The following is a 69,190-nucleotide window of genomic DNA, read 5'->3' as shown; positions in this document are numbered from 1 at the left end:
ATAACACACAAGATGCAAAGATTATATGCATACTCTGATTATAAATGTGTAAACATACATATATGAAAAGAAGAATAGAAAGAAATGTGCCAAAATAATAAAAATGATGCTTTGTCAGTATTGTGGGTCATTGTTTTGTTTTTTTTTTGAATTTAGATTTTGTTTTCAAAGTTACTGTGATACTTTTATAAGAAAAAATACATAAGCTTTCAAAGGAAAGAAAAAATTAAAATATTTAAACTTATTTTTAGGTAACAGTTTTATAAATAGAATGTAATATGTTGCATAAATAATTCATTAAAATATAATTTTTAAAATCTGATACTAAAAAATTAAAAATTTTGTGGTTACCTATGGGATTTTTATTAAAGATAGTATTGTTATGTTGTGTATCATTTTACCACTATGATTTTAATCTGGAAAAATGTCTGCCTAAGAAGGGAATAAAAGACATAAACTAACAAGTTCCACAGAAGACTTCAATAAAGACCTGTAAGAGAAAAATCAATTTCTGTTTAAAAATTTACAAGTTGTGGGACACCTGGGTGACTCAGTTGGTTGAGCACTCGACTTTTGATTTGGCTCAGGTCATGATCTGAGGGTCATGAGATCAAACCCAACATCAGGCTCCCCACTCAGTGGGGAGTCTGCTGGAGATTCTCCCTCTCCCTCTCCCTCTGCCTCTCCTACCCCCATATATACTCTCTCTCTTTCTCAAATAAATAAATAAATCTTTAAAAATTTTCCAAGTTGAAATACATACTAATCACCATGTCTTATACATCTTCAAACTTTTGACTCAGCACTCTAAGATTATAAGCTACAAAGTTATATTCTAAATTTTAAGATATTAAAATACTTTTAAGACTCCTGGGTCGCTCAGCTGGTTGGGCATCTGCCTTCAGCTCAGGTCATGATACCAGGACCTGGGATAGAGCCCTGCATCGGGCTCTCTGCTGAGCAGGGAGCCTGCTTCTTCCTCTGCCTCTGCCTTCTTCTCTACCTACGTGTGCTCTCTCTATCAAATAAATAAAATCTTTAAAATAAAAAAATAAAATACTTTTAAGATATTACTATAATAGAGTTTTTTAAAATGAGAAAAATCTTAGAAATTTAAAGAAAGCTGACTAGTAATTTCCTTTTTTCCTCTGTTTAAAAAAATTTCAGAATTAAAATGTACTTTTATACATTTTAAAACAATTGTGATGAAAGCTCCTAGTAAACTAACAATACTGGAAATGTTCTTAACTTCATAAAAGTCGACTATTACAAACTAGCAAGATACATTTATTTAACTTGTAAGCTGTACAAGTATTCTAATGAGATCTCAGACAGGAATACTATTAGCATTAGTAGTTATTATTGCCTGGATGTGTTAGGAAGTACAATAAAAAAAAGAAAAGAGAAATAAACAGGATAAAATATTACAAAGTAAAGGGATTTTTATCTCTACATGCAGGTGACATGATGGTCTATAGAATATCAAAGAGAATCAACTGCAAACTTTAGAATACATAAGAAAATTTGTGGTACAGTTTGAGAGAGAAAGAGATTTTCTTCTTATACAGAAGAAAATTTTATTTTTTAAATGCAACAAAAAGTAATCCCATTACAGCAAATTTTATGAAATAGCTCAAAATAAAATTAAAAAAAAAGACAAACACGTCTCAAAAGGCTAGAAATTATGGAAGACATAACTAGAGTAACTAGAGAAATATACTACATTCTGGATTGGAAGACTTGACATAAAACGGATTCCAAAGTTCATCTGGGAGGAGAAATTTCAAAGAATAGCTTAAATATTGCAAAAAAGAGGACAAAAGAGGAGGAGAAGAAAAAAAGAGAACAAGAACAGAAAGAGGAGGAGAGGAGAGGATGAAGGAGGGAGGAGACAAAGAGAAGGGAGAGGAAGAGTAGGGCGAGGAAGAAAAGAGGACAGGAAGAGAAAGAACGAAAGGAGCGAAGGAGGGAGAGAATTTGTTCTATCAGGCACCAAAACATACAACAAATCCATAGTATTTAAAACTGTGAATTCAATTCTTTTTTTTTTTAATATTTTTTTCTTTGTTTATTTATAATAGTCACACACAGAGAGAGAGAGAGAGGCAAAGACACAGGCAGAGGGAGAAGCAGGCTCCATGCACCGGGAGCCCGACGTGGGACTCGATCCCGGGTCTCCAGGATCGCGCCCTGGGTCAAAGGCAGGCGCCAAACCACTGCGCCACCCAGGGATCCCTGTGAATTCAATTCTTGATCACAAATGAATCAGGGGAGCTAATTAGTTGGTCCAGAGAAAGACTCATGTATATATGTTGGGTTAATATAAGATAAAAGTAGTACTTGAAATCAGTGGGAAAAGTTCCTACCTTTTGAGAAAAAATGATGTTGGGTTTATAGCCCCCATTACACACAAAAATGAATTCCAGTGAAATGCAAATGACCAATAGTGTATGAAAAGGTGTTTAATGTCATTACCTACTTGGGAAATGCAAATTAAGGCCACAGGAGATACCATCGTATCCGGGTGAGAATGCCTGCAATTAAAAGACGGGCAATAGCAAGTGTTGGGAAGCATATGGGGTGCAAGCAGAACTCCCATACCTTGTTTGTGAGAACATAAATCATTACAGAACTCCGGAAGATGATTTGGAAACATCTATTGGAGCTAAAGATCCCAACTCTACGACACAGTCATCTCAATAGCGAGGAGGCTATATGCCCACCGAAGACACGTGCAGGAACGTTCACAGCAGCTTTATTCCGAACTGCCTCAAACTAGAAATAATCTAAGTGCATCAACAGGAAAGTGACCAAGAATCTGAGCTACTGATCACCCGACTGTGCGGACGAAGTTTGCAGACACGGTGTTGAAAGAAACCAGACACGGAAGAACCCCGACGGTATGATTTCCTTCACATGGAATTCAAGGATAGATGAAAGTGATCTGTGATGAGAGGAGCTGCCGTATGTTAATTCTGGTGGTGATTCCATGGCATCACACCTGTATTAAAAATCAGTAAGTTGCATAACCGAGATGAGTCTACTTTATAGGCTTTGGAGCATATATATCTCCATAAAAATAAAAGTAAAAAAAAGAAATATAACAGATTTTACTAGATAGTGCGTTACGGTCCACCAGAACATTGTACAAATATGTACCCCATCGTTAGAAACAGGAGTGCCAACCTCTTCTCGTCTTCTTGTAAGGGTTGGTCATCCAGCAACCGCGAAGGACAGCAGCCTGAGAACCAAGGTAAGGCCAAGATACAGGAGGACTATAACCAGGTCCTTAATCAGACTGTGTTTGCTGTCTACATTACTAGTGCAGTTCTTGATTTTGTGAGCCAATATATTCCCTTTTTCATTTAAGCTACTTTGGGTTGTATTTTCTGTTGGTTTTTTTTTGGGGGGGGGCGGCGCGGGGGGCACATCCAAAATAATCCTAATACAAAGTCTAAGAGGTTTACTTCAAAATCAAAATATCTAGCTATGGTGTCTCTTCAGAGATATTTCAAAGACTATCTCAAGCCCAGTTCCATCATAAAGCTCTCTCAGACAAGTCCAGGAAACAGCATTGCCAGCACCCAGGGCCTCCAGACACCTCTTGTTCACCCTCTGCCGCCCTGCACCTGCTCTGCGACGGCCGCTGGTTACGTGGTGCCATCAGTCCTCTCCTCGCCTCCGTGCATCGCGCTCCCGGCAGCCCTGCCAACCCGGGAGCTCACGGGCCATCCTTTCTTCTTCTACACCGTGTTTCAGTCCACAGATTGCTGACGGGATTCAAAGTTAAAAGATTCTTTCAATTTTCCGTATCAGTCAGAAAGGCCGACCTATGGTGTTGAAGGAAAATGTCAAAGCCAGCCCATCGCGAAGGGACAAAGGGCAACAGCACTTGCGAGCACCTAGTCTGAGGGTCTTAACCTCAAGCCACAGCTGACGGGCCATCGGCCCTCACAGAGCACGAAAGCCTCACCGAGTGCGGCCCTTCGGGGAACACGGAGTCAGCGCCAGGACAGAGCCTTGCCTGTGTCTACCCTCATAATCTGGCTTATCACCGAGCATTTTTTAGGGATCAGTCTCCCTGAATCTCTAGGCTCCGGTCGATTCCCCTCGTGTAAATCCTCACCGCACCCCGCACGCTGCCCTCGTTCGACCAGTTACATCTTCGACGACACACGTACCTATGTTGGAACCCAGCCGTCCCGCCGGACTAGGCCGCACACGCGGAGAGGGCCCGAGCCATCCCACTCTCCCGTGTGTTCACACCGACCGGGGCGTAGCTGGGGAATCCTCAGTAAACCCCTGCAGGACGGATGAGCGCTGCGCGGGAGGGTGGCAGACGCAGTATGGTCTCGCCCTTAAGAACAGCCGCCGGAACTGTGCCCCTCTTCTCTGCTGTCCTTGCTGATCGGCCAAAATGCAAGCTCCGTGGTCCTCTGTTCCCTTACAAGCTCTCTCTGTTCCTTCCCCACTTGTGATTCTTCTTTCCACAGCTGTCCCTGTTCTCTGAGCTTTACAGAACTCTCGAGATCTTCCAACAATCCTTATATCCCAGCTTAGTTACACGATGTGCTTCTGCCTTCCTAGTCTTACCAGAAACTTGGATTCCCCATGAGAACTTGTCTTCCCTAAGTGCCCCCAAGGCTATTTTCTCAAACTCCAAGTACTGCAGAGTCCAGGTAGCGCGTGAAGGCGGGGAGAAGGATGGTTCTTCTATATTTTTCTATAAATCATTACTTTTCCGCGCTTAGGCTAAATCACTTATACTTTTGATACCTGTCTATGGCGCTCTCCATCCCAAATTATAACTATAATTTACAGACATCCCAGCTACTCTCTTCATTCACTGGGCCCTTTGACATTCGGCTCAGGTCTTCCTGTTATTTAACTACTGCCTCCTTTATGGTAATTACTAGGTCCAGTGCCACAAAGACACTGGCAACGTTAGGAACCATCTCAACACAAATAATCTTGATTTACTTTCTAGTCTCCAGACCTCTGTATGCAAATGCCAACTACACATCTCCATTTGGATATCCATATGGCCATTCAACAGAAGCTCATTTAGTTCTAGGTAGTGAGGATGTAGTGTTAAACAAGATATGCAAAGTCTGTGCCCTCAAGAAGCTTATATCCTAGCAGGATAAATCAACAAAAACAAGAAAATAAATAATTTGCTTCTCCTTTTTTTAGTAAAATAAGAATGGGGGTAAGAGACAGCCCCACATCTCAGCCATGAAGATGCCTGCATTGTGGATAGCGCCATAACGTAAGCCATGGCTTGCTCAGGGTGTCAGCCCCAGAAAGTCTTCATTACCTGGGAGTAACCTGAATTATTCATACACTAAGAGCTTGCGATGATTGCCCTCCTGTCTCAGGATGTCTTTTTTTCTTTTTTGGCAAGCTATCATGCAAAGGACTCTGAGTATCTAAGTTAAAAAAAAAAATAAAAGTGAAAACTGGTGACAACTTTTAAATTGATTCATTGCATTAATTTATAAGCACAAGATGACTTTGTTTGGTTTATTGTAATTTTTTACATTTTTATCTCAGTTTTCAAGAAAGACAAAGTAGCCCCTGTTTGCATTTCCAGGATCATTTCTATGTCTTCGTACCCTACATTATATGGTTCCAGAACACACCAACTACTTGTGATTCCCTATGTAGTATTTGTTTCACACTTTCAAATATTTGCATCTTTTTCCCCTTTCCTTGGAAGGCCCTTTCCACCCATGTGAAGCCTAAGTAACTCCCGGTTGGTCAAGACTTAGCTCAGGTCCATTCTCCCCAGAAATACTCAGGAATCCCTCTCCCATGACTCATAAACATTTTTGCATTGTATTAAAATTATCTGTGCATCATCTACAAGACCAGATGCATTTATTCGCTCGTTCAAAAAATATTATACCTATTACTAGACAAGCGTTCATTTAGCAAATATTTATTGAGTGCCTGCTAGGAACCAGGCATTTGTCTTGAGTGCTCAAGATTCAGCAGTGAAAAGACCACTGTCTTAATGCCCACCATTTGCTTTGACGTGGATGGAACTGGAGGGTATGATGCTGAGTGAAGGAAGTCAATCAGAGAAGGACAAACAGTGTATGGTCTCATTCATTTGGGGAATATGGAAAATAGTGAAAGGGAATAAAGGGGAAAGGAGAAAAAAATGAGTGGGAAATATCAGAAAGGGAGACAAAACATAAAGACTCTTAACTCTGGGACACAAACTAGGGGTGGTGGAAGGGGAGGAGGGCGGGGGGTGGGGGTGACTGGGTGATGGGCACTGAGGGGGGCACTTGATGGGATGAGCACTGGGTGTTATACTATATGTTGGCAAATTGAACACCAACAAAAAATAAATTCATAAAAAAAAAAGAAAAGACCACTGTCTTGATCACCTATGATCATGAAGGTGGCATTGTCTTGTCCAATTTCAGCGAATGACTAAGAGGGCAAGTCAGTGACTGGGGGTGGGTAGGCTCTCGTGGGTAGGGAGGTTAGCAAACGCCCCTTCAGGACGATGGCATCGGAGGAGAGAGGTCAATGAAGAAAGGAAAAGCCGGTTAACTAATGTCACTGGCAGAGAGAAGAAGAGCATTTTTCCAGCTCCTGGGGCAGGAAGGTATCGCTGTGCTGTAGGGGCAGCAAGAAGCATGATGTAGGTGGGAGAGATGAACAAGGCTGGAAATGGTAAAGAGGAGGGTGTGTAGGCAGCAGCCAGATTATGTAGGACTGCGTAGGAGTTTCGATTTTATTCTAAGGGACATGGGGACTCACTGGGGGTTTTGACGAAGATAGTAACTCGATCTAACAGTTTCTAAACATTATTCTGGGAGCTGTGTAGAGAATAGATCAAAGTGGGGCAAACATGAAACTGAGCGGCCACACATGACACCGAGTACACCCAAGAATGGGACGGACGGCGTGAAAGACACTTAGAGGGAGGCACGTAAGAAAGTGATGAAGAAAATGGAACCCCCCCAAAAAATAATAATAATAAAAAATTAAAATAAATAAAAAAATAAAAAGAAAATGGACTCCAGCGACTCTACCTGGGTTCAAACCCTGGCTTCCCCGTCTAACGCCGGGTGACCATGGGCAACAACTTGATGTCTCTGTGTTTCAGTTTATTTGTATATAAGCATAGAGATAAGAGCAGGTGCTCGCTTCCTAGTGTCGCTGCAGAGATTAGACATTAAATCAGTTAATACATAGTCGACGCTTACACACGGGCCCTGGCGCAGAACTCTCCAGTATAAACGTTACCTATAAGCCTCACAGCCCGGGGGGCGGGGGGGCGGGTGCATCACAGAAATATCGGACAGCCCTGGACTCGATCATTTATGAGAGTGACGCTGAGCGTCCGTGCACAGTGCTCAGGGAGCGCACGGGAGCGGCTCCTACCGAGGGCTAGCTGGTCAGCACGGTTGGGCGCGTAGTAGGCGCCCAGATGATTCCTTATTGTGGTCAAATTACAGGGTCCTTTTTTGTCAGATGGATCTTTTGGGTATTAATTTTAATTCCAGGCAGTGCTATTTCTGGTGTACAAGAGACGTTAATCTCTCGGTTTATTTGTTCTGATAGCAGTTAAGTCATCACGAGGCGCCGGGTGGCTCAGTGGGCTACGTGTCTACCTGCGGCCCAGGCCGCGATCTCGGGTCCCGGTGTTGGGCTCCCTGCTCGGCGGGAGGTCTGCTAGCCCCCCTCCCTCCCCCTTGGCCCTTCCTGCCCCCACTGGTGCTCTCTCTCGCTCAAGCACTCTAAAATAAAGGTATTTTTGTTAATATTTTCTCTTTAGAGCTTATAACGGTATTTAAACCTAGTTATTCTTCTAAGAAAAAGACAAGGTACTCCTTGATAGCAGATAGATAATGGGAAAGACCCTGTGGTCTCTACACACGGCAGGGTTGTGCCTCTGCACCAATGATTTACTAAATGGACCCCCCACCCTTGGCCTGCAAGCGTCCCCGCCTTCCCTAATTTATTAGCAATGAGTCATTACGGCTCAGGAACATCTTGCAGATGAGAGATGGGAACAAAATGGACTAAAGCAAACGGCCCTGTAAGAAAGCGCAGGGAAGGACTCCGTGTCACTACAGCACCACAGGGCCCGTGTCCTCCCTCCGGCGCGTGCGCTCTCCCGACTGAAGGCCTCTAAGCCGTGCGACTCCCAAGGACAAGCGCATAAAGGAGATGAATCACTTTCCAGTTTTCATCGGTGAATCACAGTTGAGATCACCACGACTTAATTTGGGCTTTTCAAACGTATGAGTCATCGCACAAGCCTCTGCCTTCTAAGGTAGCGGAGACACGTCTCCAGGCGCTCAGGCCAGGGCTCTGCGGGCCTCGCTCCCGGCCCAGGAGCAGTTGGCGGGGCCTTGGGGAGTGGGTGCCTCGGGTACGCTCCAGGGGGCTCGGCGGAGCACACGGCCAGGGCAGCCTCGGAAACGGGCCGGGCCAGTGACTTCCCGGGGCTGGCGATGGAGAACGCGGCCTAGGACCATGCGCTGTACCCATCAGGACTCCGTGCCCATCGTGACTCCGTGCCTCTCGCAGCCCTGGGCCCATCGCGGGTCCCTGCCCATCTCCATGCCCATCACGACTCCGTGCCCGTCGTGGCTCCGTGCCCATTGCAGCTCTGGGTCCATCAAAACTCCGTGCCCATCAGGACTCCGTGCCCCTCACAGCCCTGGGCCCATCGTGGGTCCCTGCCCATCTCCATGCCCATCAGGACTCCGTGCCCATCGTGACTCCGTGCCCCTCGCAGCTCTGGGCCCATCGCGGCTCCCTGCCCATCTCCATGCCCATGACAACTCCGTGCCCATCGCGGCTCCGTGCCCATTGCAGCTCTGGGTCCATCGAAACTCCGTGCCCATCAGGACTCCGTGCCCACCCCAGCTCCATGCCCATCACGACTCCATGCCCATCGTGACTCCGTGCCCCTTGCAGCCCTGGGCCCATCGCGGGTCCCTGCCCATCTCCATGCCCATCACGACTCCGTGCCCATCATGACTCTGTGCCCATCCCAGTTCCATGCCCATCGCGGCTCCGCACAAGGCACGAGATCCAGACCCCGTCGGGCACGGAATCCGACCAACACAGCTCAGGTGTTTCCCTCCCATAGCACAGGCGTCGCACGTACCCTTGTCCCCTCCAACCCAGGTCACGCTGCCCTCCCAGCAGAGCCCCACAGTCGCCTGCGGGCGTCCCCAGCCCCTGGCTCCCGTGACCTCGTAGTGCTAGTGGCCTTCACGTCCCCTGTCGCCGCCTCGCTTGTCACCTCGGCCCGCTCGGATCCCCCCCCGCCGTGTCCTGGGCAGCGACTGCCTCTCCCAGAGCCTCACTGAGCCCTGCTCACCCCAGCCTTCCGCGTCGCTCCTCAGGCACTGCCGTCCATTGCTCCTGGGCCCACCCTGAGCCCGCATGCCCCCCTGTTACCGGGTACCAGCCCCTCCCGGCCTCACTTCCTTTGGGACAGCAGTTGCCACGGGATCGCGGGAGCAAGAAGGAAGGAAGGGCAACTGCCCACCACAGCCACTTCCCTGGAGGGCGAAGTGTTCTCCGGTCTCACATCTTTTGAATGTCGGGGCTACGCTGTGAACTGGGTGATGAGGCCTTGGTCAAGTCCTCCTGCCAAGCCCGTGCTAGGTCTCGGACTGACTAGACGCTGCTCGTGTGCCAGCACTCCCGCACACGCTGGATGCCTAGCCATCATCCTGGCAGGATGGCACCGGGATGGCACTGGTGCTAGGTGGGGAGCTGCACCCAGAGCCTGTGCACTTAGGTACAGGTAATGGGGCCTGCCCAGCCTCAAGGAGCAACTGCGCTAGTTTGGATGTGACACACCTGAGGATGTAAGAGACCTGGGCAGTCCCTACTGAGGGCTTCCCGCAGCACGGCGGGGCCCCATCCGAGAGGGACACGACCACCACCAACGGAGGCAGTGCTCGGTGGTCAGCCACCCTGGCCTCCCAGAGCTGGGGGCAGACATCCAAAAATGCTTTGCCCAAAAGGCATCCTTTGCCCTCACAGCGTCTCTCCTATGGTGTCCGAGTCTGCCAAGCCTCCGGCCCTGTCTGCCAGTGTTTGCTACAGATAAATTATGATCCTGGTTTTACAGACGAGCAGCGTAGCTTTATCACTTCAGCCGTCCTCTGGCCAACAACTTCAACTCCTTTCGCTGACGGTGACTCACTGCACCCGCCTGTCCAGCCTCTATCTCTCCGAGATCTGTCTCCTGTCTCCTAGAGAGCAGCTCCCTCCTTGACATCTCCCTCGGCGACCTCACGCGCCAGACCCAACGTGTGCAAAACCGAGCTCATCTCCTCCCCAAACTGCTCCCGCTCTGGGTCCCCAACTTCTTAACGGAGGCAGCCAGTCACCTAACCTCAAAAGCCTGAAACCTGGACGTGAACCCTTGTTCTTCCCCTTCTTCACGGCCGGGGTCCAAGCAAACACACGCTGACCCTTTCGTCTCTATGATCCTCAAGGCCACGCACTCTTCTCCATCCCCACCATCGCTCAGTTCACTTATCTCCAATCTGGAAGGGTTTGCCCTGATCTTCCTGCAATTTGGTCTTACTCCCTATAACTCATCTCTACACTGCAAACAGATTTTTCCAAAGGGAAGATGTGCTAACATCCTATGCTTAGTCCTTTAAATGACTTCTCCCACAATTTTCAAGATAAAGTTTCCATTAGTGCACAAGACCCTTCATAACTGGTCCGCATTCACCTCTTCATCTCCCTCCGGCCACTTGCCCCTTGCATCCTGGCTCCAGACACGCTGAAAGACTTGTAGGCCCATCAAATGCTCTCACACCTTCAGATCTATTTTATCTGTATTTCTTGTGCTCAAAAACTGCCCCCCCACCCCACCCCACCCACTCGTGCACACCTACACATGGTATCGCAACTTGGCTGTCACTTCCTCGCTCCTCAGATCTGAACGATTTCCTATCACTGTCAGGCTGCGATTAGGTAATCTCCGTATGTGCTCCTGTTTTACCCAATGACAGCCGTTAACGCACCGCATTAGCGTTGTATGTTTATTGATTGTTTCCCCTGCCCCACATAAGGCCCCTGGAGGGCAAGAAATATTTATCATCCAACCCCAGCGCTAACCCAGTGTCCGGTAGTGCATACAGGGCGCCCAAAGATTATTAGTCAAAGTGGTTTGGTCTGAGATCTTGCATATCCTCTGAGAATACATACTACCCAGGTATGTATATTCCTCACAGAATCTCCCAGAAAGCGAAATCATTAAGAAGCTTAAACCTAGAGCTTCCCCTCTTTATAAAGGGCTTTTTAAAAACAGTTAGAATAGTATGTGAACTATGAAAATTCATTTAATCAGTGACCTACAAGACTGTCCTATAAACCTCTGGCTAGATTGGTTTTACCTGGCTTAGTAAAAATGTGATTTCTTTTGCTGACGAGTCTACATATGCAGAGAACACCACACACACAATCACAACACTAGTTCTATTGCTGCATAGCAAATTAGCACAAACTTCCAGCTGAAAATAATGCAAATTTATATCTTGTAGTTTCCAGGGTTCAGGTGTCCAATGCCCTTTACTGAGCCCTGTGGTCTCAAAGGTTGAATGAAATCAAGCTGTCGGCTCAGTTGTGTTCTCATGAGGAGGTTCCAGGGCAGAATCGGTTTCCATGCTCATTCGGGTGGTTGGCAAAGTCGAGTTCCTGTGGTTGTAGGACTAATGTGACCAGGGGTCGCTGTCAGCTCCAGAGGCTGCTCAGCATGCGGCTCCCTCTATCTTCAAGCCAACACTGGTATGTTGAATTCTTCTCATGTTTTGAATCTCCGACTTCTGCTTCTCCAACCACTCAAAGAAAACTCACTTGTTTTAAAAGATTTATGTGAGGGACTCCTGGGATGCTCAGCAGTGGAGCGTCTGCCTTCAGCTCAGGGTATGATCCTGGGGTCCTGGGATCGAGTCCCGCATCGGGCTCCCTGCAGGGACCCTGCTTCTCCCTCTGCCTGTGTCTCTGCCTTTTTCTGTGTGTCTCTCATAAATAAATAAATAGATAAAATCTTTAAAAAGATAAAAACTAAAAGATTCATGTGATCAGGACAGGCCTACCTGGTACCATCTCTTAAACTCAACTAATTAGTAACTTAATTACCTCTGTAAAATCCCTTTTGCCAGGTAACATCAGCAATCACAGAAATAACCCCACAGAGGGTAGGTCATGGGAGCCATCTCGGAATCTGTCTATTCCATATCTTTGCAGAGAAAATACCCTAGAAACATATTAACAGTGGTATCTCTGAGTTTCCCTCTCTTTCTGCCCTTTCATTTTGCACAATTAAAAATATATTTGACTTTGCAACCAGGACAAATACAAAATGATATCACTATTAGTTTAATTAAATCTCTGTGGTCTTACAGAACCTCGGAGCTGTCTGCTAATCCATTTGCAATGACTACCGATGCCTAAAGTGCTGGTCACAAAAGACACAATTATCCGTTTTCTGACAGCTGGTTCTGTTACGTGGCAAGTTTTCTCTGCGAACACATGAGCATACACATTTGTAATAAAATGGATTTATTGTTTTTGAGAATAAATGGTTTAAAGTTGTGCCTGTTTTCTCACTCTACCTATTTTCATAGCAAAAGAAATCAAGATGCTGAGGCCCCATTAGGTATAACCACGGAGCTGCTTTGACTGAAACAGCAGAGCAGGATCGCATAACGCAGTTGGTTTCAGTTTCCCCACTCATTTGCCAAATGTTTATGAACTCCCATTACATGCCAAGCACTTGGGGACAAAGACACAGATGGTACACCCTGAACTCAAATGAAAAGCTCAAAATTTCGCATTTTGCCCAGTAGGCAAGTATCTTATTTCACTTAAACATTTATACCGTAAATAATAACTACCAAATTTTGGAGGTAGTTTGAGATATCCTAAACATGTTTTCACAATTAAACAAAAAGACACCTTCAATCCAACCAGTGTTTATCTCCTACTTCTTAACAAACTGAAGTTAAAAACAAATAATTTGGCAAAATGCAGTTTTTCTTCCAACATGACCTTCAGTCAACCTCCTCTGGGCTGTTTTGACAAATAAGAATCAGGCAAAAGACTAAAGTTGCGTACTTTTGAGGTCACACGCCTTTAAGATCACATCTTTTCGTCATCGTCCTCTGTTCTTTGGAAACATACAGTAGTTACCCCCAAATGCCACTTACTTTGAAAAGATCTTCTTGGCTTAACCTTAGCCCCACCCAGCCAACCTTCCAAATCAACCCAGCAGCAATTTTGGCAGACCTTGGAGAAATGGCTGCTCATGGGCTGTTTCCACTAGAGCATACTTCATTTTATAGGGGAAAGATGATTCGTCATTTAGAAGATCTACCCCTTGAGCAGTGAAACATGATAATGCAGCCTGGCATTTTAACGTAACTTCACATTTCTTGGCTAAATAAATTCCTAACCCTTACATTCAGTGTCGTTCTCCACCTGCTTGCAATTACTCATTCTGCACTGCAACTCTCCTGGCCAGAATTAGAGCAGGTGGGGAGGCACTACAAAGAAAACAAGTGCAGCAGGTACTGGAGCTGAGGACAGGTAAGGAGGAAGAGCCCAATCTGACAGCTGGTGGTTTTTTCTTTATTCCTCTTTTCTATCCCCTCTGCCCCATTCAACTGTCTCCCACTAGCTTCTTTCCCTTTCCTCATCTGAGAGATCTTCCTTGCTACCATTAATTCTCAAATGCTGCCCAAATATCCCCAATTTCTCATCCTTCTACTAACATTGGCCCTACAGGTGCTCAACACAGTCATGCTGTGCTTCTAGGGGCTGAAAGTTAAAAGTCGCATTTATCAAGTGCCTTTTAGGTATCAGGCCCAGAGCTAGCCTGTGGGGATAAGGAAGGGAACAAGACCTTGTCTCTTACCAGCAAGGAGATGGAGAGAACAGTGACGCACACAGGGGCCTACGGTGCAAAAAGCTTTTAGGCGAGAGCACGGAGCAAGTGTGGATTTATCCTAAATTGATGCACTAAACGAGGCCACATTTAACAGCCCCTCAACAAAACCCTGTATGCTAAAACAAAGAAATAAGCAAACAAGCATTACCATTCAAACCTAATTAAGTACAAGACAGCAAGAATTTCCCAAAGGTATCTGGGTGTTTGTTGAATTTGGGGGTAGAACTGCTTTCCAGGGAACAGTAACAGTGGAAGACGTATATTTCTAGAAAGAAGTGCATTTATCAGAAGAAAGGGAGGTCAAGTTTGTGAAAGTGCATTGCAGGAGGTTTCAGGACATACTATGTATCTGTTTATCTTGATAAACTCTTTGCTCAGAGAGAAGAAAGAAGTGTGAAATGAGATTAGTTTACAAATATGGGAGGCAGGACATGAACCAATGCATTTTTAAGTGCTTATCTTGGCTACGAACAACGCAGTGTGGCCTCTTTGCAAGTCAATAAGTAAAATCATAGAGAAAGAATTGGTGAGACCTAGAGGTCATCTTCTTACCCAACATCCTTGTAAAACGTTTGGAAAAAACTTGATATTCCCTTACAATGTTATAAAGACTTTGTAACATTATTATATGTCCTTCCCATGGAAAGTTCTCCCCATTCAGTCTTTTTTTCATTACTAGCAACCAAAGACACATATTTGCAACCTAATTCTAGGGTTGAAGGCCATGAGCTGGGAAGACCATTTTCAAAGTTGCATGTTTTGGGGATCCCTGGGTGGCGCAGCGGTTTGGCGCCTGCCTTTGGCCCAGGGCGCGATCCTGGAGACCCGGGATCGAATCCCACGTCGGGCTCCCGGTGCATGGAGCCTGCTTCTCCCTCTGCCTGTGTCTCTGCCTCTCTGTCTCTCTCTGTGTGACTATCATGAATAAATAAATAAAATCTTTAAAAAAAATAAAAATAAAAATAAATAGTAATTCTTTAAAAAAAAAAAAAACAAAGTTGCATGTTTCAACCTATAACAAAATGTGTTTTTTTTTTTTTTTAAATGGGATAGAAATAGTACAGATCCCACAAAGGGTGTGGCAACTCAGGCCAACTGGGGGACGCAGGAATACGGTGAGAGGAAGCTTCAACGTTTTCTCTGGAGGCTGGCCTCTCTTCATTCTTCTTTCAGGCATCCCCTGTTCAGTAGTGAAATATTTATTACGAGCTTTCTCCATGCCACCACTGTACTATGTACTTGGGATGTAGAGATGCATCAACAATTCAACTCAGCCCCTCAAGATTTTCTTCTCCATCTATGGCTGAGAACAGGGAGGTACATGATTATAATACAATATGAGGAAGACAAAAAACAGGATGGGCACCAAGCTCCAAAGGAGAGTGTGCCTCATTAAGGTGAAGGAAAGCTTCTTGGAGGAAAGAATAATTTGAGTTGAATCTTGAAGGTGGCAAATGACTTCCCAGTAGAAGAGAGACATGACAAAAGGCAGAAGTATTCGCAAAGCTCTAGAGACGGGACACCTTACAGGTGCAGGGAAACAAGAATAATCAGACTAGCTCCCTCCTTTCCCACCAACCTCATACCACTAATGATGATGGTGACTTTCTCAGAACTCACTTCAGGCTGGTATGAACTCGTAGGTCCCGTTGGGGGTCTCCCAACCACCACAGAACCACCCCTGTGTTTGAATTACCTCTTTGTACAGCTTTGCTGTTCTGGAGGTTTGTTTTCAAGATGGGTCTGTGGGCTGGTTGAAAGTGACCGTCCACCACTGGGAAGGACCTACTGACCCTGGCCTTGCCCTCTGATAAGCCACAAGGGACAGAATTCAAAGCATCCTGAAGGTTGTCTCACTGTTATGTCTGCCTCCCAGATTCCCAGCAAAGACCAGGAGGCCCCATGGCTGGTGAGTAAGTGCCTAGAACTGGGCTTTCTCTGGGTGTTGGGAAGAAAGGGCCTTTGACCATGTCCTCCAGGGAGTATAATTCAACCTCACACTGGCAGGAGTCACAAGAGAATAACCATTTTGTTCAACCAGTGTGCCACAAATTCTCCAACTACCAAGGAAAAAGGGAGAAGAAATGTAATTTAAGTTGCTAGAAAGTAGGGCAAAATTTCATTAAAACATTTAAAAAGACAACAAAACAAAGCAGACACCTTGCATACACATAATGCAGCACAGCCTATGATTCAGTTGGCTCCTTTGGTCTGCTTCTGCGCCGGGAGCTTCCATGTGCTTTATCATGGACCGTAGAAATGGCAAATATTGATATTAATCTGTTTAGTATTCATTAACTTATCTAGAGAGTTCAAAAAAAATAATGTTTTAAAGTTTTATTGACTTATACACATCAGAAGATCCACTTCCCCCAAAATTTGCCTCCTATTAAGTGTATAATTCAATGATTTTCAGTAAAAGTAAATTTAGAGTTATCACCACAATCCCATTTTAGAATATTTCCATCACCCCAAAAAGATTCCCTCGTGCCTCTTTGCAGCCAGACCACTTTTCCACTTCCAATCTACTTGACGTCTCTATAGGTTTGCCTTTTCTGGACATTGGATATAAATGGAACCTGTAGCAATGGGCCTTTTGCATCTGGTTTTTCTCAATCAGCATAATGTTTTTGAGGGTCATCCATACTGTAGTCTCAGTAGTTTACACTCTTTTATTGCTGAATAATATTTCATTATACAGACATTACGGACATATCACATTCTACCTATCATAAATATTTTAGTCTTGAATTCTATTTTACTTGGTATTATCAGAGCCACGATAACTTATTTATGGTTACTGCTTCCATGATACACATACACAGACACATAGACACATATATACATTCTTTAAATACCGAATTTTTTAAAGTTCTGGATTTATAGAAAAATCACAAAGGTTGTAAGTCCAGAGTTTCCACATAACTCACGTTAATCTCCCCCTACTATTAACATCTTATATTAGTGCGGTACATTTGTTAAAAATTAATAAGCCAATATTAATACACTATTATTAATTACAGACCATTCTTTAATCAGATTTCCTCAGTTTTTCCATAATATCCTTTTCCCAATGCCAGATCTCATCCAGGATGCCGCATCACATTTGCTCATCATGCCCTCTTAGGCTCCCCTTGACCACAGTGATTTCTCACACTTGTCTTGTTTTTGATGACTTTGACGTATCTGAGGAGTACTAGTCAGGTACTTTGTGTAAGGAGTGTTTTATGTATACATATAGAGATACATATATCTATATGTAATAACTATATGTATATATAGTTATTTTATATATACATATATAACTATGTATGTATATACATATACACATATTTTGTATATACATATATAACTATATATGTATATATAGTTACATATAAAATATGTATATTTTATATATAAAACTGTAGTCTATATAGTTATTTTCTGGCATTATTTCTTTTTTTTAAGGTATCATTTATTCACTTAAGAGAGAGAGTGCAAGTGAGCCAGAGCAGGGGGAGGGGCAGAGAGAGGCAGAAGCAGAGTCTCCCCTGAACAGGGCGCCTAAAGCAGACTGGATCCCAGGACCCCGAGATCATGGCCTGAACCCAAGGCAGCCACTTAACCCTTGGGCCTCACAGGTGCCCTCTGGCATTATTTCTTAAATATATTTTCTTCCCCTCTTTCTCCTCTACGTCTGGAACACTTAACGTTGGATCACTTGTTGGTGTTCCTTGGGTCTCTGAGACTGTGTTCATTTTTCTTTCTGCAATTTCTCATAATCCTTGATGTATCTTCAATTTCATGGATTCATTTAATACTGCCAGCTGAAATTTGGAATTGAGTGAATTTTTCATTCCAATTACTATACTTTTCAATTCCAGAATTTCTGTTCGATTTTTAAAATCATGTTTATTTATTAACATTCTCTACTTGATGAATAATTGTTATATTTTACTTTACGTTTTAAGATATTGGTTCCTTTAGTTAAATATGTTCCTAATCATTGCTTTCAAGTCTTCCTCAGCCAAGTGCAATATATGGCCCCCTCGGAGAAAGTTTCTATTGATTGCTTTTGTAGGAGAAGCAGAGACTTTACCTTGGCTCTCTTAGAGTCTCCAGCTGGGCCTGAGAATTAAATTGCTATAACACATATTACCAGGAGAAATACAAATTTATTTAAAATTAGTTTTACATGACTTGAAAGACTTCACAGGGAAATGAAAATCCAAAGAAAAGTGGCAAAACCTAAATGCTTACCTATTGCATTGAACAAAGGGTGGCAATTGCAGAAAAGCAGCTAAAATAAATGAGGAGAACAAAGGAATATGAAGAGTTAATTTAACAAGGTTAGTTTATACAGAATCCTCTTGGCTTCAACCGCCAGTTCTGGTGATTAGGATGGTTCTTTCCTCCTGGCATAGGCAGGGCAGCTCTCCCATAGTAACTTTAACTTCTGCTCTCAGAAGGAAAAGGGGGGAATTCGAGTGCCCTTCCTGCACTTGCTGTTTTTTAAGCGCTTTCAATTCAAAATAATCAATATGCAGCTGAGTAGGCATAGGGCAACCCAACATGATTTCCTAAAAGGGGATCAACTGTGTCCCCTCTTTGGACTATTCCACATTTTTATAAGGACAAAAAAGAATGTTTAAGTCCATCTTCTTGCAGACTTTCCCTAAAGTCTCTTTTATGTCTTGGTTTTTATGTTCCATTTGCCCCACTGATTGTGGATGGTACAAGGCATGGAATTTTAATGAGTACCTCAGAAGTTTTGCAAGCAAATGGTTTCTTTCTGATGTCAGATGAGTCCCGTGGTCTGATTTAACCCACAGCATGCCCAAACAAGGAATAATCCCAGCTATTAATTTCTTTACCCCTGTTGCAGCATCAGCACAGCTGGTTGGATAGCATTCAGTCCACCCACTGAACGACAGATGAGTACCATGCAGTAGGAACAGCCAAAAGCTGGAGGCCCGCCTATAAAATCCATTTGGGAGTACTGCAAGGGGCAATGTGGGCCTAGGAAGAGTTCTTCAGGCATGTTGGTTTCTTCTAAACTTTTGGTGAAGTTTACGAGTAGTACACCGGGAAATAATTTGGTCAGAAATGTTGATGCCAGAGCAGAACCAATTGTCTTTTAATTCCATGACTATCCCCCAGGTACACCTATGTCCTACATGATGGGAGATAAGAGCAAATCTAAAGATCAAAAGAAAGGGGACCGCACAAGTCCATTTAGCCCAGTGTATAATCTGTCTAACTGTTGGGCACCCTTTTGTATTCATCTTCATTCAGCCTTTTTCAGATTTGGGAACATGTGATCATCAATAATATCAGTCAGAGACAAGGCAAGTTCATAAATTGGGTGGTGAAGAGATAGGGGGTCTGTGTCAGGCTGCATGTGTGGCAGCTTTGGCAGCCCTAGCACTCCCTGGAGATACGGCATCCATCTCCTTGGTACAGGCTGAACAATGGGCCGTTTTAGGAGGGAGGCAAATAGCCTGTAATAGGACCAATTACATGCCCACTGGCAACAGGAGCACGAACAGAGGCTTACTGTCTGTGAGCTTTCCAGATCGGGCCAATAGCACAGCTGACTCAAAGAGCATGTCTGCTTCAGACTCTCTCTCCCTCCATCTCCCTCCTGCTCACTCTCTGTCAAATAAATTGAATTCAAAAGAAAAAAAAAAAGAATGAAAGAAAGTATGTCTGGAGTCAGGGTAAATAGAGGCAGTTTTTCCTCTCATCAGTGTGCAAGCTCCAGTACGGCCTGTAAGGTTAGCAGGCCAGGCTGATCTTACGGTAGGCAGCGTTCCTCGTGCTTCACGTGGGGAAACTAAGGCAGAGCCGCCTGTCAGGTTTCCCCAGAAATGTCATTTACAAGAGTCATTGCAAAATGGAAGTAAGGCTCGGTTGTCTCAAGGGGTATCTGAGAAGTTTTCTGGTGGCTTCGGGACCAGTTCTAGAGCTGCGAGGCATCCACACGGGATCAGCAGGGAGCCGTAGTAGAATTGCCAGACTTCGAGTGTTTCAGCGCTGTACGATGATGGAAGGCCTGCTGGTAGGCTTGTTCGTAGGCAGTCGGCAGCCCTGCAGGGAGATGCTGTCTCATGTGCTTGTAAGAGAGCAGACCCAGTATGGGGAGCATAGAGGCGAACGGAGGAGCCTAAGGTGAGAGTACGGGCCTCGACAGTGAGGGCGGCTGCCACGGCCAGTGCAGCCACCACACAGACACAGGACCATGCCTGCTGCTACAGGGCCCTATTGGTATGGGAAATATGCTTTGGGACATACCCGAGAGGTAAAAGGTTGTCCTGCAGAAGTCCCATTATTTTCATGGCAATACAGGTGAAAAGGTTTGTCAAAATGAGGCAAGTTGAAGCTGGGGGTGTGATTATGTTAATTTCTGGGCTTCGAGGGAAGTTGATGCCTCTGGGAGCCAGGAAATGGGCTCTGAGTAATGGAGGGGGAGCCTACAAGGGGGGGTAGCAAAAGCAATGAGGTTAAGAATCCACTGATGGCAATGGCCGGCTGCCCCTAGAAGTGTACATAGGTGCTTTTCTGCTTCAGGGAGAGAGATGGACGAAATGGACTCAAGGCATTTTGGAGGGAGCTCCTGAGTGCCCAGAGGTATCTCAGTTCCTCATAGGTTACAGTTGTTCATACCCAGTGAAGTTTAGACTCAGGGAGGCCTTATCGCTGCTTTCAGTGAGTGCCTTTAGGGGAATGAGGGCGTCTTTAAGAGGACTCTGCAGGTTAGCTGAGGAGCATGAGGTCATCAACGTACTGAACAGCATAGAACTTCAAGTAAAGGCTACGGAATCTAAGCTGGCTTTAAGGATGTGGAAAGATACTGAGGGAGACTCAAAATATCCCCTAGGAACAGGAGTCTCCATGCCAATTGTCTCCCTCGAAAAGTAAATGCAAAGAGAGATTGCGAGTGAGAATGCAATAGGATTGAAAAGAAAGCTTAGCAGACATGGATGACCTAAACCGGCTGCGTCAGCCGGAACGGAGGTAAGAACGGCGGCTGAATTAGAAGCTCCGGGGCCGAGGAATTACAGAGGAGTTTGCACTCTTAGATCCTGTACAAGTCTATAGATTTCATTCCCATTGGAATAAAATGCACCACTACCCCCCCGTGTTTTTACTGGCACGATTAGGGTGTTACAGGGTAAAGAAGGAAAGATACGAACTCCCTGCCTTCAAAAAGAGTCTGTTATATGTTCAACTCCTAACCCTGCGTCTCCCATATGGGATATTGGGAGGCCGATAGAGCAAGTTCGTTCTTTCTCTAGGTAAATGCACTCAGGCTCTGCGCTCACTCGGTGCAATCCAACCTCATTTGCATGTGAGGCCCAAAGGGTAGTTGGGAGACGTTTTAAGGTGGGACTCTCTTCAGAGGATTTGAAGTTGAGATGGGTTTTCATTTAGGAAAGGAGCAAGCTTGAGGCTTAGTCTGAGGGCAGAGAAATAAAAAATCCTCTCCTACTGCATTGTGTGGTGGCAGTAAAATCTATACCAAGGGCACCTGGGGGGCTCAGTAGGTGACGCGTCCACCGTCAGCTCAGGTCGTGCCCCTGGGACCTGGGGTGGAGCCCTACATCGGGCTCCCTGCTCAGTGAGGAGCCTGCTTCTCCCTTGGCCGCTCCCCCTGCTTGTGCTCTCTCTCTCTCCCTCTCTCTCTCTCTCTCAAATAAATAAAATCTTAAAATAAATAGAGTTACATACTGGTGAGGATTCAGAAATAAGACAGGCGTGAGGGGTGTTAAGAGACACTAAGACTATTGGGGTGGCCTGAGGCATGGGTAACGGGATACACAGTCCAGAGACTCCAGCAGCTTGAACAGAACCAGAGGCGACAGCGATAATCCTGCACGAATGGTTCGGAGGGTCGCACGGGTGTCAGGTAAGTAGTCCCCGTTCCAGGGGATCCCCCAGGGGCTCAATGGTTGAGCGCCTGCCTTCGGCCCAGGGCGTGATCCTGGGGTCCCAGGATCGAGTCCCGCATGGAGCCTGCTTCTCCCTCTGCCTGTGTCTCTGCCTCTCTCTCTGGGTCTCTCATGAATAAATAAATAAAATATTTTAAAAAATGAAGTCCAGGTTCCAATCCTCTATTTTCAGTTTGATGGCGGGTGGCTCTTACTTGTGACAAGGCTCATGCCCTGGGTTCTGGGGTGTGACTGAGGATGGGCTGATCCTATCAATGGACGGGGTATCGTCCTACAGGACCTTCGGAGGGCGCTGGTGCTTAGGGAAATTGTTTGAAGCCCCTTTCATTTCCGTGCAGGATAATTGCTCTTCCAAGGCCCCAGTTTTTTGTTTTTGTTTTTTTGTTTTTTTTACAATATCTGCAAAAGTCCAGAGGCAAACAGGGAAGGCTCTGTGATTGGTGAGAAAAATATGTGGACTCTGAGTTGCTCTTAAAATCCTCATTTTTGTTCTTGTAAAGGCTCGACATGCACAGCAAGGGATGCTGAGCGTAATTTCTTTTTGTCTTGTTTTCCTGCAAGCTATTTTCAAAGAGTTGTGTGGCTATCTCAGTAATAATACTGAGGCACTGAGCTGCCTGGCCAGAGATACTATTTTGGGTTTGTCTCTGGGATAAATCAGAGAGATGAAGGCAGAAATTAAAAGATTTCTGTATCCTGGGGCTCCCGGGTCTAGTGTAATATTGGTGTGAGGTGTTCCACGAAGGTCTTAGGATGTTCCCCCTCCTTCTGATGTATGATTTAGCCTTTAAACCAATTACCTTGGAGGTAAAGGCCCCTATTATCCCCTCGACCGGGCCCTGAATACTGGTCTAACTGAATCATTTGCAGGAGCGTCTGGGGGAAGTTCTGGCCCCCTCTGATGGGGGGATTTTCCTCCTGAGGCCATTACGGCTGTCTGATAACTTCCATGTAACTGTGGGTGCAAAGAACATCCCTGAAGAGCCAGTCACGTTCCCTAGGAGTGGAGCTGTGAAAAGCCACTAATCTTCCTCACTCGTCTCTAAATTAAAGAGCATCTTCTGGAAGTAGAAGCAAAAGCGCTTTTATTGGAGTTTGAAAGACCTGCTGCTGTCTCGGTCGGTGAGCTCCTTGCAATGGGGTCCAGGATGCACCCACAGGGCTGGGCTCTCAGGGCAAGGCCTAGCGTTGACCGAGCTCGACTGCTGAGCCCCTGGAAGTGGCAGGAGGCATAAAATAGGGCCGGTGCATGTCCTGGCTGTCCGCGTTGACCCAACAACCTGTGTGTTCCAGGCCTGGAGACCAGGCCACAGGCCACAGTGCTCCCTGTAAACTGTAAAGCGAGCAGCTAGGTGTTTATGAGATTTTTTGAGGGAGGAGTTTTGAGGGTTAATGGAATTTGCTAAGAGATCAGGTCAGATTTTAAGAAGGGGAGTTTGAAGGAGGGGCTCAGAGATTCAACAGATCATCTGCAGGTTCAGGGACAAGAAGGCAGGAACACAGGGCGTTTAGGTGGGTGGAGAAGGAAGATTTATTGTGGGTACGGATTTTAACTTTTAAAAAAAAAATTTTTGAGAGAGAGAGAGAGAGAGAACCCCAAGCAGGCTCCTCGCTGAGAATGGATGAGCTCAGTCCCACGATCCTGAGGTCATGAGCTGAGCCAAACTCGAGAGCAGGTGCCTAACAACTGGGCCACCCAGGTGCCCCTGCGCTTCAGCTCTAAGTCGGGTAAGGCGAGCCATTACAGACCGTTGTGTCCTCTTTTTGATTTGATCTTCCCATAAATATACTGATAAGACATTTGTTTAGTATGAGAGCTCCTTGAAACTTTTCAAATATAGGTTTTTTTCCAATTCGAAAGACCCGTTATCTGCCCATTGATAAGCAGGACCTTCAAGGTTATATTTATTTCAATAGTGACTCGATCCCATATTTGCCTTTTTGCGGGAAGACCCAGAGGTCACTCTCCGGCATGGGTATAAAATGCAGCCCCCATGTTCCAAAACGTTCCCTTCCAGAGTGACCCTGAGGGAGCACAGATCTTCACTGTCCCAGGAGCAAGAACAGGGTCTGTGAAAACTGTGTGTCCACCGCCCCACGAGACGTGAGGCTGCCCCCAGCCCCGGCCCCAGCCCCGGCCATTCACGACAAGGGTCGGCGACCCCCGGCTGGGGCTTCCGCAGCCCCAGTGAGACAACAAAGGTTGAGGTGACCAAGGCCCTTTAGGGACCGGGGCCTTTGGTTAAGGTGACTCCCCTGAGGGCAGGCACGGTTGGACCAGGAGAATGCTTCTCGCTACCTCTGGTCTTCAGTCCCCAGCCCGTTGGCTCGGCCCCCGATGCTCCAGCTGCAGAGGCCCGAGGAGAGGCTCGCTCGTCCCCGCCCGGATCTCAGGACACGGAACAAGGTGGCAGGAGAATCTCAGCCCATCTTACCGGGGTCTTTTATTTGTGACCCCCGCAGAGTTTGCCTAAACCAGATGCCGAGCAGGCGAGAAGAGTGGACTCCGGTCGGCAAGGTCCGGGGAGCAACGGGCGAGTGGGGCCTGTGCCTGTGTCCTCCCCGGCCAGGGACACGGAGGCAGGAGCGAGGGAGCTCGACGGCCACCTCGGGAGGGGTGGGGAGGGCCCCCCCCAGGGGGCCCGGGGCTGCTGCTCCCCGGGACCCGGCTTCTGCAGCACCTCCCCTGCCTCCCCCCCCCGGGGCCTCCAGGCGGAGATGCAGCGGCAGCTGAGACCCCACGGCGGGCTGGGCAGGGTCCTGGCCTATCACTGGCAGCCCCGGCCCCCAGCGAGCCGCGCCCCGCAGGACGCCCCGGCCCCGACTCCGGGAGCTGTCGGGGGGCCGGGAGCTCTACCTCCAGCTCTTGGGGTTTCCAGTGGGCCTGGGGTTCCTTCTCCGTACAGCCCAGTAGGAGGAGAGCAGCACACGATGCATGTAATGTCAGCTCATGCGCACGGGCACCCCCACCAGGGAGCGGAGACCCAGAGGAGCAGCCGAACCAGGTGCCGGCAGCTGGACTGAACGGGAGAGGTGGCTGTGGGACAATAAGATCCATCAGGAGCCTAGAGAGGTCCGAGCGATCTGAACAGGGCCAACGTGCAGAGAACCCCTGGGTGCTGACCCCCGTCTCCCGTGATGAGGATGTTTGTCTCCCCCTGGCAGACGGGGGGCAGGAGGCAACGGGCACCACAGTGCCTTTCCTGCACCTGCTGCTTTAAGTGCCTTTATTCAAATTAATCAACAGGCCAAGGTGGCATATTTTGGGGATGGCATGTCCTGAACCCCTTCGTTCTCCTTCCTGGGTATGGTCGCACTCTCCCGGGTTTAGATTTTTTTTCTTTTTGTTCTTTTTCTTTGCATATGATTTTTTAAATTGGAAGTCGTTACAGAGTACACTGCAGCAACTCTGGATTCTCATGCCCTCCAGGGGTAGTTGCTGTCGCTGATTTTTTTGTTTAATGACTCGCCTGGATTAACTCTGTAGAGTCTGTCTTCCCGACTGCGTGGCGACCGATGTCTGCTTGGGCTTCTAAGACATCCTTTCCGTCTGGTGCTTCAGCCTGGCCCACCGGGGCCTGCACGGCAGGGCCGGCGGGAGGGGCTTGCAGCAGTGCCCCAGCATCTCAGGAGGCTCCTGGCCACGCTCAGTGGCCCATCAGGCCCGGGCGGCTCGGGGGCCGCTGCAGCTCGTGTCTCTGCAAGGCCCACGCTGGGCCGTGGTGTCACATGGCCAGGCCCAGCCAGCCCCGCCATCACCAGGGCCACGGGACACAGGAAGCCGCTGCCACCACCTCCATCTGCGGGGCCCTTGAGTTTCCTGGCTGGCCCGGGCTGCCCAGGCTGTGTCTGAGCGCAGGCCTGCTGCCCTGCTGGCCTCCGCAAGCTGTCTGCTGTCACTCCCAGGCTCACCTGCCCTTGACGACAGCACCCTGCTCCCCTCGAAGAGCCAGCCCGTCCGCTCTGGGAGGGACACTGCCCATCCTCATGGCCTGCCGGGTCCTCATCAAACCTACGGACAGTGGAGTTGTAATGTGGAAGGGCCCAGGCCCCAGGATGAAATGCCACGGACCCCACCATTCTCACTACTGCTTAGGGTTTCTCTGGAAGAAATACCCCTCGATCAGATGGGTACCTTTGGTCAATGATCAAAATCCTAAAATGGTTGGGTTTTTTTTTTTTTTGACAGTTTTGTCTGCTTTTATACTTGCTTTCTGGGGAGAAAATGTGCCTACCTCCTCACTCAATCATTTTGGAAGTCCCAGCTCAGGCCAGAAATTTTGCTTTAGGTCAGAGGTCCTTGTAGCAGTACGTTACGACACATGGAAAATGAAAAGATATGCAAAATGTATGGACAAAATTATTAATAAGGAAATATACGATATTTTTAAATAAAAAATCAATATCGAAAACGTAGAACTATAGAGAGCCAATGTCATTTCAATTAAAATAGCAGAAGGAGCCTCTTTTTTTTTTTTCTTTTTTTGAGGAGAGAGAGAATGTGAACGCCGGGTCAGGGGGCAGAGGGAGAGGAGAGAGAAAATCCCAAGCAGGCTCCACATTCAGCATGGAGCCTGACTCAGGGCTTGATCCCATGACCCCGAGATCATGACCTGAGCCTAAATCAAGAGTCTGACACCCAACTGACTGAGCCACCCCGATGCACCAGTCAGAGGGGTTCTTGATAGAACTTGATAAGGATAAGCCAATGATACAGATTAGAAAGCCCACAGACAGACCATGGACGACTCCCAGTAATCCTTGCTCTCATATAATATCCTCCCTCCTTGATTGAGGTCAATGTGATGAAATACCCTTCTTGTATGATGTGGAAAATGGAGATTATCTGGGTAAACATAATCTAATCAGATGAGCCCCTTAAAAACAGAATTTTCTCTGGCTGGTGGAGGAAGAGGAACTCAGAGATTAGAAGCACGAGTAGAGTCTGACCTGCCGTTGCTGGGTTGGAAGGTGGAGGGGACCACGTGCCAAGGAAGGTGAGTGGCCTGGAGTTGCTAAGAGTACGCCCAGGTTCAGGGCCAAAGAAATGGGGCCTCAATGCTGCAGCCACAAGGAACTGAATTCGGCCAACTACCTAAATAAGCAGATTATTCCCCAGAGCCTCCAGGCAAGAACCCAGCTCAGCCAACACCTGGATTTTCGGCTTCAACATTTAGGAAAACCCAACCGAGCTGGACGACTGGTCTCCAGAACTGTGAGATGATGAATGAAGTGGTTTTAAGCCATGATTATCTGTGGCAATTTGTTATGTAACTAATAGGCAGATCTACATTTGTATAGGCTTTGAATAAAATTTTATAAATTTTGATATATGACAGAGATGACTTTGCAGATCATTTGTGAAGGGAGGGTCTATTTAATGAGTGATCCTAAGACAAATGGTCAGACATATGGGGTGGGGGGAGAAAATGGGATCTCTACTTAAAATATGACAAGCCAATAGAAGCCTTTAAACATCTCTACGAAATTTTAGAAGTACTTCGTGAATCCGGGTTAAGGGATTGCTTACTCAAAGATTTAAAGTACAGGAAAAAGATCGAAAATCCAAGTACATTAAAAATTAAAATTCTGTCTATCCGAGGAAGATCCACATTAAAAGATCAAAAAGCAAGGAAGGAAAAGACACGACATCCGGAAAGTACATGCGATGGCGTGTGGAGCATCACGAGAGGAGCCTGTTTGAAGAGAGGAAGTCGCCACCTGTGTCCGGTTCTACCGAGAGGCAGATTTATAGGGACGTGATGAAGTGTGTGCAGGACTTGGAGACACGAGGGCCACGGTGAACAGAGCAAGAGCAGTTTCAACAGAGGAGGAGGAAACCGGGCTAGTTCGCGGACAGCTTACTTCCCGGCCTTCCAGCAGTAGGGGGGCCTCCCCGAAGACCCCGAAGGCCCCGAAGGCCCCGGTACTTGCACGTCACGGCTCTCCCCGAACACCTAGACATGGCACAAATGCATTTCTGTTTGGCTTCTGTTCGATAGCAGAGAAAGTATAATTACGGCCTGTTTCCCAATTTACTTAGCTGCTTTCACGTGCTTTTGGCGATCCTATCATTTTCCAGAAATTTCTCCCTCTGTGGGAAGATGAGAAAGAGAGAAGCCATCAAGGGATGGTGGCGATCTCTGGGGTCAAAATAGGTCCTTGTTGTTTCTCGTCAAGCTGAGCTTTCCAGAGGGTCAAGGGGTCAAGGGGTCGGCGTTGGAGGTGCGTCCAGCCAAGCCAAGTCCTGCAGGCAGCACCCACAGAACAGACCCTGCCCAGGGTCGCCCCGCTCAGCCCCTCCTGCTCCCCTGTACCTGGGAGGTGGACCTGACTGGCCGCGTTGAGCCCCTTTCTTCCAGAAACTGAAGTCAGGCGAGGAAGGAGGAGGGCCCAGGAGCAGAAGAAGGCCTATTCTTGGGCTCCCCCGGGAGGGGCTCTACCTCAACCCCAGAAATCTTGAAAATAGTCCCCTTCCTCCAAACTGCACTCCTCCGGCAAAAATAGCTCCTAAACACAGGAGCTCTGGGTATGCCAAAGGATCTCAACATTTCACTAATGAAGATCATAATTAAAATATTTAAATGGGTTTTTAATTTTCTTTCTGGGCTCTGCTCTTTCCTAGTCCTCTCCAGGAGCTGCTATTGTTCGATCTTGACAGACTTCTCTGTTAAAAATTATAGCCTGCTGCCTTTCAGCATCTTCATTAAAATGCATTGCTGCCAGATATATCTGCATGCATATGAATGAAGCATCTATAGAATAATTAAGTCATGAATAACACATCGCTGAGCACGGCTTTCCCTGAATAGGGAGGGAAAGAATGTTATTTATGAACCCAGAGATTTTACATTATATGAAAAAATAATTGGCAATAATAAGTGTTATTTGAGGATTCGTTAATTTAAATCATGATTGCCCTGTTGTCGACTCCGTTTTTAATAAAATGGCCATTTACGTCGGAGAATGGAAGTGAATCTGTGCACTGTTTTTCTTCATTTTGCTTGAAAGGCCGCCGGAAGCTCGTCGGCAGGGAGGAGCGCCTCACGGGAGGCTCCTCTCTGACATCCGTCGAGCAAGCCGCGACTCTGCAGGCCCGGCCCGACCGCGGGCGGCCTGTCGGGGGGCAACGGAGCCCCTGTCCACGCGCAGTTCTCAGGCTTTCCAAGGAATCCTCTAGAAGGGCACACCCAGCCTCCCTGCGGGCCCCCAGGGTGCTCGGGCCTCCAGGCGGTGCCTCCAGGAGGGGCCAGGCCAGCCAGGAGCTCAGGGTGCAGGGCACCGGGGTTGGGGTTGGGGTGCTCGGTGCTGAGCCCCGAGCCCTTCAGCCCATGGCTGTGCCTGAGGCCCCAGAGGCCGAGAAGAGCGGACAGAAGCAGAGGGAAGAGGAAGGGGGCACCACGCGTCCCTCTGGGCCGCCGTCGGGCCCCCGGTTGCCTCCTCCCTGGTCACAGTCCTTGGCGGTTCCTCCACATGTGACCTTTCTCCTTCTTTCCCAACAGCCGGCCGTGGGCAGAGGGGCCGGGCAAGGACAGGGCCCAGCGCCAAGGGACCATCACCTGCTGACCCCGCCGGGAGCCCGCGACCCGCTGGCTTCCACGTCCCCCGGGCCCGGCTCTCCGCCCCTTGCACTGGACCAGCAGCCGCGTGGGCCTGCCCACCAACTCCCAGCCTCCAGCCCCGCCCGCCCGCTGCCCTCCACTCCCGTCCCTACCCGCTGTGCCAAACCACCCCGAGCACGTCACGTCCCCGAGTGCCCTGTGCCCAGCGCCTCTGTGCCCCCCACCCCGGGGAGCCCGCGGGCCCTCCCTGCCGCCCACCTCGGCTGCTCCCCATCCTCGAGCTCGTCCCGGCCCTCCCGGCCCCGGGCCAGGCCCTTGCTGTCCCCTCTGGGTCCCCAGCATCACAGCCGGGCCCCCAGCATCACAGCCGGGCCCCCCAGCATCACAGCCAGGCTCCCAGCATCACAGCCGGGCCCCCAGCATCACAGCCGGCCCTCCAGCATCACAGCCGGCCCCCCAGCATCACAGCCAGGCCCCCCAGCATCACAGCCGGGCCCCCCAGCATCACAGCCAGGCTCCCAGCATCACAGCCGGGCCCCCAGCATCACAGCCGGCCCTCCAGCATCACAGCCGGCCCCCCAGCATCACAGCCAGGCCCCCCAGCATCACAGCCGGGCCCCCCAGCATCACAGCCAGGCTCCCAGCATCACAGCCGGCCCCCCAGCATCACAGCCAGGCCCCCCAGCATCACAGCCAGGCTCCCAGCATCACAGCCGGGCTTTCTTGCGACACACCGGCTGGTCTGAGAGTCTGTTTTCCCCACTGGGGTACAGTCCCCTTGAAGCAGAAAAGCGCCTTGCTCCCCTTGCCCTCCTAGCATCAGCATCGGTGCACAGCTCTGAGCCCCTGGAATGAACCTGAGCCCCAGAGAGGCCCATGCGGAGCAAGGGAGGCAGGTGGGCGCCCTCACCTTCTGCCTCAGTGGCAGCAGGAAAGGCGCAGGCTCTCGGGGACCTGGAGACTTGACTTTGCACTTGGATTCTACGACTTATTGAGTGACGGAGGTAAATTATCCTCTTCCTCCGGGGCCTCCGTTTCCTAATCTGTAAAACACACACACACCTTGGTATTTCGTAGAGTTATTTGGAAGATTAAATTAAGTGAGAGACTAGAAGTGTTCAGTGGGAGGCTTGGCACATGGAATGCAGGCAGCAATGGCAGCTATCAGTATTATTGTTGCTATTTTTTTAAGGTTTTATTTATTTATTCATGAGAGACACAGAGAGAGGCAGAGACACAGGCAGAGGGAGAAGCAGGCTCCATGCAGGGAGCCCGATGTGGGACTCGATCCCGGGACTCCAGGATCACGCCCTAGGCCGAAGGCAGTGCTAAACCACTGAGCCACCCGGGGATCCCCTGCTACTATTTTTTATTACTATTAGAGCATCATCAACAGAAACTAAGAAAGCCATTTGGGGTGGGGTAGGACATGTTCACCTTCATTTTAAAGGTTCATGGCATCACTGAAATGGAATAGCAGATCCTCAGGTGATCCGCAGCAAAATATAACTGAAACAGCCGAAGCAGACCGGCAAGCTGACCCACTTGCTGCGCCCCCTTCAGTCACGGTAGGGTTGGGAGGAGGGTCCTCTACTTTAATTGTAAGAACTAAATCACATCTCCTTTTGTTCGTTCTCACATTCACCCAGTACCTACCTTACAAGAGGCCACGTGCTCCTCACTGAGCGAAGCGCTCACACAGCACAGAGCACGCGGAGACACCCTGACTGCAGGTCAGAAGGTTACCTAAGGCCCTCACGAGTGGCCTGAGCACAGGCACGAAGCATCTGTCTGGGCATCTATTGTCTCCTCACCTACATAATTTAAAAAATTGACTATCCCATCCTAAGCTTTCTTGCACCACCAAAATCCTAAGTACAAATGGTAGTATGGACCCCATCCAATAACAACAACAAAAAAATTGCAATTGCAATGGGACTAAATTATTAAAGTTTAAGTGCCCTGATTTGGCCACCACTTTGTTCCCTCTCCACCTGCTCTCATGATCTCGCCAGACTGATCCTTAGATTTCACGTAATGAAGTCCCTGGAATGTGGGAGGTGTGGAAAATACACACGCCGGCTGGGTGGTTATCTGGAGTAGAAGAGAGACAGCTGCAAAGCGGTGGAGCAGGTGGGTGGAGAGGAAGAGCGAGAGGAGATTGAGAGATTGGGTAGGGACAGAGTGGCAGAGATAGGGGAACGGTACTGGGTGCTGCAGGGGGAGCCAGGGATTTCCGCGAGTTGCCAGTGAATGTCCCTCCGGTCCCACTTATGTCCTTCAGGAGAAGCAAGTAAAACAGATGCAGAAGGACCGCCCTTCCCTGAATGCAGCACCCCTGAAAGACAGCGCCAGACGAGTCAACGTGTCCATGGGCTGAGAGAAGAGCCAACCGGAACACCCACAAACACATCTACCCCGAATACGTGTTTGATCTTCAGTATAAAGATCAATGAAATATGTTTGGGGCACCTTCAGAACTTTTTTAAGAATTACAATTTTGGCGTTTTAGAGACAAGGGAAAGAGAAAAGCAGTGAACTTCACCATCATCTGACGGTGAGACGGTCAGGCCTAATGGAATCCGTTTAAGTGACGTAACCAGTGCCCCGAAACGAGGTCTTCTAATACTGTGGGTGGGAAATTATTTTACAAACACGTTGAAAGGATTCAGACAGTTTATATTTTTATCCTCTTTCTGTTTTAACTGATGCTAATATGGCAGGTAAGATGGTCTCTATTTTAAGAAAGGGAAGACTACCTTTCTACCCAATATGGCTCACCTTTTCAGCTGGATTTTTAAGGAAACTAAATGTCAGATAAACAATATGTGTGAAGGCATAAAATCTGATGAGTTCGGGAAATTGTAAATCATTTAGTTTGGTTAATGGGGGGTGGTGGTCATTATTATGTCTGCGTTTTTATTTTTTTAGATCTGATTGATTGATCTGAGAGATCTGAGACACAACACAAAAACATAAATAAAAATATTTATTTATGGTAGGGAGAGGGAGAGACGGAATCCCAAGCAGACTCTGTGCTGAGCGCACGGAGCCTGACACAGGGCTCTATGAGGAACGGGGGGCTCGATCTCATGACAAGGAGACCACGACCAGAAGTCAAGAGTCAGACACTCAACTGACTAAGCCACCCAGTCGCCCCTGTGGGGGTCTGCATTTTAGGAAGATTATTCCGGTTGCAGACAGGAGGATGGCATGGAAGGAAGCAAGACCGGGGAGTCTAGTTTAGGAGACTGAGGCAATGATTCAGATGAGAAACAATAGGAACTTGAGCCAAACAATGGAATTAAGAATGAAGAGGGGATAAAAGACAGATCTGAAACCCAGCTTTTGCACTTACTATATATGCGATCTTGGACAGATTACTTCTCTAAACCTTAATTTCATAATTTAGAAAATGCGAATGGGAGTATATAGGGCTGTTGGAGAATTTTTAAAAAATTTTTTAAAGGCATGCCAAGCATTCAGCAGTTCCTAGAATGAGAAATACAGACATGGAAGTAATCAGTAAATATGCGGGAGTTAAACAGTGAGGTGGCCCAAATACCAGATATGGAGTAGAAAAGTAGGGGGCCAAGGTTGTCTAGGTTAAGAGACTGGATCTCTGACTCCTTAAACTCTAAGCCTCCTGCTGCTCCTTCTCGAGGGAAGATAAAGCCCATACTATGAAAACGCTGGCATTGCCACTACCAACCAGCTATTTGCTTTTTGGCAGCTCTGCCTACGGCCCCCTTTTGGAACCAGCAGCAAGAAAGGAGAGAAAGAAAGCCTAAGTGAAGGTGGCTGGCCTGGCTTCTTGATAAATCCCACCATCCCTCACTTGGCCTAGTAAAGCTGTATGGGTTTTTCTCAGTTGCTCAGATGGGATGGAAAAATGAGGTCTGCCTTCCATTCTGTTTTGATTTTGAGATTTAATTAGTGTTCTTTCTGGGGAATTCACTGCTTTAATTAATGATGTGCCCTGAATCTCTTAAGCGAAGAATGCCATTGCAAACATGAATATGTAATGAGTACAACTTTCTTTATCCCAGCTGAGGAGGGGGGCTGTTGCTTGGTTATCACCTCTCAGTACATGAACAAGGACCTCACGTACTAAAAGGAGCTGGGCAAGGTTTTATTTGTGTATCTGGGGTTTTTTTTCAGCTCAAGTGCTCTTTTGTTTTATTTAAAGGCTGGGTCCATTAACAGGAAACCAGAGAGAAAAAATAATCAGCTTGCTTTGGTGCACTTTTAGACCTTCTCTTAACTGCTTATAAAATCAATAAGCTAAGTTCTAAATCAGGGTTCCTCTATCTCAGCACATTCTGGACCAGACAATTCTTTCTTGTAGGATACTGGTCTGTATATTGTAGGATATTAGCAGTATCTCTGACCTCTACCCAGTAGATGCTGGTAGCATTGCCCATTTGTGACAATCAAAAATTGTCCCCAGATATTGGCAAATGTCCCCTCGAGGCAAAATTGCCCCCAGTTGAGAACCGCAGGTCTAAATTAAGGACTTACTTTGAAAAAAGGCCAAGGCAAGGCATATTAATCAACAATAAACATATGTTTATTGAGGACTTGCAAAATATTGTGTTTTGTGGTAGAAAATACAAAAATGTTAAAAGCATTATGAAATATTAGGGAAGACCTTGCACCAACAGTCTCAAGCCGCATCTGTTGTTTATAAACCATGTGTCCTTCAGAAATTCATGTCCTTTCCTGTATTTCCTCATCTTCCTAAGGAACAAGCTTGAGAATATAGAATGAAGAGACACAAGTATTTGCAACTAGATGAGTGGTCTTAGTAATGTTATCTAAAAGCCTCTAGTGGTATATACAGTGCGATATTGCTCAGTCATTGAAAAGAATGAAATCTTGACATTTGCAAGGACATGGATGGAACTAGAGGGTATTATACTAAGAAAATAAATCAGTCAGAGAAAGACAAATACTATATGACTTCACTCGCATGTGGAATTTAAGAAACAAAACATGAACAGAGGGGAAGGGAAGGAGAAATAAGATAAAAACAGAGAAAGAGGTAAATCATAAGAGACTCTTAACTCTAGGGAACAAACTGAAGGTCGCTGGAGGGAAGCTGAGTGGGACGATGGGGTCACTGGGTGACGGGCCTTAAGGAGGGTGTGTGACATGAGGAGCACTGTGATGCTGACGAATCACTGAATTCTACCTCTGAAACTAATAAGACACTATATGTTAACCAACTTGAATTTAAATTAAAAAATTAAAATTTAAAAACTATAAATAAAAATATAAATAAAGACCTCTAGCAGTGAGTGAAAGGTCTTTGTTCTCCAATCTGATCTGCTCAACATTTCTATCATGGATTACATGAGGACATAATTGACATGTTGATTAAATGTAAACACAACACGCACTTGGAATGGTCATGAGCTGCATGAGAACACCAGAATTTGAGATGAAATTGAAAAGCCATATCTAGAGTTACCTGGCTGGCTCAATCAGTAGAGCATGTGACTCTTGATCTTGGGGTCATGAGTTCAAACCCCACATTGGGTGTGGAGCCTGCTTTAAAAAAAATTAAAAAGAAAACAAAGAAAAGCCATAGCTCAGCAAAAGATATCTGCACGGAGATAATGTGAAGTCATGCTTTTGGACTCAGAAAGTCACAACATGGCACAAAGCATCCAATTGGGGAAGTCAGTGTGTATAGGGGTGAGGAAGGGGGAGAGTAGGAGACAATGAAATAAGAGATGCAGGAGTTCAACTTATATAGGGCCTCCTAGCTCATATGAAGAGAAATGTGTCATTTACTCTGAATGAGATGGAAAGTGATTTAAGAGTTTGAGGACAGAAGTAACAGATTGGACCAATTTTTATTTTATCAGATTACTTTGGTTGCTCCATTGAGTATAAGTTAAATGGGGATTAGGACAGAGGGACCAATTAGAAGGCTACGGTAATAGCCAGGGGAGACATTACAGTAGCTTGGACAAACTGTAACAGGGAGATGCAACAGATTGGACCTGGGATATCAGAAAAAGAGAGGAATCGACCTGACTCTAAGATTTTGGTATAATTAAATGGAAAGATGGAGGGCCCTGAGCTAAGACGGGGTAGGCAAGCTAAATGATTTAAAGGTAACATGAGAAGAGAACAGCTATGAAGGAAAAATTTGACTCATTCTACAAAAGTTTGGGATGAAAATCAAGAGGTAGAGTGTATAGGCATGGCCCTCCAATTCAAGACAAGAAAGCAGTGGCGCCAATAGAATGGGTAACTATCTGAGACAATGACTCAGCAATAATACCCACCATCACTCCCACTTCCTGTGAGGCAGGCACTGTCAAGGACTTTGCTACCATTATCACATTTAACCCTCAAATCAGTTCCATTTCACAGATGAGCAAATCATAATTTGGAAGTGATTAAGCTATGCAGAAGTTGGTCATGGTGACAGTCAAAAGACTGCCAAAACTGGTAACCCTGAGCTAGATCAGATTAATTTTCCTGTTGTTTTACTATTGCCTCAACCAGTAAGCAATGCAAAAATAATAATAATACTACACATAAAAGCAGGATGGGAAGGAGATAAATCTCTCTAGTGACAACATTTTTCCCCAAGGAACCACGCCTAAAGTCAAGTCCTTTCAGCAACTCACATAGATCTTCCAGTTTGGAAGAATCCTTTGTAGGCTAGAGGGAACCGCATCATTTAGACCCTTGTGTTGAGGCTCCAGCTTCATAATTTTTGGTTGAGCCACAGTTATACAATCTTGTAATTTCCGTATTTCGGCTCTTGTTGGGCCAGGATGCCCATTGGAGCCTTCAGTGCAGCAGGTCTGGCCGTAGTCTCCCACAGTAGTGACCTAGGATTTGAATGCGGGCTATCTGACTCCTGAACCTGGTCCAAGCAACTGTGCCCCACACAATCTGCTCATAAAAGCATTAAAGAGGAGATTCCAAACCCATTTGGAAAGATGTAGTGGAGAAAATGTAAGCCTCAGCTACGGCATGGACGAGGCGACTAACAAAGAAACTTCAAGTAGTCTAGAACCTAAGACTACCTCTCTGTCAACCTGCGGGGTTGGTGAGCTACGATACGATACAAGGAAGAACTGAGGAGGTGGCGTTACTGTGACATGTTTCTGCAGAACAGAAATCCAACGCGTGACGACCTCTTCTACCCCTATGTCTTTGATTCTCCATCTTGTTCAACTTTCTCGTCTACAAATAAACCATAGGCAGGGGTGTCTGCACGTAGTGTTTCTGCTCCCACAATACTTTTATCCTTTTTTCTTCTGGATAATAACAATTCAAGATTTGACTGGGAGACCACTTTTTCTGTAAGGCCATTCAGAATCTCACCCTTCTATCCAGTCAGCTCTGATCTCTTCTTTCTCTCTGACCCCAGAGACAGTCTCTTGGATCTGCTTCGCTCATCGGATTGTCATATATATTTATTTACTTACAGGTTTCCCCCAATAATATATCTTTCCCTTGGATTGCTGATGATTTTCTTTCTGAGCTCGTTTCCAAGATACTGATACAAAATCCTGTTGCTGACTGTTTTGAGTTTCATTTGTCTAAGGAGACTTCTGGCTATCACATGAAGGATGAGCTGGAAAGGGAGGTAGGGAAGTCCATATTGGAGGCCCTTGCAATAGTCCAAATATACGGTGTAGAGGACTTGAATTTGAATGAGGATGAGAATGAGAAACATGAAGAATAAAAGAAAAATGCAATAAAAGAAGGAGTGTAAGACATAAGGATACAAGAATAGATTAAAAAGAGTCTTTTTAAATGAATGGCATTTCTGGCAATATGGCTATAAAAATGTTAGGTGAAATCCTATCCATACAACACACCAGAAACTGCTAAGAAAAAAATCTTAATGCAACAAAATTTTGCATGTATAAGTGAGCTAGTGGAAAGGAACGGAATTACTCAAAGGAGTCCGATAATGCACAAAAAATTAAGTTAGTGCAAGAGCCAACACTTTCCTTGAAGGTACTTGCTAATTCCTGGTGGCCTAAAATCTGAATTTTAATCAGCTTCTGTCAGGAGAGACAGTCAGAAGTCTAAGTAGAGTAAGAGATTGAATAAAGACCCTTCCATAAAGTCAGGACCACCAAAAGGCAAAAACTTCAATGAATAAACTAGAATCAACCTCTCCCTATAGAGAAACTCATGGTGGCTCAGTGGTTAAGTATGTGCCTTCAGCTCAGGTCGTGATCCTGGGGCCCTGGGATCGAGTCCCACGTCGGGCTCCCTACAGGAAGCCTGCTTCTCTGCCTATGTCTCTGCCTCTCTCTGTGTGTTTCTCATGAATAAATAAATTCTTTAAAAAAGAGAGAGAGAAGCTCACAGTATACATGCCTTTCTCAGTCTTTACTTAATGTGCAAAGAAAAAAAATGTGAAAAGAAAAAGAAATGTCTCCCTTGGGGATTTTTCACAAAATCTTCATTCTCGTGGCTTAAGAGCCAAAATCCACACTACCTGTGTATTTAAAAACTCCAAGCCAATGATATTTGACCCTTGGTTGATAGTGCTCAGAAATCTGGCAGAAAAATTAAATCCACCTAGAAAAATTAATTTTAGGCACAGACTCAAAGAAAATTCTCAGACTAAAATTCTAAGACATGTAAGTTCACCACCAAAAATTCTCAAACCAAGAAGGAAACAAACTATGATGAATAAAAGTTACCAGCCTAAATAAATAGAGACTAAGTGTTAAAATAATCAAAATACTAAGTTAGTACATTTAATATGTTTCAAAAATAAAAATGAGCACTGCAAAGACACAAGAGACTATTAGAATTGGCCAGCAAGAGACACCTGGGTGGCCAGCAGTTGAGCATCTGCCTTTGGCTCAGGTCAGATCCTGGGGTCCTGGGATCAAGTCCCATGTCGGTCTCCCCGTGGAGAGCCTGCTTCTCCCTCTGCCTATGTCTCTGCCTCTCTGTGTGTGTGTGTCTCTCATAAATAAATAAATTAAATTTAAAAAAAAAGAATTGGCCAGCAAGATTTAAAATAGAACCACATACATATTCTAGAAATGGGAAAAAAAATCAAAATCAGAAAGCAGCAGATTAGACTCAGCAGTGAAGAGAGTTAGTGAACTGGAAGACAGAGATTAAAACAAAAGTCCATAAACCACTGCCCAGAGAGACAAAAGGAAACTACGAAGTAGAGGCTAAGACACAGGAAGGAGACATATATACGGTCTGCCGTACTCAATCAACTAGTAGGGAAACTCTAAAGGGAATATGAGCTGGACCGACTGCAAAGTTCAGGCGACTTCAAAAGCAGCCCCCTGCTATGCAGGTATTAGTATGAAAAGGGTTTGGGTAATTGCCGTGTTCCAAAGCAGAGAGGAAAGGCTGCCAACTTGAGGCAAAATATAGATGAAAGGGAAAATCTAACCATCCTCTTCTCCCTTCTCATTCAAATAGTGTCATATTAATGTAATCCCAAAAGGAGTGGAGAGCTGGGTCTTAAAGTCCACGTGCTTAAGGATAAACTGAGAATAGGGCTATTGGACAGGGGATGACAGGTTTCCTGGCAGCAGCGCTGATTTTGGTTCATTCCCTGATCATATAACCCAATTAAAACAATCTAGAAAATAATCATATCCTCTCTCTCTTTCCTTGTCAGAAGTGGCCAAAGAGCTGCCCCTAAGAGAAGGTGGAGAAGCCCATCTTGTATGTCCCAGTTGTGAACATTCTTCTGCAGAAATAATCACACCAAAGAACACGAGTGGACAAGCTTTTTCTGTACAGATTTTACACTTGAAGGCCACATGTTTGTGTTGCAACTGTTGAACTCTGCCGTTGTGCAAAAGCAGCCACAGACAACGGTTACCCAAATCAGCATGGCTATGTTCCAATAAAACGGTACTTACAAAAATAGCTGGTGGGCCACAATTTGCAAACCCCTTATCTAGAGGAATAAATACTGGCAGCATTCAAGAAATGGAACTGTACTAACATGATATTTTAAAGATCACTCATTTTTAAACTCATATCAATATGGTAATTGAGGAAGAATGTGCTCTAGCGAGCGCATGGGCATAGTGATAACATAAAAACCTGGGAAATATGACCCAGTGAGTCACGGTGGCCCAATTCAAACCACACGCTCACGGTGGATGAAGTGGCCAAGTAGTGAAGGGAATAGACTGCAAAACAACATACACATGGTCACACAGCTCTTAACAGACTGAGCTAAAATAACTCTTTCAGAGGCACCGCCTCTGGCAATCACTTCCTTATTTTCACACAGTGAAAGTCCTTCACCTCTGAGCCAGAGAACCTGGACGTACAGGCTGAGAAGAAATCCCAAAGGAAGTACAGCGTTAGAAAGCAGAGGACATGGGGGCGCGTGTGTGGCTCGGTCGGTTAAGCAACCAACTCTTGATTTCAGATGAGGATCTAAGAGTCATGATCTCCAGGATCATGAGACCAAGCCCCGTGTTGGACTCCACACTAACACGGAGCCTGCTTAAGATGATCTGCCTCCCTTACCCTCTGCCTCTCCTTGCTCTCTAAAAAGAGTCAATAATTAACTAACTAACTAATTAATTAATTAATTAAAAGCAGATGACTTTCAAGGATGACAGTGCCCTCTCCTTTGGATTCTATCCCTGCTATTATAACAGGTCATACACGTCATTTTATCACACCTCCAACTACGAATGAACAAAGATTTCCCAGTAAATCACAATTTCATGGTTTTCTTATTATAAAGACAACAAAATGCTTTCTTTTACCATTTTGAACAAAATGGGCATGTCCTACAAATCCTCATATTTGTTGGGAAACAAGAAATTTGTATTAAAAATTTTATATAATATTTTTTTAATTTTCAGCTAAATGTTTCGTCAATGCAATCAGTTAATATTACTGATAGTTTATGTGGAGGCACAATTCTGAACCCACTATGTGTATTATCTTACTGAATCCCCATCACTCAATAAAGTAGACACCATAACTGCTTTTGCAAGATATGTATGAGAGCCACTTAAGACCTAAATTTTCCTTTATTTTCTTGGCTCTCCCCATATCCACTCCAAAATGCCTACATTAAACTCAGGAAAGAACTTATGTGAGAGCACAAAAGTCTGAGGAAACTGAAATGGTTCATCTTCCCAATCCTTGTACCTTTGCTTGGAGAAGTGAGACAAAAATTAAAATGAGCTAAAGAACAGGAAGAGTTCTCTTGGGGTCAAAGCCAAGCTCCTGGATGTTAGAGTTTGCTGCATGAACCCTCACCCTCTACTCCTGGTCTGAGGCCTCCATGAGACCAACAGCTATCTTGCAGTGGGGTTGCAGGAAGTGGAGACGTGCGCCTTGCTTGCCAATTTCTTATCTGCTGAGCCTTAGGGCTTGCCACCAGAACTGGGGGAAAGGAATATGGGGAGGAAGGGATGAACACTGGCAAGGTCAAGCACAAAAGGCAAGGCTCAGGCCCCAACGCTACTCCCCACCACAAGTACACCATGTTTCCTGAGACACATGAACAGCTAGATCACAACTACCCCCACCGATCTCAAGAACAAGAAGACAGGGACATCCAAAGATGGACAGGAAGGGACGGGAAGGCTTTTACCAAATTGATCATACTCATCAGAGATGTAGATAAGATGGCTGCCCAATGGAAGAGGCAGCCAGTTACTTCACAGAAACCACAGATGTCTAGACAGCTGCTCAGAGACAGGTCTATCACCAACCAGATCTGTACAGACCTAAAGCTCTCCCTCATCAGGAGATTTGGAATAAACCTCATCGATGGTGATGATCAACTGAGGGTGTGCGGCCAACTAGCCAACGCGGACATCTAGGTTGTCATGAAGGATGGGTCCCCTATCAGATACAGCGAAAGGGGGAAGGGTAACATTCCACACTCCCTTCCACGAGCAGCTCCCAACCAAACACGTGTGTCAGTGCTGATCCTCCAGGGAAGCAGATGATCAATGGAGGGAACCAACTATGAAGAGTAAAGGAGGAACAGTAGATGGAAAGGGCCTTCAGACCATGCTGCTCACCTGACAGTTGTAAAAGGAGGGAAGAGAGAAGGAGGATGGGGTCAGCAGAGCCCCCAGACTGCAGGACTGAGCTCAGAGAGTCTTGAGCAAACCAGCCGGGTACCCCGGAGCCAGGCCACCCACACGAGGAGTCCTGCGGTGCGTGGAAATGACCCAGCGGTACCACCTCTGCCATGTTGTTGTTGGCCTGGAGCAGCCCAAAGAGCACATAGCTTCCTTGACGTGGACATTTCAATGGATCCCAAAGGCACAGCATCTGGAGACTGTCCGCCAACTCTTCTCTCTGCAGCCTATTCTCACATCAACAGAGATACAAGCAACATTCACCATTAGCTGCCACAAGATCTGTGAACTCTAATCTGGGATGATGGATTGGACTTCAAACTTGCACATGAGAGTGAAATTATATAAACTTTTGTTCCACACCAGGGCGGTAAGACCCATTGCAATCTCTTCTCATTCAACAGGTTTTTAAGAAGAACTAGGAAACCTGGTCCATCTGCTCTACGTCGATCCTTTCCCTTCCTCCCACTCACTGTCTCTTCTCACCCCTCAACCGCGTACCTGTCCTAGGAACATCTGCTCTGGGATTAAGACCACCTTCCGACAAATGGCAGTGTCGGAAGTCGGAAGTACTCAGAACTGAGTATAGTTTGCACGTTGCTTTTAATAGTTGATAAAAGGATGTCTAATTTTTTTTACTGCTTTGCGTCTTAGCATTTCATTCTTGTTTTTTAAAAAAAATTTTAAACATGGCAAAGAAAGAAAAATCATCCCTAGTTCTGTATAGATCTCAAATCAAGCACGTAGTGATACGAGAGGCTGTAATAGCATTATTGAACCTAATTGAAGGGGCCAGGGAAGGTTTATTTGAGGAAATAGCTCAAAGTTAAGATACAAAAAGGGGAGGGAAGCACATAGAGGCAGAAAAATCAACACATATGGGGGCTGAGTGACTGAGTACGAGGGTGAGATTAGACTAGAAAGGTGGGTGAGAAACAGACCTTCTAATATAAGTTTTATTATCCTAAGAGTAACAGTAAGGTTTTAACCAGAAGATTGGGATGTGAGGAGGATGATATTACCACATTTGTACTCTGAAGAAAAGCCTTCTGGATGAAGAATGGAGGATAGATTAGAGGATGCATGAAGGGATATTCAGAAATATTTAGGAGGTTTTGTTTATTTCATTTTGTTTCATTTTGTGTTAGGAGCTGAGGTGAAAGATGAGGTTATCTTGGACAAAAAGAAGTAGATGCATTCAAGAAATATTTATATAGCAAAATATCCAAAAACTCGGCGGTGGATCAGATGTGGGGCTTAAGAAAGAGAAAGGTGTTCAGATGACTCCTAGGCTTCTAGCTGGGCCGGCTGGATAAATGACAATGGCATCACTAAAATAATGAATAACAAAAGAGAATCAAGTTGGAGAGCAAGACCGTGAGTGCAGAATTAAATTGTTTACCAATTAGGCATCTTTTAATTGAGAGGAATTAAAAAGCTCAAGTCATTACGGGGTGAGCACTGGGTGTTATTCTGTATGTTGACAAATTGAACACCAATAAGAAATAAATTTATTTAAAAAAAAAAAAAGCTCAAGTCAATCTAAGCAGAGAGGAGAAGGTGGTGGCTCCTGTGATTATGAAACCTCTAGGTAAGGCTGGCTGCACCAGCGGCCTCATTCAAGAATTCAAGGCTAACGTGAGGACCCGTCTCTCCGCTCCGCTCCCCCTGGACGGGCTACGTTTCCAAGCTTTGCCTGGTGGCTCTCGGCAGCTTCAGGTGCACATCACCGCAAGACCCCATCCAGCGCAAGAGGAAATTCTCTTTCCAAAACGTTGAACGGAAACACTTTAAAATCAAATCTCTTTACCCTTCATGGTCTTGATTTGGCCGCAGACCCACCCCTGACCAGTCACTGTCGCTAGGACGGTGCTATACGCTAACTGGACCCCGCTAAGTCATCTTCCAAGGGAAGTTCACGGCTGAACGTGGAGGAGGGTTAGAGCTCCCAAGCCGAAGGCTGGAGTGGACGTGGGCAGTGAAAACAAAAGACACTAACTCTCTCCCAGGGGTGGATGTGGTCTCGGAGATTAACAGCAGGCAGGGCGCGGTGGACGTTTAAGCAAAGCTCAGCTTCGGTGATGAAGAAGGCATCCCTCACATCAGCTCGGATCCCTGGCGGGGGTCAAGGCTGAGGCTTTCAGCAACGACCGCCTCGATACCAGCGCACACGGCGGGGGCAAGAGCAACACAAGGTACACCCAAGAAAATGCATTTGTTTAGTGAAGATTCTCTAGAAGACCCACCAGATATCTTGCTGTGACATAACCAGAATTGATTTTTTTTTTCTATTTATGTTTGATTCGTACTTTCTGATGTGGGTTCAGTCAGTGCTACTTTTTCCATTTTACGATTACTCCTGCATCTAGCGATAGAAGTACGTCAGGACGCTGGCACCTGCAGGGAACAAAGCAGTAGAAGAGCAGCAGCTTTACTTCCCGTTGTATCGGCCCGACCTCTATCTATCTGGGGGTGCTAACCGGTTCACACAAAACAACCCTTTGGGGGGCCGTCTCGGTGTGATTGAAAGAGAAAACCAGTTTCCACTAGAGGGTGCTAAGCCTCAAAACAAAAATACGAACCGAGTCCTTTAGCTTTGCCCATACTTTTCAATATTCATTGAGCAACTAATAACCACACGCCCTGGATCCCCAGCAGGCGGGCCCGCGGCAGAGCTTAGGGCCTCCGCATTATAGGGTGCAGGGGAGCAAGGAGGAGGGGAGAGGGGAGGCAGGGGGATCAGAGCCCGTCCAAGAGCTGCGGTCCTGCACCTTGCACCGACCCCTCGATGGCGTGGAGCCTCCCCCCAGAGGCTGCGTGAACAGCCGCCTCCAGAACCGTCCACGCCGACTGGCTCACCTGTCTGTCCGAGCTCCCCCCGCGGCCACGGAAACCCTCCGTGTGTCTGAGCTGCGTGTTCGTGGACACTGAGCATGTCTGCATGTGTCGTGCCGGTGACGACCGCGCAGACAGTGAGAGATGCACAGACAGGGAAGGAGGCCAAACGACGCCGGATGGTTCCGTGGGCCTGGTCCAGGTTCACACTCAGCGCCGGGGCTGGGCGAGGGCCGCAGGCCTCAGAGATGGGGGCACCCCCCAGGCACCTGGCACGGTGAGCTCCGCAGCCAGCAAGCCGCGCCACGCAAAGGGGAAAGCACACCTTGCCAAGCGACGACGCCCGGGCGCACAGCCGGCGGAGAAGGCCTGTCCTGGGAGGTAAACGTCAATGGCACGTCCTGCTCCTCCACAGGACGGCTCGCCGCGCGCCTCTTAGGCACCCCTTGCTCGGACACAGACTCCACACACTTGCCAAGAGGCCGTTTTGTTGTTTGTCTCTGAATCGATCGTATTTCCCTTTGCCAAACAAATGCCGCATTATAACTGGTTGAACAAACAGCGTCATTCATTTTTAAGAATGAGAACTTTTGAATGGTTTTCCTCAAGTTGACTCATTCTGAGATATTTATAACTTCTCCTGTGGCATTAGAAACAGATGGACCATGGCAAGACGACAGGCTGTGTCTTTATGCGACTACTGCACGACACCACAAGCTTGTTTTCCATTTGCCCACCTAATAAATCAAGCAGATTTTGCATAGAAGGCGTTGTCTAACTGCCGTGATAATCTGCATCCACCCCCATTTGTCCCACCCGTTAGATGATACTTGTTCTAGATCTTCTTCTGTTATTTTTAACACTTTTGTAAAATGTGCCATTTTTAAATTGACTTGTTATTCGGGAGTAATTCCAAGCTTATGAAAAATCGCAAAAATAGGAAGAGTGCAAATGAGCACCCATGCACCCGTTATCCACCCCTGCCCACTGCTAAGTTTATTCTGTTTTATATGGTTGTTCTTCAGGACTCTTTACCCCTAAATCACTCAATGTGTATTTCCTAAGAATAGGGATAGTCTATCAACCAACAATTATATAATCTACTATCCAAATCCCGATATTATCAGCCTATCCGCTAATGTCCTTTATGGCGTTTCCCCGTCCCATCGAGGATCCAGTCTAAGGTCAGTCACTGTACTTAGTTGTCAGGTCTCCCCGGTCCCCGTTAGTCTGGAATAGCTCCACAGTCCGTCCTTGTGGGTCATGACATTACCATTTTTGAAGAATCCACCTCCCTTCTCTTGACCTCGTTTTAGGATTGTCTGATGTGTCCGTGTGATCCCATTTACTCCTGACCAGCACGTGCACAGGACCTGTTACATCCTTCGGAGGGTGTCTTGGTTGGAGCCCGTGTCTGTCCCTCACTGGAGATAATTCTCATCACCTGGTCAAGGAGTCTGACTTCTCTGCTATGTACTTACTGCTTTTGTAATTCCTCCTTGTGACTAATAAGAAATCTGTAAGAGGGAACTAAAAACCCATACAAATATCCCGCTCCTCAGCAAAATTTCCCTCTAGATGTGGCATCTGTTAATGATGCTTGCCTAATTCAATCTTCACTGTGATGGTCGTAAAACTTGCGACTTTCCCGCTACAGAACAGTCAGTCCTCGGCATTCTACTCTGGGCGAGAGCCCCTCTTCCTCCCCTGTCTGTCATCGCCTGGACTCATGAATTTCTCTTCCGAATTCATTACTAGACTTAATTGTTTTATTGTCTACATTGTCCCAGATTTGGCCAGTAGGAGCCCTTCAAAGCTAGCTCCTGTGTTCTCGTGACTTTTTTCTTCTTCTTTTGGTAACATTTCCTCACTATATGGTATAATAAGATGTTCCGGGCCCGTCTTGTACCTCCTCTGCTCCAATTCTGCGGTCATTTTTCTCAGGAGCTCTACTTCCTTTTGGTGGGGAATGGTATTAGAAATCAAGATTTGAAAAAAAAAAGAAAAAGAAATCAAGATTCGGATGATACACGTGTCTTTGCTTCTTGGCTTCTTCAATCAGAGCCGGGAAGCCTATGCATTCACATGCATACAAATATGCATCTACACACAAATTCATAAAAATGCGTAGACATATAAAGAGACACATACACACACAATTTCTTTTTTTTTTTCTAGAAATCAAGGCTCTGCACTGAAACTTCCAATTAGTGTTTTTTTTTTTTCTTGCTTTTCCATATTCCACACGTGTACGTCCCTTCCTCCATAAACAGAATCTTGGCTCCCAGTATCATATTTATTCAATCATCTATTATAATAATACATCTAAAATGTTTCAGAATTTCTTCTCCAATACTCCTATAATAAACAAGACCACTAAGAGTTCAGAATTTATTTCCGTTTCTAAGCCCCCAACCCCAACGCACACACCTGTACTACACACCCTACCCTGCCCACGACTGAAGGTGTATGATCAAATACTGGGCTCATTAATTAACTTGAGTTCCTTCTTTCCCTTTCTCCTCCTTCTTCCCCTTTTCCTTTCCTTTCTATCCCTTTCCTTAGCTGCCTTCTGCAAGATTATGATATTCACTTAAAATACAATTACCAATAAAATATAATTATAGATCTTCCTCAACTTACAATGGAGTTATGTGCCCATATAAGAACATTCACCGCAGTATTGTTTGTACTAAATACTTTTCCTATTACCTGATGGCATATATGGTGAACACCGAGACACGACGTTGTCCCTAAAAATGAGGAAGCAGTTCTCGCCGTATGGACATGAAAAAAACCTCTGAAAGAGATGGTTGTGAGACAAAAGCAAGGGACAGAACAACGTGCATGGAATGGAGGAAGGTAGGGGCACATACATCTATGTCTGTAAATGCCTGAGAAATCTCTGGAAAAATACACATTACTTTGGTAGTGATGGATTCCTCCGTGTGGAGACAGGGACTACGAGCAGATATCAGCTTTCGGGGACATATTTTAAAAGGCACCCTCTCCAGGCAAATGAGTTAGAAATGCATTCTCCTCCCCTGTCTTCCTCATCCCCTTGTGCTTACACACAGCACACTTGCTCAATCTTTATAAATTAGGATGGACAAGCTCTTCGACTCCAGCTGGACCAAAGGCAGGGAAAGGAGGCTTACTTTTCACTGTATAAACTGTACAAGGAGCACAAATCACCTCTTCTAAATCGTTGGCCGGATGGACAGACAGTCAGACAGAGTGTCTTTGGCTCCCCCGACGGATGGAAGCACTGTTCTGTGCCCTGCCCCTCGGTATCTTCTCGGATAATTCCCGAATCCACCTCACTCCACACCCTCCAAACCCCATTTTCACATTAGCAACTATGTACTTGATACACCGTCTGGACCGGCCGACACGTCCAAGCTGAATTTTTCTTCAACAAACCAGTTCATCTTCCCGCCTGACTCCTATTCTTGTAGTCTTATTCAATTTTTAAAATGTGGGTTTATCTTCGTCGCCTTCCTTTCCCCCACTTGCTTGGCCCCAACTCTCAAGCAGAGTAGAAAGGACACGGGATTTGGAGCGCGGCGAACCTGAGTTCAGTCTCAGCTCTCCTAGATAGATGCGATACCAGGAAGGGTGCCTCTCCTCTTTGTCTTAGTTTCCTCATCTCTACGCAGGAGGATGACAATAACCCTGCAAGGCTTTTATGAAGATTGCAAGGAGCTGCCGCAAAGTGCCCAGCTTTGGCACATAGAACTCTCTATATACAGACCCTACCTCGCCCCAGACACTTTCCAAGTCGGCGTGGTCAATATATTACTTTCCCATAAGTTAGTATCTCCAGGAAACTCCAGACTCTCTTCTCACCTCCCTTTTAATCCCAGACCTCAAGGCCCAGAGTTGGTCAGATCCCAGAAAACTATGCGGGATCACGGTTCTAAACAAGAGAAGATTACAACAGTCCAAAGACTGACCCCCGTTGCAGGTGATGGATTACAGGCAGTAGCGATGCTAAAGGGCAGCTTGCGGTGGGGCCCTTAACTTCCCCCAAATCTCCATCAGCATACCCACCATATCTAAATTTTTGAAAATAATAATTTCACATGGGCAGTTGGTATTTTCATCAATTTTATGTATACTGCCAATTAGGCATATTTTTTAAACTTTGCCATTTCTATTCTATATAACCAACAGGATAGCTCCATCCTGGCCCTCTCTCTCCCTAGACATGCGTATCTATCAGCGTCCCTCTTCACAGGACGTGGTACCCATCCCTTCCTTCCCTATTGCTTGTCCTTGTGGATTGTGCCCCTTTATTATCTGCCCCATGTGCAGCTGTCAAAAAAATCTTCCTAAAGTGTAGTTTCACTCGTGCCATGATCCTGTTCACCAAAACTTTCCTTCACTTCCAGTTGCTCAAGGGAAAAGTACAAATTCCTCTTCCAAGCCCTTGGCGGTCAGGTCCCCAAGTAGCTCATATACCTCATGGTTCCCCAAATCACAGACTTACATTATAATTCTAGCCAAAAATGGATTTTTTGCTGTTTCCCAAACTGTTATCATACTTTTTCTCATGCGGTTCACTCTTCCTGGATGCCTTTTATTATCAGATCACTTGTCTTTCGAAAGCCTATCAGTTCTTCAAGACCCATCCTCAATACCATTTCCTCCATGATGGCTTTTTTTTTTTTTTTTTTTTTTGAGTTACGCTGGCTTCAGTTAGGGTCAAAGCAATAGTTTTGGGGGCTTTTCTTCTATATGCATTTACCAAAAAAAAATATTTTCTATCTAACATTTGAAAGAAACTGTGACAGGGACTAAAATAATTTGCGCCTAGTAATATATTATGAAAGCTTGATACTTCAGCCTCAGTGAACCCAAGTTAGTGTTGGTGGACCCTAATTTCACTACCAAATAGCCTTGGACAAGTAATATCTCTGGCTGAAGTTTGTGATCAATAAAATAGACATTAAAAATATCTTCTTTGGAGACGTGCTGTGAGAAATAGAAATAATCTTGCACATGGTAGCCTGTTTGTCCTTGTTTGCTGAAAATGCTTCATAAGTTTTCTCAAATGAGTTGGGATCCGAGAGAGACCAGATTCCAGTCCCAACTGTGTCAACACCCTGGACACATGACTTCTTCCCTCCCACCATGTGTAAATCAGGTGACTAAACCCGTGCCCTCTATTGGAGTCAAGCTGGGGAGCTGGCTCCCAGGCTGCCCTGTCGTCGGTGCAGGCCCATACTCTGTGTCGCCACTAGCCGGCAGGATTGCCACATGGCTGCTTGGCCACTCCCTCGCTCCGCCTCCATCCCAGGAAGGACTTCCCTTCAGGACTCAGGACCAAAACAAACAGAACATTCCAGCCTGGCAGCAGCCTAGACTCTGGAATGGAGTCTTATCAGGCTGTAAAAGGAGAAGGGAAAGCAAAGGAGACACTTGGGTTTGCCTCAAGCTGGGAGGAGCGACTAGCCTTCCACGAGTCAAGGGACATCTCTCCGGCCCACCGACTGCATGACGGATGTCCTTGTAGAGAGCGGCAGGTGCCCCCGGCAAACCCCGAGGCACTCTGAAGAACCCGATGCAGCCTCCCTCAGAAACCACATCCCATGCCTCATGAAATACTTGTGAAAATATGGGATTTGGATCTGTAATGTCCAAAGGTGCAGGTTACACGCTAATTTCTCCAATCCGCAGATTCCTCCTTCGTACAATGAGCATAAACCAGGTCTCCGAACGCCTTGTCCTGTCCCCCAGGGTTACAGCCGGACAGAACCCTCGAAGGAATATGGGCTTTGGGAACACACGGAAATCCTGTTCTTGACTGTATACCAACCCAGGAAAGTTTTCTAAGTTTCCTCATCTACAAAATGGAGTTAGGAAACCTTTTATTTCCGTGTTTTTGTCAGAAGGAAATTACATAGAGTAAGGAGAGTGGCACATTTAGGGGTGCAACGATGTTAATTCTCATCCCTGATTATAAAAATGCAAAACAGCACGGTTCCATAGTCATTGAAAGTTGACACACATTCAGGAAAAGGATAAAACAGGATTAGTATCCAGTTTATACCCCTCTGTCATTTCTCAGTTTTCTAAGATGAATTTTTATTTCTGTTGTTCACTTGTTGTTGTTGTTGTTATTGTTTTTATTGTGGTTAAATGCATATAACATAAAATCTACCGTTCGAACCATTTTTAAGTGCACAGTTCTGCAGGATTATGTGCAACCACCCAGCGCTGTCCACCTCCAGGCCCTCCCGCAGCATTCCTAACCCCCACCCCGCCCCCGGAAGCTGCCATTCTACTTTGTCTCTACGGGTTAGACTCTGCCCACAGCTCGCCTGAGTGGGATCACAGGTACTTGTCCTTTCTGTCGGGCTCACTTCTCATTTCACTCAGCATAATGTCATCCAAGTTGTAGCGCGTATCCCAGGGTCCCCCCTTTCCGAGATAACGTTCCATTGTATAGAGTGTTTATCCGTTTATTCATCAATGGGTATTTGGATTGTTTCCACTTTCTGGCTGTTGTGACTAGTGTGGGCTCTGGCATATGCAAGTGTCTGTCCGAGCCCTTGCTTTCAGCTCCTTCTGTTACACCCCCGAAGTGGAATTGCTGGGTCATGTGGTAATTCCGCATTCAATTTCCTGAGGAACTGCCATAGTGTTTTCCACAGTGGCTGCACCATCTTACACCCTGGTGGTGCTGCTGCTGGTGGCGGCGGCGGTGGCGGCCACCCTGCTGCTGTGAAGTGGTATCTCATGTAGTTGGTGCATTTACCTCGTGCTGATTTGCATCCCCCTAAAGACACATCTTCTCATGTTAACTAACTAAAAAAAAAAAAGTTCTACTGAGCAAATGGTCATATTATGGAGTAGAAATAACACTCAGGTCGATTTTCAAGCCAAACTGTGAGGCTTCAAAGAGATTTGCCCTGTGCACCGGGCATTGTGAGCGAGGCCCTGGACTTCCCCGGAGTTGGCACCCACTGCCTCTCCTCCAGCTCGGGAGGGGTCGGGGACAGGCCCTGGGCGCAGTCGGGCCACGAAAGGGCAGAGGAGGGCAGGAGGGGCACAGTCCCCCGCCCGGCGGCCTGTGCTAAGTTCTCCAAGGAAAGGCAGCCCCAGTGACAACGGATCCATCCAGCAGAGGCTTCAGGGTGTGGAAGCTGCTGCACCTGCGGTGCTGAGTGTCCTCGTGACGTGGTGACTCTGGGACCTGTGGGCTCAGTGGCACCGCGGCAGGGGAGCGCACCGGGGGGCGCAGGAGGCCGAGGGCCCAGGGACCCGAAGCACCTGTCCTGGGCCGGGGGCCGCGTCAGCAGCGTAAAGAGAAAAATAACAATCTCATGGGTTCTTCACAAAGCCAGGTTTGCCCCAGTGTCCCAGGCCTGCGGGGATCCCGGCTGGGAGCTGCAGGGGGGCCCGGCCGGCGGGAGGGGCACCCAGGCCGGGGAGGCCCCAGGAAGCCTGGGCAGGGACGAATGGGGGGCCACCGAGCTCCTCCGGAGAAGCCCCTCGTCTGGCCTGAGGGATGCGGCCTCTCTCCTCCCCGCCGTTCTGCGCCTAGACACGGACATGTCTATATACATAATATGAACTTTCATTTTTTTGGAAAAGTCAAGTGTTACTAGAAACCCCACAAGGGTTTTCATTTTGTATTATCACCAGAGATTGAGATTTAAAGAGTCAGGAATCTGGGGGATCCTTGGGTGGCTCAGCGGTTTAGCACCTGTCTTTGGCCCAGGGCGTGACCCCGGGGTCCCGGGATCGAGTTCGCGTCAGGCTCCCTGCATGGAACCTCTTCTCCCTCTGCCTGTGTCTCTGCCTCTCTCTCTCTCTCTCCCTCTATGTCTATCATGAGTGAATAAATAAAATCTTTAAAAATAAATAAATAAAGAGTCAGGGATCTGCTACCATCTGTTGGGTGTGCCTGACCCAGCCCCTAGGCAGGGGCTGCCAATCTTCCTCTATAAGGGGCAAGATAATACACACACTAGGCATTGTGGGCCACGCGGTCTGCGCCGTGACCCCTCGATGCTGGCACTCTAGCCCAAAAGTAGTCGCAGACAATCTATAAACAAACGGATGTGGCTGTGTTCCACCGAAACCTTATTTACAAAAAGAGGTAGGGGCCAGATTTGGCCCATGGGGTACTCGAAGGAGCACAGAGGAGCTCGTAAGTCCCAGATCAGACTCAGCAGTAACAATAAAGCTGGGCATTTTACAGACATGAAACTTGGGGCAGACAGAAACTTATGGTTTTGAGTTCAGCTTAAACAGATATATTCTGAGCATCATTATCATCATCACTGCTAGAATTTTATGACCTACGGTTGACCCTTGAACAACACAGGGCTTAGGGTCAAGTGTCTGTGGGGTTGAAAAATCCACATATAACTTTTGAGACTCCCCAAAAACTCAACTAGCTATAGCCTAGTGTTGACCGGAAGCCTTACCTGTGACACTGTCAATTAACACTTATTTTGTACGTTATATATATTAATTCTAGATTCTTTCAATGAAGTGAGCTAGAGAAAAGAATGTCCTTAGGAAAATCATAAAGAAGAGAAGATACATTTACAGTACTATATGGATATTTATTAAAAAGAAACCCACTAAAAAATAAAATAAAATAAAATAAAAATAAAAAATAAAGAGAAATCCACTTATAAGTGGACCTGCCCAATTCAAAATCATCTTGCTCAAGGATCAGCTGTAACTGCTATGCGTCCAGCAGTTTACGAAGAACGCCATATGAATTATTTTACATGACTCTCACAACCACACTATCCATCGATATCACCATAATTTCCACTTTATCGCCAAGAGAATCGAGGAGTTGGGAGGTTAGGTAACCGGCTTGGGCCTACACAGCTGGTTAACAGCGGGGCTACGGTTCATAACGCAGAGGACGTGCACCTGTTTCCAGCCACAGTGAGACTAGATTTATGTTCCCATCTTCAAGGACTAAAACACTGAACACAATCTATGGAACAATGGTTTTCAGACACTCAGTAACCAGCAGAACAGGGCAGTGACCCCAGTGACAGAGTAAACCAAGGGGTGAGCCCTAGGATGCCCCAGCTTGCTGTCTGTAGAGTTTCCAGGCTCTACCAAGGGGAAGGGAGGCCTAGCAGGACCCAGCGGTTCAAGGACGCAGAGCGTGGAGTTCCGGGAGACCAAAGCAGCTAAAGTTCCCGAGTCAAGGAAGAGGAGAAGAGAGAGCTACGCAGAAGGAACTCCAGAGAGATGCAGAGGATTCCCCTCACATTTTTAGCTGAGTACTAATCAGCACATGGATGTAAAGAAACTGCTGACCCAGGGAGAGGATGATCAGAAAGGAGCACTTCCCCGAGCTGTCCCAAGGCTGGGAATATTTTATGTTCCTTGCAGCCAGTAAAAACAGACCTCCTAATATTTGCCTACTCAAAAAATATCACGTTAGTTGTGGGGCTGCATCAGCCCTCCACTAAAGGCTCTTCTGGACCTGCCTAAGAAAAAAGCATGTCAACAGGATCCATTTGTTTCCGAGTAACTCAATTGCACTCCCCTCACACACACACACACACACACACACACACACACACACAAAATGCCTAAAAAGTATTCAAAGGATTGAAAAATCTGCATCCAGCAACATAAAATTCACAATGTCTTCCACCCAACAAAAAATTAACAGACATTCAAAGAACCAGGAAAATATGACCCCAAACCAGGAGGGGTTAGGGAGTCAGTCGATAAAAACAGATACAGAAATACCACAGATGATACAAATAACAAACAAGGACATTAAGACAGCTTCTATAAATCACTCCCTATGCTCAGGATGGTGGAGGAAAGCAGAAGCGTGATGAGGAATTAAGGACGTGAAAGAGGCCCGATGGTAGGAAACAAACAGCAGCAATCTCTGAGATGAAAGGCCCCACAACTAGCAAGATGCCGACCTAAGATCCCACCCCTGGACTGACTCCAAGCTTTGGTGCTCGTTGCACTACTGTAACCGTCGTGCAGCAGGGAAGACGGATCACAGAAGGCAAAGCGAGCACCATTTTTGCAAATAAACCAATTGGTTCACACGCGGAAGCAGCATTTCTTAAATTTCCCTGAATTTGTTTGAACTACCTTCTGCTTACCCTGCGCCCTGGGGATGAAGGCTCAGGAGACCCAGACCCGCCTTATCTCTGACATTCAAGGGAGAGGGCACTGGAGCAAACGCAGTAACAACCATTGCACACCAGTGTAGATCTAATCACACCCAGGTGAACTTGCTTAGTTTCCTCCTTGTTGAGAGTATTCACATCTCTGTTTGTTTTCTGGACAAACGTGTATAATAGAAGTTCGCTCAACCACCCTAAGAGCCTCATAAACATGAAACTTTTCAGTCTAGTCAAAATAATCGGGATCAAGTCTCAGGAAGGTATAAACAGCCTCCAGTAGACGGTGGGAAAAGAGCTGTGGCCTAATGAATGTTATTTTGATCTTCCTAAAGGAAGATGCCAGTGGAAAGGCAGCTGTATGGGAAGTACAAAACGTCCGGGAGAGAATATAAATTGGCCGTGCTGCCTCCAACTCTGTCCAAGAGGTGATGTCATGGGCTGGATGATACCATCCAGGGAATGCTTTCTTCTCTGGTCCTGTGCTTCCCAAACACTGGAGAGTGGTGTACGGTACGTTAGGACGATATCCTTGCCTTCTAACCTCCAGTTCTCCCCTCCACCCCCCATTCCTGTCCCCTCCTCTCCCTTTATCTTCTTCCCTCACCCTCCTCAGACCCACCCCTTGCAGGGACATGTGGTATGCAGATGTAGAGCCAACGCATCCGTTTGGCTACCATAAGAGAAACCAGCTCTAGGATGAATACGACCTTGTAGGAGGCAGGGGTGAGGCACAGGAGCGTGCACACGCACGCACAACAAACAAAACCAGACCTTGGTAAAATGGCTGAATGCCTAAGTCAATCAAACTCCGCATCTCATTCTGCGTTGGATTTCCAACCATATAAATCACCAACCACCCCCCCTGCCCCCGCCCATGTCACCTATTCTGAATTGTAGTTTCTATTACTTGAATGCAACCTAATGAGCCAGCGCTGGATTATCACGAGGACTTTCCCCGTGGGAGACAATGTGCCGATGAGCCAACACGTAGACTTGGCCCACCTGAAAGACGGCTTTCAAACAAAACTAACAGATCAGCACTGAGCTTTATGTCTAGGTCATACGTGACCCTGTTCAGCATGATTCATTTACCCCCTGTGCAGGGTGGCCTTCTAGCCTCTCTAAATGGATCGTTTCTAGCAATACCAACAATTTCACATTCCTGAAGCTGTAGGTCTGCAGGCCAGATGGTAAAATGCAGCCACCACGCTCCAGTATTGCACTCGTATGACCAGTCTACGTATCTGCTCCGTTCATCTCATCTCCCTCCTTAACAACATCCAGCTCACGAAGCTCCCATTACAGTGCTCCTCCACCATGCCGCGTTCTCATTAGGTGGTTAATTACATCATGAGCTTGAAAGTAATAAAACAGCATTTCTTACTTTTTGTTAATTCAGATAGGCCTTCCCTCCAATTAGTGCAAATTATTGAGGTTTTATTATATACGTACATATGTGTTTGTGTTTGCAAAGTTTCATTGATGAATAATGACTCTGCAGCCACCCACGGACCAGATGGAAATGATTGGAGATCATTAAATACAACATTGTTAGGTCATTTCCAGCATGTAATCAGCAACAATGGCTGTGGTTAGACTCGTTACATAAACAGACGGAGGAGAGGATGACTCACCGAGTCCGGAATTACTGAGGCCTTAGGTATCCCCAACACAGAGCTTGCAAGAAATAAGCTCGGGGACTGTTAGGCCTGGCTTGGCTGGTGCCCAGGATGAAGGAATGGTAACAAGAGCTCATCGCATATGGCCCGTGGCTTGAAACAACGAAAAGAGACTCTCCCTTCTTCTCTCCTCTTCCTTCCTTCCCGCCCTTGTCTTCTTTCTTAAAAACACTCATCCGATGTGCCCCTCACTGGGCTGGTTATTTAAAAAGCAGTCCTGGGGCACCTGGCTGGCTCAGTGCGAGGAACACATGACCCCTAATCTCAGGATCGTGAGTTCAAGCCTGTACGTGTGGGTCATGGAGTCTACTTAAAAAAAATTTTTTTTAAATAAAATTTTAAAAATTTAAAAAGACAGTCCTAATCTCTCCCACTACCATCTCCCGATCCTGTGGCCTTACTGAAGCCAGTGAGCTTCTAGAAGCTCGGTTTCTGCATTTAAAGCTGGAGATAAAGTTGTCCTTCATGCCTCTACTCCACAGATTTGCTCTGAAGAGTCAATAGAATCAGTGAGATGAAAAGGAAGGAAACCCCTTGGGAACTACCGTTGTTATTCCAGGTCCAGCAGCACCTGGTTCCTGAGCACATGACGTCACCCTGTGCCTTGCTTCCGGGCACAGTCTCACCAACAGGTAGAGAAGTAACATAGGTGCTGGCCCCATTTCAGGTCTCCTCCCTGTGACCGTCCTGTCGCCCCAGGAGAGGAGTCCCAGACACGTGGGAAGCTGACTTGCAGGTCCGAGACGGTGGCGCAAGTCTGATGGGGCCACCACTCCCCTACAGAACCCCGCAGGTCCCCTCTGGAAACCCCCCTCCCCGTTCCCGTCACCGCCCCGCGTACAACTGCATCATCGTCTAGATGAGTTGCGGGAGTCTCCGGGTGGTAAAGCCCAGTAGGGCGGCTTCCATACCCCACTTTCGAAGGTGGCCTCTAAATGTTGGGAAGCATAAGCTCCTGAAGTGCAGACGCCTGTGGGCCCCCACATGCCCGCTCCCGTGTGACCAAGTCCCTCCGGGCGGCAGAACGGAAGTGTTGAGGCGTTTTCTGTACACAGGGAATAGGAAGAGAGGACGTGTGATTTGTATCCTCCCGTCATCCCCATCGGAGTGTGGACGTGGCAGCTGGTCCCTATGACACGATCCCCACGTCATGTGTGGAGAAGAGCACAGCGGCGTGATGGGGGGACGCCAGGCCGTGGCCTCCATGGAGTGCATGCCCACCCCGACTCCCAACACCAGTACATCTCTACTAAGGCTTGCACTTCTATGTTGTTTAAATCATAATTATTCTGGGATTTGTATAACATGCAGCCAAGATTTGACCTAAAGAATTCGATGCCTTGGAATACAAAGAACGGAAAACTTATGTCACGATGGTTCAAAGAATATGGAGAAATCCAGAGGTCAGGTAGCCCCAGGACTGGTTAATCCAGCAATTTATGGAGGTCAAAGCACCCCGATGTTGGCGTCTTTCTGCTCTATTTCCTACCGTTTCCCCCCAAATACTTGGGGCCTGGTGAACTACTGCTAGTTCCCTAGGTACGCCATGCTCTTGTGAGTCTCCTTTCACTTAAACATGCTGTTGCTTCTGCTGCGAACACTCTTCCTTCCCTTTTTAGCTGGTGTCTTTTTTTTTGTTGTTTTTAAGATTTTATGTATTTATTCACAAAAGACATAGAGAGAGGGGCAGAGACACAGGCAGAGGGAGAAGCAGGCTCCGTGCAGGGAGCCCGATGTGGGACTCGATCCTGGGACTCCAGGATCACGCCCTGGGCTGAAGGCGGCGCTAAACCACTGAGCCACCGGGGCTGCCCTAGCTGGTGTCTTAATCAGCTCAGGCTGCCATAACAAGGTTCCACAGACCAAATGACTTAATACAAATTTATTCTCCCACAGGTTCTAGAAGTCCAAGATCAAGGTTGTGGCCAGTTTTGTTTCTGGTGAGGACTCTCTTCCTGGCTTATAAGAAGTCACCACGGGGCACCTGGGGCGCTCAGTCCGTTAAGCTGCCTTCAGCTCAGCTCGTGATCGAGCCTGCCACTCACCCTGCTTGCAACCTCTCTCTCTGTCAAATAAATACACAAAATCTTAAAAGAAGAAGGAGGAGAAGAAGGAGGAGGAGAAGGAGGAAAAGAAGGAGGAGGAGAAGGAGGAGAAGGAGGAGGAGGAGAAGAAGGAGGAGAAGAAGGAGGAGAAGGAGGAGGAGAAGGAGGAGAAGGAGGAGGAGGAGAAGGAGCAGAAGGAGGAGGAGGAGGAGAAGGAGCAGAAAGAGGAGGAGAAGGAGGAGGAGAAGGAGGAGGAGGAGAAGGAGCAGAAGGAGGAGGAGGAGCAGGAGGAGGAGGAGAAGGAGCAGAAGGAGGAGGAGGAGGAGAAGGAGGAGGAGCAGAAGGAGGAGGAGGAGAAGGAGGAGGAGGAGAAGGAGGAGGAGAAGGAGCAGAAGGAGGAGGAGGAGGAGAAGGAGGAGGAGCAGAAGGAGGAGGAGGAGAAGGAGGAGAAGGAGCAGAAGGAGGAGAAGGAGCAGAAGGAGGAGGAGGAGCAGGAGGAGGAGGAGAAGGAGCAGAAGGAGGAGGAGGAGCAGGAGGAGGAGGAGAAGGAGCAGAAGGAGGAGGAGGAGGAGAAGGAGGAGGAGCAGAAGGAGGAGGAGGAGGAGAAGGAGGAGGAGGAGAAGGAGGAGGAGAAGGAGCAGAAGGAGGAGGAGGAGGAGAAGGAGGAGGAGAAGGAGCAGAAGGAGGAGGAGGAGGAGAAGGAGGAGGAGGAGGAGGAGGAGGAGAAGGAGCAGAAGGAGGAAGAGGAGGAGAAGGAGAAGGAGGAGGAGGAGAAGGAGGAGGAGGAGCAGAAGGAGGAGGAGGAGAAGGAGGAGGAGGAGAAGGAGGAGAAGGAGCAGAAGGAGGAGGAGGAGCAGGAGGAGGAGGAGAAGGAGCAGAAGGAGGAGGAGGAGCAGGAGGAGGAGGAGAAGGAGCAGAAGGAGGAGGAGGAGGAGAAGGAGGAGGAGGAGAAGGAGGAGGAGGAGAAGGAGGAGGAGAAGGAGCAGAAGGAGGAGGAGGAGGAGAAGGAGCAGAAGGAGGAGGAGGAGCAGGAGAAGGAGGAGAAGGAGGAGCAGAAGGAGGAGGAGGAGAAGACAAGGACGATGGCCACCTTCTCACTATGTCCTCACAGGGTCTTTCCTTGGTCCATGGGGTGGAGGGGGAAGGGATCTAGCTCTCGGGTGCGTCTTCTTCTAAAGGGGCACTAACCCTTCCAGACCAGGACCCCCCTCTAGGGCGCCACCTAACTCCAGGACTTCGGCAAAAGCCCCACCTCCAAATACGGCCACACGGGAAGTGAGGGCTTTAACCCATGGATCTGGGGAGACACGAACATTCAGTTGATAACACCCGGCAAGCTCCCCTTGCTCCTCTAAGTTATCATCGAATCTCAGCTCCCCTGGAAAGCCCCCCCAGACCCCTCAGGTAGAATGAGATGTTTCTCCTTGGGTTCCCGCCTCAGTTCCTATCACGTAGTGCTGACCGCACGGGACAGCGAAGAACTACACGTTTGTGCCCTTCCTGTTGACCCGCGAGGCTCTAAAAAGCCGGGACCGTAGTTTGTTTGTCTTGTGCACCTGACACCTAGGACAGTGTCTGCACAAAGTTGATATTTCACAAACGTCTAAGGAAGAGGCAGAGAAAGAAACATGGAATCTTCAAGAGACGACGTGATCTGTGTTGCAAACAACGGAATCACAAACGGACGCCAGCAGAGCCGTCATCCGCTGGATTTGTCTTAATGATCCATAAATTCCATTTCCAGATTACTGACCTTGGGGTAGAGGACGAGCGTCTGAATTAAAATGCTATCTTCCAACTTAGCGGCTCTACAACGGGGGGCCCGGCCTGGGGCCCGGGGCCTGGCCGGGGAGAGAGGCTGCCGAGTAAGCTTCCAAATTTCCTGTTTACACTGCTGGCTTTTTTTTTTTTTTTTTTTTTCCTTTTCCTCCTCCCTCCCGGGATGATTTGACAGTAATGGGCAAAACTATTGAGGATGGGGACTGTGGGTCTTTTCTCCCAGAGCGCCTGGAATCCAGCTCAGAGGAGGAGAAATACAAACATGACGCTAATGGACTTCCCTTGTTCTCAGTTCTCCTGATTGCAAGACAGCAGTCCCCTTGGCATCAGGGCTCGTCACTTCAGAGCCATTAGCGCCGGGCAAATGAGCCGCTGGTTTCTCTCATCTGCTGCCCGTGAGCCGCCCCTCCCTCTGGGTAACACCGTCTAACACGCTCAAGGACACACTTATGCTTCTCTTATCCCTGGAAGAGCCAATGTGCTCCCCGTGCTGGCCGGGGGGCCGGGGGGGCTGCGGATGCTCTGTCTCGGGATGGCACTGATGGGCCGTCGCTGCGCCCCTAGTGATGACAGGGACCCCGGGCCCCGGCGCCCTGCGCTCCCGCCATCTCTGCCTGGCACAGCCCAGCCCCGCCGCTGCTCGACGGCCCGACCCGGGCCTGGGGTACCGCCTCTGGGCAGTGCCCGGCCCCGAGCGCCGCCGGCCGGGGGCCCGGGGCCCGAGAGAGACCCGAACTTGCCTTGCACAGCCAGCGCCCTAGCTCAGCTAACGCCCCCTCCCGCTGTGACCCCCTCCCACTGGTAGCCCCTCGGCTTCAGACCGCGGCCCCACAGCGGCCAAGCTACCCACCCCCGCCCGGCTGGCTCCGTAAGTGGGAGTCCAGTGTTTAGCTGGACAGCATCTGGGGGCGCGCAGGTTCCCGTCCCTCCCAGGACCGGCCTGGCCCTCCTTGGCAGCCTCGCAGGCCCACCTGGGCTCCAGAGGATGCTACCTACGCGTGCTTCCTGCCGTGCTCCCCAACACGTTATCTCTGGGTCCACAGAAGATCTGTGACTTCTCCTTCCCCCTTCCTCTCTCTTTCTTTTCCAGCCTGGGCCCTGGGTCCCACGCCCGGGTCACTCTGTCCGTCGCTGCTGAGCCTGGGACAGCCCTATTCCGGACACCCTCTAGTGGAGCTCCACACGGAAGCCACTCTCGCCGCCCATCCCGACGGCTCGCTTGTTACCGTGACTCGGCCGTGTGGTGACATGGACAGATCCGTCCTTACCACGGGGGGATGGGACCAGCTGGAGGGGCTGGAGAAGCGCATCTCGGGGGGTGGGACCAGCTGGAGGGGCTGGAGAAGCGCATCTCGGGGGGTGGGACCAGCTGGAGGGGCTGGAGAAGCGCATCTCGACAAAGGGACAAAGACGGAAAGCACCCACGGGTTGGAGGCATTTAATAATGAGCCCGCCTTCCTTTAAATCTTCATCCCAACTCTTCGGCGACCTACTGGGTGACCTGCGGCAAGGCGCTGACCCTCTTACGTCTCTGTTTTCTCATCTGTAAAACAGGGATAATAAGAGAACCCGGGTCATGGGCTGTTATGGACGTTAAATAAGCTTCTGCATATAGAACTCAGAAAGATGCCAGCAAATAGTGGCTGACGTACAGGCGTTGGCTGGCATTACTGTCATGATTCGGTATGTTGATCGCATTGCTTTGAAACAGGCTTTTCATCCAAGCCAACACAATCTCAAACCGGAGGTTCACACCATTCAGGCTCTCTCGTCTTTCTCCTTATCTATTTGCAGATTTTTGGCCGTTGTTTCATTCGTTCAAAGCCCCACGTGCTGCGGCGGAGGGCCACGGCCCGGGAGCCTACAGCCCCAGGTCTTCAAGCCCAGCCCCCGAGGCGCCGGGCCAGGCACCCGCACGGCTCCTCCCGGTCCTCCGTCCTCCGTCCTCCGTCCTCCCCTATGGCTCACGGTGGCGTAGCAGGTGATCCGCGGAATCCACGCGCCTTCAGGCCGGGAAAATGGCAGGGCCCCTTTGATACCGACTCCCTGTATTTCTCCTTCACCCTTGATTCCAGGCAAGACTGGAGGCAGCCTGTTTTCAAACCGCTCAGCTCTCAAGAGAGGAGGAAAGCCTGCCTTCAAACGTGGCTCGCCGCCTTTCCCCAAGATCAGCACCGCCCCCAACCAAGACTCCCTGATTATCAACCGTGTCAGCTGGGCTCCAAGAATCCGGTGTCAGATAAGCAAACCAGTCCTCCGGGAAGACCTGAGGGACGGCTTTGAACAGAGTGAATAAGCCTTAATGCATAAATGGATACGTCCTCATTAAGCGGCAGCCGCCCCGAGTCCCCGGGACGGTGACCCTCACGCAGGAGGTGCTGCACCTCGGCGGGTGGGGGTCACCAGGGAGCATAATTCTCTACCCCCTGCCGAACGCCGGCCTCCAGCATCTTTATATTCTCATGGTGATACCTGTAGGATCATGATTTCTCTTTCTTTCTTTCCTTTAATCTCTCTTTCCAAAGTAGTCTGGAGCCCCTGCTATGCGCCAGATTCTGCGCTTGCTGACAGTTACATAAGGAAGATTAAGACATGCTTCTTGCTTTCAAAAAAATTCGCACATCAGTAGGAAAAACTCAAACGTAAAGAATTCTATAACACAATGCCAGGCTAAATCCGGTTCCCCTGTTAACACTCTAATAGCACTTAGTACTTTCCCTTCCTAGAACTCGTCGAAAGTGAGAAAACGTATTTGTATTCTCCGGGAATTAATCCCTGCCCTCTCTCGCCTCCTCCCCCCCTTGGTGGAGGCTGCGACGCCTGTGACCCCGTGAGCTGATATGTACTTAGCACACATCACACGCCAGACACCGGCCCAAGTGTCTTACACGTATATCAACTTCTAATCTTTGCAACCGCTTCAGGATGAATGTCCTAATATCATTCTCATTTTGCAAATGAGGAAACCCAGACATGGAGAAATTAAGCAGCACGTCTCAGGTCACACAGCCTGAGAGTCGGGGCAAGGTCCTAAACCAAACAGCAGGGCTTCAGCCCCCTGCTCCTGATTGCTCAGCTCTACATTCAAGGGAAGACATCAAAGCTGCTTTAAAAAAAATAAAATAAAAAAATAAAAAATAAATAAATAAAAAAATTAAAAAATTAAAAATTAAAAAAATAAAAAAAAATTTAAAAAAAAGAAAGAAAGAAAGAAAAAAAAAGGTGCTTTTTTTTTAAGGTGGTGGATAAGTACGTGTAACAGTCTAGAAAGATTTCCTTGACAAATAATTAAGTTTTGGGAATGTGGGTAAACTTTGGGTGTCTAGGAAATGCATTCATGTGGAATCCCCAGCGGCAAATCCACGTGAACGAGGCGTCGCCGTGTGTACGAATGACCAAGAAGAGGCACATTCACCCGAAGCAGGTCTCTGTGCATGTGCACGACCGAACGGTGCAACCGCCCTAAAAGCAAAGGGCCGACCTTGTCGATTTCTGACCTAGTCTGAATTTGTAGTTATGAAAACCCAGAAAGCTGGTCGACTATGTCCTAAAGAAGACCCACTGTGACCGCCGTGACGAGTCGATTCATCAGTCCGCGGGTAGCAGGCACGTCTCTGGGAGACCCGTGTCCCATCAATGGAAACAGCAGAACGTGCACCAGAGATAAAAGTGAGCTTCCTTTATGCAACCGTGTAGCCCAAACGCTTCCCAAGCTCAAAACCGTGGGACTGTCCTGCGCCTTAGGAGCGCGGGGCTCGGAGACTTCTCATCTCGACGTGTTGAGTCTCGTTGGTAGGTTAAAGCGTGAGGCCACAGCCCTCCGGTTTTGGCCCTCGCTCTCTCACTACGCGTTTGCGTAGATTCGGACGCATCATTCAGCCTCTCTGGGCCTCAATTTACTTAACTGCAAAACCACGAGACTGAATTAGAGGGTTTTTAAGGCTCCTGCTCGCTTCTAACACTCAAGAGATGTGGTGATGTATTCAGCCTTTTTTATACCTCTGCGTCGTGTTTTATTTCCCTTCAGTGATGTTAGAAAATGCTCATGCTGGACTCCAAATTCTTCCCACGAGCATTTGCTAGAATTGAAACCACTGACCTCACTTAGAAAATAGACTGGGAGCTCGGCTTTGTGTTCCGCAAAGTAACGTGGGTCTCGGAGCATCAATAAATAGGTGGTACGAGGACATCTGATGCAGGGACTGCGGGTCTTGACGGACACCGGGGCACATCACCGGACCACATCCTGCACTTAGCTGGAGCCATGCGTCTGGATGTCGACCAGTGGGATGCGAACCTACCTTGGGGTACGTCCTCGGGGCGCCTGGGCGGCTCAGTTCATCGAGTGTCTGACTCTGGATTTCGGCTGGGGCCACGAGCTCAGAGTCGGGGGATGGAGCCCCAGCTCGGGCTTGCGCTCGGCCAGAGTCCGCTAGTCCCTCTCCCTCCCCCTCTGGGCCTCCCCCTCTGCCCCTCACCTCCCTCTGGCGGTGATAAATAAATAAAATCCAAATAAATAAATAAATAAATAATAAAATCTTAAAAGAATATAAAATAGAGCAAGCCTATCAAATAAATAAAAATAAATAAATAAATAAAATCTCATAAGAAATAAATCAAACTTATTAAATAAAGCCTTATAAGAAATAAATCAATCCTATTAAATAATCAAACAAATAACTATGAAGACTTTCGTCATGCATTCCTGGTCCTTCTTCCCCAACCACTGGCTAAATAGCATCTGGAAGGTAGCGAAGGAACACAGACCCGGGACCAAAGCAGTCGGTTCCTGAGCGACTGCACTGAGCAGGATGCTGTTGGACTTGTCACGCGAAAGGGGAAAACAATACATATTGTGTTAAGCCACCAATTCGGGGGCAAAGGCTTATCCTGCCCACATACCGTCCTTGTAGACTTTTACCCCAGTGAAACTGGATTATGAGCATCTGGTTCGACCTGGAAGGGAGGCTGGATCCCCGTCGGGCTGGAGGCCCTGCGCCTGCTAAGTCGTGGCCCGCCGCCTCCGGGGGCTTTTCCCAGCCTCCAGCCCCAGCCGCCCCCCTGTCCCCCCCCACCCTGCACGGCCCTCCAGCTTCCTCTCGCTCCCCGTCCAAACCTCGGGCTCCCGGATGCAGCCGAGCTCTTCTGCATTTGTGTTTTCCCTTGTTATTCTCTAGAACATCGCTTGCAAAACATGTTGGCTTTTCTAATCTGTCACATTATTGACAAATGTTTCATCCCCGTCTGAACGGAAAGCTGTTTGAGAAAGCTGTCTCCTGGGGAGGCTCCCCTGCCGAGCGGCGGCTTCTGCCCCGGGTCCCGGAAGCCCTGGCGCCAGGTGCCGTGTCCCCTCGCCGGCAGGTCCCCTCTGTGTCCCTGAGATGCCGCCGATGACTCGGGTCACGTTCTTGCTCTGACCCTGCCCCGTGTCGCGTGCCCGGAAGGTCGTCGCCGGCAGGCAGCTGGACGGCCGCGCTCCCCCCGTTTGTCTCCCATCCCGTGAAGCACGGCCTTCGGGGGCCTGTCGCCCACTGCCTTCCTAACTATTGCTCCGCATGTTTTAGCGGTTGGGGTCCGCTCCTCCCCTGAGAGCAAAGTCTCAAATGCTTTCATGCATCATCTCATGTGAGCTGCAGAGGAGCCCTCACCAGGTGAATCTTAGCGTCCTTTTCTTTCTTCTTTTGTCAAAATAGTCTCAGAGAGGCCACAAAATTGGCCTAAAGTCAGACATTTACTAAAACCAACTGAAAACCATAGTGTAGGTCAAGAGTTGGGCGATAGGCGCGTGCGTTTTCCAAGACTGAAATCAGGCGTGAGATTGTTCACCTAGCGGATCTCACAAAGGTCAAAAAAAATCAAAATGTATGAAAGTACGCAGGCATCAAGGTCGCCTCGCCCGGCAGCCGCCGCTGGACGCGGATCGAGGTCGGTCTCAGAAGAGCTGGGCCCGCCAGCTCCGCACACCCGGCGGAAGGGACGACGAGGTGTCACAGCCAGAGGGACTGGACAAAGGATGCAGACTAAAGACCCTTATTTCAGGTACATATGGGACTTGCCATAATTAAAAAAAAAAAAAAAAAAAAAAGCATCCTCTAAGCCAGCAAGCCCAGGGCAAATGCCTTTGGTAATCACAGAACTTGAAAGAAGCGAACCACTGAAGCATGGGCGGTGTTTTAGACCCTGTTCTCTTTCGCCAAATTGGAATGAGACAAAAGGAAATCGTCTGGAAGGGCCAGGAGGGCCATCCAGTGAGACGGTCCCATCTACCCACCCACACGGGCCTCGCGGCGCGGACACTCCCCTCCAGCGACCTCCCCGGTGGGCCGGGTGGTGACCACGGGGAATCCGAGTTTGGAGGCGCCTTGTTCCTATGAAGCCCCCTATAAAGGGGGCTCCAGACCCCCTTCCTTTGTCTCCAACCAGAACAGATCAGCCCGGCCACGCTCCCTGCCACAAAGGAAGCCTCGACGCCAGGACAGCAGCGGCGGCTGCACCAGAAGCCGGGTCGGTTCTCATCCTGCACATTGACGCTAATTAACGTCCCCACAACCTGGAGGGTCAGCAAACCTCCCCTAACACGGCAGCCACGTGACGCCGTGCGCGGTCACCCCGAGCATCACAGCGTCTCCTCGGCCGTCCAGGAGGGACCCTCGCCGTCTGCTCCACGTGCTGCTATTAGACGGGGGGACAGTGCTCTACCCGGCCGTCCAGGCTCCGCGGCCTGTGAGCCGCGTCTGTGGGGACAATGATCGCGGCCTGCCGGGGGGCAGATGGGGGACAAGGGCGGCAGTGGAACGGCGGAACTGACTGTTTAGGTATCTTTTTATTTTTCTTCGTTTAAGTCAAAAAGCCGCACGGGTTCGCAGCTACTCTGCAGGACCCCGACTCCAAGGCCAACAGCGCGCGTTGCGACCTGCGCCTCCTCCCGTTAAGAAGGGGTCGTGCCCCCGAGCGCTAAGTTGGGGAGACGCGTGAGATGATGGGGAACACGCTCCGTCCCACGCACTAGGTGACTCGGAAGGCTGCCGGCCTCACACAGGACCCAGGCAACAGAAGGGCTCGCGGCAGCGGAGGCGGAGACCCCCCGCCCGCCCCCCGCCGGCTGTGCACGAAGGGAGCAGGGCAGGCGAGGACCTGGGCGGAGGATCAGGTGAGCCCCAGCAGGACAGCGGAACCTGGGGGGCAAGTCCTGCCTGTCGCAGCAGAGAAGGACGTCCCGGTTGAAAGTCAACGTCCAGCCTCCTCCCAGGACAAAGAACCCGGGCTCGGGTCACAGACGGGCGGACCCAGAATGGGCGACTGTCATTACAATCCCACCCAGGGGACTGTCAGCGAGGAGAAGTGCTCCCGGGGCAAAGCCGCTCGCGGGGCCCTTGGTCTCCGAACTCCTACGAGGGCGACGGAGCCGGAGGCACCTCCTGAGACGCCTGGTCAGCAGCGGCGCGACTTGGCTCCGGGTCGAGGGGCCCCCAACGGACGACGCTGCAAGACTCGGGACAAGCAGTCCCGGGGGAGACGGAGGGAAACGGGCCTGGAAGGAGGCACGAGGCGGGCAGAGCCCCGTGTCTCACCGTAACGCCCGTTACCGCGCTCGCTGCAGAGGACGCGCTCCGCGACCGAGGGAAGGCGACGACTTCCTATAGACGCCGCCGTCGGTGCCTTCCCTTAGCAACCTGCAGACTCACGAGAGGCCTCGTGCCCGGACGACACACGCTGCACGGACGCCCTCTCGCCACGGCGCACACAGCTGTGGCCTGGGTGAAGATGCCGTGTCCCGGAGGAGAGACCAACCCCGAGCCGCCACCGCAGCGCCACTCCTGGGGCAGCCGGACCACAGGCCACGTGCACTGAGCCGCTCCTACACCCCAAAGGGCAGGGATGTTATGTCATGGAAACGGAAATCTCTTTTTTTTGTTTGTTTTGTTTTATTTGTTTTTGCTTTTTTTTTTTTTTTTTTTTGGACATCTCGTTTTGACGTCAGCTCGCCTTCCCTTGCGCTTCGGTGTCACCCTTCGCCGGCTCACGGGACGCCGGTCAATCAGCATCGTGTCCCAGACGCACTTCCCAGGAGCAAGGTCACCATTGAGGCCAGAGCAGTGTCCCGACGGACACACGGTCCCAGGAGCCACTGGCCCAGCCACGTCCCCTCTGACCACCAGAAGCTAACGGGACACTGGGAAGCTCCGTGCGGCTACGGCGCCGCGTCAAGGCTGGGGACAGGGGTCTGTGCTAATTCACGGCAGTCATACCGCGATGCTTTATACCGAACAGCGAGACCACCCGGGGTCTGGGGAACCCAGCGTCTGAATCAAATGGGTTCTTTGGCCATGTCTCTAAAACTCATAGAGTTTGTCCTTTTCACTTTTTTATTTAAAAATGTTTTTTATTTTTTTATTTAAAAATGTTTTTTATTTATTCATGATAGAGAGAGAGACACACACAGGAGGAGGGAGAAGCAGGCTCCATGCAGGGAGCCCGACGTGGGATTCGATCCCAGGACTCCAGGATCACACCCTGGGCTAAAGGCAGGCGCCAAACCGCTGCGCCCCCCAGGGATCCCCGAGTTTGTCCTTTTCAACCTTAGGTTCTACGAGTTTAGAGATCGCGGCTCCTGGGCGTCAGGTGGGCAGGGGGAGGCGAGAGAGCCCCTATCAGATGACGCACAAGGTTCCCGCTCACCCTGACGCTGTGGCCGGCCCATTCGCTCCGAGCTCTTCCTTATACCAGGAATCTGCAGGCATGAGCGTCTTCAAGGGTAACTGATCCTCCTCGTCAGGAGAGGGAGTCCGGGGTCGCTGCTCGACGGGACGGATGCAAACGGAAGTGTCAGGAAGCCAGGCGGTCAGCAAGGGTCTCTCGGACGTCCCACGCCGAGCGAATAATCCACTGCAGCGCCTGTGGGACCCAGGGAATTTAACAAAAATCCCCTACCCCTGGCCAAGCAGAGCAGGACTGACCCCATTTTGTGCCGACCTGCTTAGGGCACTGCCCCACCCTATCACCAGGGCACACCCTAATGGGAAATCGGCTCAGGGATAGGCCAGTACAGATGGATACTTTAGGGTAAAATGTAACTCAATCGGCCACCTGCGAGGGTCCGGACCTGCATGACTGTGCAACTTCCTGCGTATCCCATGGGCCACTGGCCCCTATAAAGCTGCT

General features: G+C 48.1%; 1 long non-coding RNA gene across 5 annotated transcripts; it reads left to right on the top strand.

Annotated features, from left to right (window-relative positions):
• The first annotated feature begins 30,144 nt into the window (after nucleotides 1-30,144).
• LOC144318246 (uncharacterized) lies at nucleotides 30,145-42,142 on the top strand. Of its 5 annotated transcripts, none has more exons than XR_013384046.1 (5): nucleotides 30,145-30,457; nucleotides 30,880-31,021; nucleotides 31,469-31,586; nucleotides 31,738-32,010; nucleotides 39,097-39,414. It is a non-coding gene; the product is annotated as an uncharacterized LOC144318246 (long non-coding RNA). The 5 variants fall into 5 exon arrangements; XR_013384044.1 differs by having other exon boundaries at nucleotides 30,147-30,457; nucleotides 30,904-31,021; XR_013384045.1 differs by lacking the exon at nucleotides 31,469-31,586 and adding an exon at nucleotides 39,724-42,142 and having other exon boundaries at nucleotides 30,151-30,457; nucleotides 30,904-31,021; nucleotides 39,097-39,335.
• The last annotated feature ends 27,048 nt before the right edge of the window (nucleotides 42,143-69,190 follow it).

This window comes from Canis aureus, chromosome 8 (assembly GCF_053574225.1).
Source record: "Canis aureus isolate CA01 chromosome 8, VMU_Caureus_v.1.0, whole genome shotgun sequence".
NCBI classification, from domain to species: domain Eukaryota; kingdom Metazoa; phylum Chordata; class Mammalia; order Carnivora; family Canidae; genus Canis; species Canis aureus.
This window is presented reverse-complemented; position numbering and strand designations above follow the sequence as displayed.